This window comes from Cannabis sativa, chromosome 5 (assembly GCF_029168945.1).
Source record: "Cannabis sativa cultivar Pink pepper isolate KNU-18-1 chromosome 5, ASM2916894v1, whole genome shotgun sequence".
NCBI lineage: Eukaryota > Viridiplantae > Streptophyta > Magnoliopsida > Rosales > Cannabaceae > Cannabis > Cannabis sativa.
The window spans coordinates 74,258,117-74,330,205 of record NC_083605.1 but is presented as its reverse complement, the minus strand read 5'-3'; the positions used below and the strand labels follow the sequence as shown (position 1 = coordinate 74,330,205).

General features: G+C 31.9%; 8 protein-coding genes and 1 long non-coding RNA gene across 11 annotated transcripts in view; all 9 read right to left on the bottom strand.

Moving 5' to 3' along the window:
* LOC115716158 (late embryogenesis abundant protein At1g64065) overlaps nt 1-553 on the bottom strand; it is a 1,191-nt gene extending 638 nt beyond the window's left edge. The window contains exon 1 of the mRNA XM_030644901.2: nt 1-553. This exon is cut by the window's left edge and continues 638 nt beyond it. Coding sequence (XP_030500761.2) covers nt 1-151 — 151 coding nt within the window. The 5' untranslated portion in view covers nt 152-553.
* Nucleotides 554-21,274: 20,721 nt separating this feature from the next.
* LOC115718111 (uncharacterized) lies at nt 21,275-22,381 on the bottom strand. The gene has a single exon (XM_030647072.2). The coding sequence runs from the start codon at nt 22,304-22,306 to the stop codon at nt 21,635-21,637; it is 672 nt and encodes a 223-aa protein (XP_030502932.2). The 5' UTR covers nt 22,307-22,381; the 3' UTR covers nt 21,275-21,634.
* Nucleotides 22,382-26,426: 4,045 nt separating this feature from the next.
* On the bottom strand, nt 26,427-28,866 carry LOC133038028 (uncharacterized). The gene is made up of 2 exons (XR_009687995.1): nt 27,163-28,866; nt 26,427-26,673 (listed from the first exon to the last, which is right to left on the bottom strand). It is a non-coding gene; the product is annotated as an uncharacterized LOC133038028 (long non-coding RNA).
* A 447-nt stretch (nt 28,867-29,313) lies between these two features.
* Nucleotides 29,314-29,925, bottom strand: LOC133038511 (uncharacterized). The gene has a single exon (XM_061116681.1). It carries the CDS (start codon nt 29,923-29,925, stop codon nt 29,314-29,316), a length of 612 nt encoding a protein of 203 aa, XP_060972664.1.
* A 15,377-nt stretch (nt 29,926-45,302) lies between these two features.
* On the bottom strand, nt 45,303-46,013 carry LOC115718110 (late embryogenesis abundant protein At1g64065-like). The gene has a single exon (XM_030647071.2). The coding sequence runs from the start codon at nt 46,011-46,013 to the stop codon at nt 45,303-45,305; it is 711 nt and encodes a 236-aa protein (XP_030502931.2).
* Nucleotides 46,014-49,384: 3,371 nt separating this feature from the next.
* LOC115718109 (late embryogenesis abundant protein At1g64065-like) lies at nt 49,385-50,110 on the bottom strand. The gene has a single exon (XM_030647070.2). It carries the CDS (start codon nt 50,108-50,110, stop codon nt 49,385-49,387), a length of 726 nt encoding a protein of 241 aa, XP_030502930.2.
* Nucleotides 50,111-59,111: 9,001 nt separating this feature from the next.
* Nucleotides 59,112-59,837, bottom strand: LOC115718108 (late embryogenesis abundant protein At1g64065). The gene has a single exon (XM_030647069.2). The coding sequence runs from the start codon at nt 59,835-59,837 to the stop codon at nt 59,112-59,114; it is 726 nt and encodes a 241-aa protein (XP_030502929.2).
* A 4,660-nt stretch (nt 59,838-64,497) lies between these two features.
* LOC115717317 (uncharacterized) lies at nt 64,498-65,686 on the bottom strand. Its single transcript, XM_030646285.2, has one exon. The coding sequence runs from the start codon at nt 65,513-65,515 to the stop codon at nt 64,859-64,861; it is 657 nt and encodes a 218-aa protein (XP_030502145.2). The 5' UTR covers nt 65,516-65,686; the 3' UTR covers nt 64,498-64,858.
* Nucleotides 65,687-66,457: 771 nt separating this feature from the next.
* LOC115715909 (putative disease resistance protein RGA1) lies at nt 66,458-70,028 on the bottom strand. 3 transcript variants are annotated; one of them, XM_030644581.2, is made up of 2 exons: nt 66,928-70,028; nt 66,458-66,815 (listed from the first exon to the last, which is right to left on the bottom strand). In XM_030644581.2, exon 1 carries the CDS (start codon nt 69,972-69,974, stop codon nt 66,969-66,971), a length of 3,006 nt encoding a protein of 1,001 aa, XP_030500441.2. In that variant the 5' UTR covers nt 69,975-70,028; the 3' UTR covers nt 66,458-66,815; nt 66,928-66,968. The 3 variants fall into 3 exon arrangements, with proteins under 3 accessions (XP_030500441.2, XP_030500442.2, XP_030500444.2); XM_030644582.2 differs by having other exon boundaries at nt 66,458-66,779; XM_030644584.2 differs by having other exon boundaries at nt 66,458-66,680.
* Between the last annotated feature and the right edge of the window lie 2,061 nt (nt 70,029-72,089).

The following is a 72,089-nucleotide window of genomic DNA, read 5'->3' as shown; positions in this document are numbered from 1 at the left end:
TTAAACCGAGGAATACGATTGTTGCGAAGACGTAGATGAAACATTTGTTGCTTCGTTCTTTTCTTATGGCTTTGAATGCCGGATTCTCTTCGTCGCTACGGTGGTGGATTCGATTCGGAGCTAATGGCCATGACTGGCTTTCTTCAGTCATTTTTTTTGTTTGTTTGGCGAGAAAGAAAATGAATGGGAAAATTAGGGTAAGGGAAAGTGTTTTTTGTTTTTGTCTTAAAACGACTGCGTTTTAATGTGATCTGATTTTTTTTTTTTGGTTTCTGATTTGTGTGAATAAAAGGGGTTTATATATATAGTGGGGTTTTGGTGAGTTAAAAATAGCCGCGTTGAAATATTTTTGATTTGAAATGGACTGAGTGGACTCGTTTAGGGTTAAAACAAGTGGGTTTGGTTTGGGTCATGCCATGTGGGCGTGTTGGTTTTTGGAAGCCACGTGGGCATTTATTATTTATTTATTACTTACAAAACAAAAAAAATGAGAAACTAATAATAATTATAGTAATATCAAATCTATATATATATGTGGGATTTAAAAATGATTATATATTATGATGTAATATCAAATAATAATAGTAATGTCATTATGTGTAAGTTTTGGAGTGTGTGATTGGTTTTTGAACTCTTTGATCAAATCTAAGTGTGATATCTAAAATTAGTGACATAAGAAAATTAAATTGGGTATATAATATATTATACTATTATAGTAATATTAATTAATGTTTTTTTGTTTGTTTTAGGAAAGTTTAAATTAGTTACCATATACATAGGTCTTGCATGCTGTCAATATATAAGATTCTCTCTCTTTTTTTTTTTTATTTTTTTATTTTTTTTATGTATTAATAAAATAGTTTAGGTTATAATATTGTGATAATTTTGTTTGTAATTATAATTTAGAAAATTTCAGTAGTAAATCTCTTTAAGAGTTCGTTTTGGTAGATTTTAATCTATTTTGACATTTAGAAAAATATTTTAGTCTATTTTTTGTTTCATGATCACATAGGTTGTACTTATATAAGATAATCACTTGTAATTTTTTTAGAAAATTTGGAAAAATTTATAATGTCAAAAATAAAATTTAAACAGTTACCGAATATGCGTATAAAAAAATAGTCGCGTATGCAACAAAAAATACAAATTTTATTTTTCAGTATTATAAACTACTCGAAATTTTCACGTACACGATTATGATAAAAATTAGACTAAAAAACTCTTTTACATACCAAAATAGATATGTAATAATTTATCAAAATATAAAAAGTGTACTGTAAACTTACCCTATAATTTATATGAAATTATTATGTTATATAAATAATATTGATGATGTGTTTTTAAGAGAAGGGCAAAGACTAGAAAGAATTCACAAAAGTTGAAAAGGGTCTCTATATATACAACCTATGATGACTAGTTTTCTTATTGGAAACTAATGTCTTTTGCTTTAAGGGTTGGCCTTCATTGAGTTCCAAATACGAGAAAAACGCACTACTACCATTCCTTTTCATAACTAGCTGTATAATATTAATATACAATATATAATATTATATATTTTGCTTGGTTTGTCCATGTATAGTCTTCTTGTTGTAAATATTTTTCTTATATAATAAGGAAATAATTATATATTATTAAGTTTCTAACTGTTTATAACTGTCATGTGTCAACAGTCAACTCAAAACGGTGGCCAATCATATTAACAACAAGTCACATGATTTATTCTCAAACTTGCCCATATGAGTTTTATAATATATTCATCAATACAATTATAGTCATTTTTTTTTTAAAAAAAAATCTAGTCATTTTATTTTGATCATATTTTAATTATTTATATTTTCAATAATATTGTTTTTTTAATAGTGAAATTTATATTTATGAATATTTATTAATCCATCAAAAAATTTAAGCTATTTAGCTCAGAGGAAGGAATGGGAAAAAGAGAAATTGCATGATTTAAATCCAACTCTAATAAACATATATATTTTATTAATACTAATTGCAATACTATTTTGTTAAAAAAAATTAGGTAGTCATGATCTTTAATAAACAATAATATTTTATTTTGAATATGAGATATAATATTAATTGTTAATGAAAATTGATAATTTTCTTTTCATTATTATTATTATATAATAGCTATTCAAAATGTAGATATCAAGCCAAGGTTATTTCCAATAATTCCAAGTCTTCATTATGCTTGAATAGAGACTCCCCCAATTTTCATAATAACAATAAAAAAATATATAAATGGCTATATAGTTCTATATTTTGGTGGAATTTTAATATTAATTAATGAGTTAAATAATTTATTAATATATATAGCTAGTTTAGACTTAATTTATTAAAGAGTAATCTTTTGGTTGAATATTGTAGCCTAAAGTTCAATCACAATTAAATACACTAAAAAAAATAATTTAAATATAAGAAAAAATGAAATACAAAAAAATAAAAAATAAATAAATAATGCAGAACAATAAAGTTTAACACTGAATCAAGATTGAAACATGTAGATGGATGTTATAATTAGCCAAATTGGCCTACTCAATTTCTCCTAATTGAGGTTCCACTAGTGAGTATATGTAACAATGAAAGGCTAAAGCTAGTAATTGAGCAATAAACACTCAGTACAAAGATTCACTTAATAAGTAACAATAGGATCATTTTTATAATTCGAGTTCTTGATAATGTAGGTGAGAAAAATTATATGAAAATTTACAATTTTCCCTTACCTACATTTGTGTTTCATTTTATGAGCGACGCAATAAGTAAAAAGAAAAAAATATTTTGGCAATCGATATGACATTTTTGAATCGACATAATAAGTATTTTGTGATAGTTTTAAAATGCCATAAATAATTTTGCGTCATTTTTAAACTGACGCAAAAGATAAAATAGAAAAGTATATATTTTGCGTCGGTTTGTAAATGTAGATAATTGTTTTTCGCGTTATTTTAAAAACGATGCCAATAAAAAATTATTTGCGATTACGGTATATACATCAGTTTTTTTAACCGACGTAAATTCTTTAAATGACACTTAAAAACTGACGGGAATTATACTTTTTGTTGTAGTGTCTTCTTGGACTAGGCCTGTGTCTAGCGCCTCAGGAGTTAAAAAAATTTTACTTTTAAAATTATATATATTTTTTTATTAATTTTAAAAAATATTATATTATTTTTTAAATAAAAATCTAGAAATATTTTTTTTTTCTATCATCTATTATACTTTAGGGCCAATCCTGATATTATAATATACATGTATGCATATATATGCACACAACATTTCTTACTTATTATCTTAATTTTTTATAATAAATTAGATTTTATTTTTGAATAGAGAATATTATTAGATAGAGTAATTAGTGTATATATATAATATATAAATGTATATGCATGCACACAATTTTTCTTACTTATACGGCACCAATGTGTAACATTAAAAATCATGAAAAAGAAATGAGAGTGATCTTGTTTTAGCTAGAAGAGTCTAAATTGTTGAACATGTCAACTTTAAATTACAATGATTAATTAATAATATATAAGAGGAGGTAGACTAAGATTGTTCATCAGAAAAATCAAATGATCAATTAATTGTAATAATTGTAATTGTTAAACTTCTTATTCAGTACTAAGAAGGAAGTAGAAGATAGAATTTGGATGCACAATAATTATTGATATATAATAATTAGCATTTTAGATGAAGAAAAAAGGAATATATAATTTATAGAATAAAGAAAGAATTAGCTAGCCAGGAGAATATTATAACTTTTAATTAATTATTATCATTATTTTCTTATTTATATACACTCATAATTAAGATTATAAAGTAGCTTTTTCCACTTTCCAGATTATTATTAATTAGGTTTTGATATAAATCCACAGCCATTCCAACTCGATTTTTTACTCTTTAGAGTTGGTGCATCAATTTTACAGACACACACACAATTTAATAATTAATTACAAATATACAAAATTGGAAATTTGCTGATATATAATTATGTGGTAAGTTTTTGCATTTTTATATCTGTGCACTGCATATGTATATTATATTATTAATTAACTAAAAGAAATAATATTATGTTTGGTAGAAAATAATATAATATATATATATATATATGAAAGGGGTGTGTATTGGATCACATCAAATGGATTTGGACTCAACCGATCCAATATAATTATTTATTGGATATTGAATTTTGTCATCCGATCTATTCCAATCGAATTGAGTCATCCAATTTGATTCGATCCAATGGATGTATTAGATTGGATTGGTTCCAACTATTAAATGCATTGATTGGAAACTTAATAATCCAACATCAACATACATAATAAATATTAATTTAGTCCAACTTAATTCTCATTATTTCATTATAAAACTACTAAATAAAATTTACTCAATACGTATTGACAATTTTATTAACGTTTAGGAAGATGAGAATTAATATTTTAAATTTAAGGTTTTTTTTTTTCTTTAATCTCATGTGTTAAATGAATTAAATCAATTAATATATATTTTTAAATAAAATATATTAAATATATAAAATTATAAATGTATCTTAAAAATAAATAAATATAATTGGATGACCATTGGATGATAATTGGATCGGTTTGGTCGGTTATCCATTAGATCGGATGTCTCATCCAACAACCGATCCGATCCGATTATATTTTCAAAATTTACATTCGATCCGATCCAATTATGATTAGATATCCGATTCTATTAGATCAGTTATGATTGAATCGGTCGGTTTTAATTGGATTGGATAATTTTCTGCACACCCCTATATGAAAGTTTAGGATAGCATCCTAAAAAAGTGAAATGAGTGTGTTGATTGATACACCTGATCTTTCATGGACGGGTTTACGTGAAGGCGGGCTAGGCTTATATCTTAAGATAAAATTATATTGTACATCTATTTTATTTTATTTGTTTTAATTTTTATCTTTATTTTTATATTTTTTTAAAATATATCCACTTTTATAGATAATTTCTCTATTATATTTTTTAGGTTAATGTAAATTATGCGGTAGACTTAAATGAGGGTATATTGAACAACTCATTCATAAAAGTGGATACGTTTTAATAAAATATAATATGATGATATTTTTAATTAATAGATACAGAGATATTTCTCAACTTATCTCAAAAATAGTATACAAATAACAAAAAAAATCAACAACAAATAAACAAGCTATTAAAAAAAAACAAAAAATAAAATAATAAGAGTATAACATAAAAATACACCAAAAAAATTATATTTTATGTAAATAAAATCTAAAAGAAATGTAAAAATATTAAAAAATTCAAACAAACTATATTTTTGTAATTTTTTTTTTTTTTTTTTAAATTATCCCAACTAGCTATAAAAGCTCCAAAATTGAAAAGATAAGAGGTATATTCCATTCCATTCCAATATATATCCTTTTTATAAGCTCATTAATTAATGGTGGTGGTGATTGGTGAGTATTTATGATAATATGTATCAATGATATATCTATCATTTAGTGAAACATAATTTTCTGATAATATATATGAAACATGAAAGCCCACTTTTAGGTCACATCTATGCTCATATTATTAGCTAGCTGGTTTGAAGTTTCAACTCAAAACAGATAAGATCATCACATATATTTTATCCTATATTATGCAAAAATTACAAATCATCATACTACATTTAATTGAAACCCAAGATATTTTCTCTTTGCTTTTAATTCTTTTCTTTTGAAAAAAAAAAATATTCGAAGATAAAAAATATAAAAAATTTCTGAAGTATCTCTTTAATAGAGGGGTATTTCGATAAATTTTTTATCCGTTTCGACATCTAGATCAGTTTCTTGGTTTAATTTTTTATTTTTATAATTCCGTATATTATAGTTATTTAGTATTACTTATAAATTTTTAGAAAATGTTTACCGTGATAAAAATAAAGTTAAAATAATTACTTACTATGTATATAAAAAAAATAGTAGCGCGTGTAATAAAATATATAAACTTTATTTTCGGCATTGTAAATTATTCAGAATTTTTTAAAAAATTTACAAAGTGATTTTAAAAATTATAACATATACAACTATGAAAAAAAATTAAATTATTTTTTTTTCTAAATACCGAAACAAATAAAAAATCTAACGAAACAACTTTTAAAAAGTGTAGAATATAGAGATACTCAAAATATATTTCTACTAATGACACAATTGTGATTTGACATAATGCCTAAAACATTTTAATTAATTAATTAATAACTAAGTAATATATAAAAAAATTATTTTTAGAAAACTACCATAACTGTATTCAAGCACATTTATTATTATTATTTTCTTTTAATTATATATATATTTTTGGTTTGATATAAATTTACTTCTATTATTAATTTTAATAAATGTAACAATATCAATAAAATCCCATGGTCCAGGATTATTAATAAGAGTGACAAATGAGTAATGGAGATAGACAAGAGCATGATGCACTAATTTAAGTTCTCATTTATAAAAATGACAAAAAAACAAAACAAAAAAGAGCAAATATTTTTTTGTGCAAAGGTATACAAATTTAGGGGTGTGCATAAATCGATCCACTTTAATGAGAATTGATCGATCCAATTATAACCGACCGCTATGTGATCGGATCGAATTGGATGTTATTTTTAAATATCCAATTGGATCAAATCTGATGGTGGATGAGGTGTCCAAAAATCCAATACATCCAACATCCAATCAAATTAATTAGTATTTTCATTTAGTTTGGATGAGTAATAAGGTTTTATATTGTTATACGTAAAATATCTATGTATATATAAAAATTAACATTAAAATTTTATTCTTTTTTCTTGGATAGGATGGATCCAGTCTAATCCAGTACATACTGAACTTAAAATATTAGATGGATCCGATCCGATTCAAAAAATACTAGGTTTAAAATATTAGATAAACCCAAATTAAACCAATAAATATATATATACATCTAATGGATAGAACTGATCCAATCCATCATCCAATGTGTATGTTGGATCGATTGGGTGACTGAAATTAATTGGATCGGATCTGTAGTCCAATAAATACCCCTATACAAATTTAGTTGCTTAGCTTGCAAAAATAGCCCTACATTGAAGCAAAGAAATCAACTTTGTTGAATTGATGTTAATATGACATATATATAAATATATATATTTATATATTTTAATTTCTTTACTTTCATGGTTTATGTTATTTTGAGCCTAATGCAAAAATAAAAATTAGAATCTCTTTATGTCAAAATAATAATAATAATAATAATAATAATAATAATAATAATAATAATAATAATAATAATAATAATAAATTAAGACCCCTTATAAAAAAGGAAAATTTGTTAAAATATACTTAAAAATTTAGACTATTATTTTAAAATATACTGCCTTTAAATAAATACTCTAAATATTCTCCAAACACTCTAAAATCCCAAAATTACCCTTACAATTTAAAAGCTCTCTTCTCCCACTCTCTCTGTCTAACTTCCCTCCTCTCTCTCTGTTATTCCCATCCAGCCCCAAATCTTTCAAGCCCCGACTATTCACGAGCTCCGACCGACCAAGACGACCCTCGACTGAGAAGACCCATGACAACTCTCGACGACCCACGACGACCCACGAGAAGCACCCAAGACAACCCACGACCACCGCATTTTTTTTTCTGGTTTTTGACCCATCTAACGCTTGTTTTCTGTATTTTTTAATTTGGTTTTTCGACGATGTCGCGAAAAATCGCAAAATCATGAAACATCTGTAAAATATGTCTCCAATTCACAACAACGCTTGTTTTTTGTATTTTTTTTTCTGGTTTTTGACGATGTCGCGAAACATTGCTAGATGTCGCGAAACATCGCGAAATCGTGAAAACATCTCTAAATGTCTCCAATTCACAACATTGCGAAACACATCGCGAATACCATCGCTAAATATCACAAATCATCACTAAACTTCATCCCTGACCTCAGATTTATTCTATCATTGTAAATATATCGTTAAATATCGCAAAAAACTGATAAACGAAAAGAAAAAAACGTAAAAAACGAGAAAAGTTCTTTTGAAATGTAAGGAGGCCGAACAACACTAGCTCCGGTGATGTGTCATCCGACAGGTAGACTGTGTGTGTGTGTGGTGTGTGAGTATCCTAGAGAGAGAGAGAGAGAGAGAGAGAGAGAGAGAGAGAGAGAGAGAGAGAGAGAGAGAGAGAGAGAGAGAGAGAGAGAGAGAGAGAGAGAGAGAGAGAGAGAGAGAGAGAGATGGATGTTTGGTTTTTATTTGTTTAAGGGTAAAATTGGATGAGAAAAATGGTGTAAGTATATTTTGCATGATGCAAAATATGCTAGCATATTTTTAGTGGATAAATTAATTTTAAGCATATAATATCAAATTTCCCTATAAAAAATGATATTGTTGGAATTTTAACTCTTATTCTTTAAATTATATATTACTTCAAATACTTAAAATTGAGTTGCAACATATACTTAATAATTTGAGTATTATTATTTATTTTATTAATTTATTTTTTCAAAATGAACTCTGAGAGCAGCTACAAGGAGGCTCTAAAACAGCATTATTGGTGTGATTAATGCTCCAAGGACACACCAAACTTTGCACCATTATCAATTTTTTTCTACAGTGCACGGCATATATGCCGTGCACTGTAGTTACAGCATTTATATATATATTTAATTAATATTTATATTATTATATTTATAAAATTAAAAATTTATTTTAAAAAATTCTATAATATATTTTTCTAAAAGTGTACTCCTATTTGTTTCGGCACCTAACATATTTTTTAGTCATTTTTTATATAATCGTGTACATTATAGTTATTTAAGACATTCTACAAAACTTTAAAAAATTTGGAAAAATTTAACTTGCCGAAAACTATTAGTTAAATATAACAATTGTGGTGATTTTTGTTAATTAATATGATATTTTTTTTATTATTTTATAAGAAAATTAATATAATAATAAAGAATATTTTTTTAGTGTAATTTTTAGTGTTATGGTTGGAGTTAAAATATTTTTTGACACCAAATTTGATGATAATGTAACACCAAATTTGGTGTATCTTTGGAGATACCCTGAGTGGTGGGAACCTAAGGCGGTGGACTCGCTCTGCTCCTGCACTCATAATAATTTCTATATTGACAATTCCGTCCAAAAAAAAAAAAAAGAGAGAGAATTACTTTTCTTTAGTTGGGGATATTTGTAGAAATTTATAAAATTAGAAAAATAATTTATGAAAAATAGGTGAAAAATATTCTTCATTAGTCCAAGAATGTTGAATTTGAAAAGAACTAAACAAAAAATTCTCCACTTAATTATAAATCAACTTTTTTACATTTTTTTACCTTACATAATTTAAATATTTTATTTATATCTAACGAAAAAATAATAATAAAAGCTAAAATGAAATTAGGGAATGAATACAATTAATTAGGTAAATCTATTTGTTATTTATTTATTTATTATAAGTAGTTGATGGAAAGGTATTTTAAAATTTTTGAGCTAAATTTTACATTATTAGCTATCATAATTTATTCGGGCTATTTACATAAATATGGGAAAATATACTATAGTTTACATATATATGGCAAGAAAACTTAATGCCACTAAATATGGCATTCAAAATAAAAAAGTTAACAAATATGGGAAATGACATGTCTAATACCATAAAAAATATTAAAAATCAAATCAGATTTTTTTTCCTTTAAATTTAAAAACTAACCAAAAAGAGAAAAGCTAAAAACACTCTCCACTTTTTTTCTCTCTCTACAATTTCACGATAGCTTCTCTCTCACTGTTAATTCTTCTCTCTCCCATAGCGATTCAACCTGCGATCAAAATCGCAGTCAAATTTTCTTGGATCGAAATCTGCAAGCATCAATTAATATTTTCTCCACACCGATCAATCAGTTCTCCAGCAAACAATCTGCACAAATCAAATCTGACAACAACAATCAAACTCATCTTCAATGTTCATCATCGGCAGCAACAATTGAAGAATACTCAAGAGAAATTCACATCATCCTATCTACACATATTACAAGGTTAGATAAATCATAATAAATGATCATCTTTTCATGATATATTCAATGATTATATATATATGCATTATGCAAAAATTTAAAACAACTCATTTTTATCATAACATGTTTCATTATCATCTTCCTATAAAGAAAAAAAATGTATGTATAAATTAATGTAAAACTATAATTTTTAATATATATATATATAAGTACTATATAATATCACATAAAAAATAAGAAATTTGCAAATAAACTTGAATTGAATACTGAAATAAATCAAATACGAAACTAGTTTAATAAACTACACTATTAGACAATATATTTTATACAACAACTGAAGATAACTTTAAAAAAAAAAACAAAATATGAAAATTAAAAAAAAAAAAAAACCAGTTACCATAACTTAAATAATAACACTACAACAAACGAAACTGGTTTTTTTTTTTATAAAGATGCATACGAAACTGGTTTTTTTTTTTTTTTAATGATATGTTGTAATTTATTCAGGAATGGAAACAATCATGTGTGTTATTCAATATGGAGGATATTGGACAGATGACAATAACTACCAAGACTACACAATGACTGGACTGCTAATACCAACAAAATGTTCTCTGAAAGAATTAGTTGAATTGGTAAAGAATGAGATCAACTGCAACTCACCAATTGAAATGAATTACCAGCTAAGCCCCGGTTCATTACCAATGAAGATCATAAGTGACAACTCACTATTGTTTTACGTTGAACTAAGAAAGAAGCAGCTTGGAGTGAGCGACTCTCCACTTTGCATCACAAGAATTGAACAGCATGCAATGCAACTAAATCCACAACAATTCACTGACACTGGAACAGTAACACAAAACACCGATGTTCAACAACTGGTTTTACAAATTACAAACCAGCCATCATTTCAAGTCATAGAATATGAAGATGAGGCATCCGAAACAAATAACCAGTTCCTATCAATGTCAAACATATTTCAGGTAGCTGACAATGTTGCTGATTTTATAATTGAGAAAACAGAAGAACACAAGAAGAAAAGGAATGAAGAAGAGAAGGAGATTATAACAGATCATAGGGTTTTCAAAATTGAAGAAGGACAAATTTACAAAGATAAAAAGATGCTGAAATGTGCACTATGCTTTTATGCTATATTGCACAACTTTCAATTTAAAACAAAGAGATCGGAACCAAGGAGTACTCGGTTACATGTATTGATGATAACTCAGAATCGGTTACTTAGAGCATCAAAATTCAAGAATACAACAACATTCAAAGTGAGGAAGTATGTCCAGGATCACAAATGCTCATTGGATGTAATCATGGGAGACCACAGACAAGCAAATAGCAATATCATTGGAGAAATAGTAAAAAAAAAATTCCTAAATATCAAAAGAATACATAGACCAAAAGACATTGTAATGGACACACTATATGATTATGGGGTGTCAATGGGATATCAAAAGGCATGGAGAGCAAGAGAAAAAGCATTAGAATTGGCAAGAGGGAGACAAGATGACTCTTATCAACAGCTACCAATGTACTTACACATGCTGAAAGTATCAAATCCAGGAACAATCACACACTTGGAAACAGATACAAAAAATCGTTTCAAATACTTGTTTCTAGCATTCGCAAATTCAATAAGAGGCTGGAAACATTGTAGACCAGTCATTGTCACAGATGGAACCTTCTTAAAAACATCATTTGGCGGGACTTTATTTTCAGCTTCTACAATGGATGCAAACAACAACATTTTCATATTGGCATTCGGAATAGGGGACTCAGAAAATGATGACTCTTGGGATTGGTTTTTCAACAAGATAAGAGAAACATTTGGTGATAGAGAAGGTACAATATCAAAAACTAGTTTTATGTTTATTTTTATATATACATAATATATATTTTTTTGAATGGTAACAAGTTACAATAAAATTCAAATTCAATAAAAAAAATCATCATTAATCACTTTTAATCCTGTTGAAGAAACCAGTTACTGACATAATACAAATATATATATGTCATACATAACTAAAACCAGTTTTAACATGCAGGATTAACAATAATATCAGGCAGACATAAAAGTATTGAAAAAGCAGTGAAGAATGTTTACCCGGACCACTTTCATGGAGCTTGCATATTCCACTTGCTTAACAACATCAAATCAAACTTTGGTGGACATGGAGATGAGCTCACTATAAACTTTGTGAAAGCTGCCAAAACATACAGGGTCAGCTCATTTGAGCATTACATGTCAGAAATAGACAAAATTGACATTCGCATAAGACCTTACTTGGAAAATATAGGACATCATATTTGGACTAGAAGCCACTGCCCAACAAGGAGGTACACTATGATGACTTCAAACATAGCAGAGTCAATCAATTCTGCAATCACAGCTGCAAGATCAGTGCCTATTACATTAATGATTGAATGTCTAAGAAGTTTAGTTCAAAAATGGGTGTGGAAGAATGGAAATGAAGCTAATGGAATATTCACAGAAGTATCTGTTGAAGCTGAAACAGTACTTAGAGATAATCTTGTTAAGGGAATGAAGTACCAGGTATGTATACTCTATTTATAATAAGTTGAGAAACCAGTTATTACATATATATAAAGAAAATACATATTAATACATAAAAACCAGTTAATAACTACTATACTATACCAAGTAAAAGTGGTAAACAAAGGGGATTTTACAATAAACTTACTTGACAAGACATGCACATGTAGAAGGTTCCAACAAGATCAGATACCATGTGCACATGCAATAGCAGTTTTTGCTAAAAGAGGACTAAAAACTTATGACTATGTGGCTGACTACTACAAAACATCAACTATGAGAGCAACATATGATACAACTGTACATCCTCTACCTAATGAAAGTGAATGGAGACTACCTGAGAGCTTGGAGAAGATTGTGATGCCACCAAAAATAAAAAAGACCTCAGGGAGACCTAGAAAAAAAAAGAATCAGATCTAGAGGAGAACCAAAAGTTGTAATGAAATGCTCAAGATGTGGACAGCTTGGACACAACCGACGAACATGCAATAATCCACAGATTTACAAACAAACCAATCGGAAGAAACAGAAGATGGACACAAAGCAACAATAAGTAATAGAACAAACACTTGGAAAAAAAAGTAGCTTTCAAAAATTACAATTACAAAAGCTACAAACTGGTTACTTTGCTATTATGACATTTGATAAAATTGCTTTGAAACTAGATTTTTTTTTTATTATTATTATTTTATTTGCTTTTTTTAGAGAGGAAAATAGATATTTTGATATTAAGGCAGCTTAAAAATAATTTTTTTTAGATTTTACCAAGATAAATAATATATAATTATCATATTTACTATAAATATTAATAAAATTAAAGAAACTGGTTATGCATCAACAATAAAAATTACAAAATATAGATACCTTGAAATTTGAATAATATGTGCCTACTAGTACTCGCAAAACACACCATATCCTACAAAACAACATTAAACAAAACAAAAAACCAGTTATAACCAAATTAATAAACAAAAAAAAAAAAAACATCCACAATACATAACCAGTGAAAAAATTACCTTCACAAATTTCTAATAAAATAATAAACAACATTATAAAACCAGTTTTACCTAATAAACAGTCCCCCACTTATTCTCATTCTGCTCTACATTTTGATAACAAAATTTTTAACTCAAAATAGCAACCGATACTCTAACACCCATTCCCCCAACACTCGACACACACCTACATAAACTCAGCAAAAACAAGACAAACAACACCTATTCAAAAGCACAAAACTTGGTTCACAGCATCATTATGAGGCTTGAAAAATTAAGAGAACAACATCAACTTACCACCTTATTAAACACAACAAAAATTGAAACACAAAACCACACACCCACCAACAAAAATAAATTCAAATATAACACTAGAAATTTAAAAAAAAACCCATAAAAAACAAATATAACCCGAACCCATAAAGCAACATATTATAACACTTCCATATTTGAAACTTGTAACAACAACAACAACACTAAGATACCCACTAATAAAAAACATAAAAAAAAAATCAAAAGATAATATGAACAAACCTTATAGCAACTCCAATCCACACCACAAACGAAAATGCAAACCGGTTTCCGTCGATGACTTGCGTGAGGATGACGCCGTCGAAATATGAAGGGAAAAAACTGTTAAGAAAAAGGAATAAAAAGAAGAACAAAACAAAGATAATAGCTAGAATGAGAATAAAATGAGATGAATATCAACGAAGAGAAGAAAAAAATAAAGAGAAAGAAACCCTAAAATGGGATGCACAAACTGGTTAGAAGAGAAACTTTGAAATGATATGAAAGGAAAATGGTAGATGAGTAATAGAGGTACTCATTACATGCAGAAGTTGAAAAGACAAAGGCTGGTTTTTATTTTTTTTAATTTTTTTTCTTAAAAAAAAAAAAAAGAACAACCCATGAAAAAAAAAATGGTTGGCAAAAAATAATCTAAAATTACAAACATACCCTTTCAAATTGGGCTGAATACACAATATGGGATTTAAAATTGAATTTACAAAAATATGACAAAGAAAATACCATATATAACTTTAAATTTAAATAAATACCATATAAGGGTGGTAAACTTAAAAAAGCCATATTTTTCAAACTTTTTTGTAGAATCCCATATTTAGTGTAATTTTCACTAATTTATATGTTGTGAGTGCTTTTACTTAGTACCCAATGCTAAATAATATATAGGGGAGTTTTCAATATTATACTTAAAATGGATTTTATTTATAAAAATACCTTCAACAAAATTATTTGTACAAATACCGATATGCCACATCAGCTCAAATACCAAAATTTAAAATAATTACCGAAAATAGAAAAAATTTTGCTTCCAGAAATTTCAATATTTTGCAAGTTCTAGAAAAAAAAAAGCAACTTTTTAGTTGATTTTAATGTAAATAATATATCAATTAGTTACTTTTTATTAACAAAAATTATTTTAAGATAATTTTTTTCTCGATACACATTCGATTGTTTATTTTGAATCTTTGATCAGTCAACTTTAAAATTAATATATATAATAATTTTAATAATGTAACTAATTCTATTATGTTTAAGATACTATTTGGTAACTTTATAAATTTTCATATTAACATTTTTTATTAAATAAATTTGTTATCAGTATACTATATCGTAACTTTTAAATACAACATAACAAAAAAGTTTATAGCAACTTATGATGTTACTTGATATGTTAAATTTTATTAACTCTAAGATTTTATTACTTTTTGTTACAAAATATAATAAAGAAACAAAAAAGTTACTTCTAATATTGGTCGTTCGGAGACAGTAAAAAATTAATTTTAAACTTTAAAATTTTACTTTTTAAATTTTTAAGTTAATTATGTTAACTAAATATAATGATTTTATTGTTTAAGATACCTTAGTGTTATTTTTAATTTAAGTAATTTTTTTTTTTGTGGAGGAAAAAAAATATATACTTTCCACATGTTAAAATGATCACCTTGAAAAATGAATTGTATAGTGTAATTTTTGAGTCTAAATAATAAATGGTGTGACTTAAAAAAATTTTTAAGCTTTAAAAAAAAAATAAAGAAAGATAAAAAAAAAAAAAGACTATAATACAATTTTAAAGCTTAAATAATTATTGTACGCTTAAAAAGATTTTTCAAATTATAAAAAAGAGAGATTGATAATAAATAGCAAAACTAATAAAATAATAAACTTTATTCAATAAAAAAATAAAATAATAAACTAATAAAAAAAAAGTTAAGAAAATTAAAAAAAAAAAAGAAATAATTACAATACCAACACTAACAAGCAACATATGTTAAAAGAGAGGAGAGAGACAACGATTAAGAAAAAAAAACATATTGTTATTTGAATGTATTGAGTGTACCGATTATGAATTTAAGATGGATGGTATTCGGTATATGTCTAAATTTAATAAGATGTCATGTATCTGCAAATAAAATACAATTTACGTCTTTCCGTGCAATTAATCCTAATATATATGTATGGATATTCTAGGCTTTTGAACAACAAATTGGTTTTGATTATAACAGCCTGTTAGTTTTGATTTCATTATGGTCAGATTAAATAGAGTTAAATTTGGGACCATTTTATTAAGTCAGCACAAGATAAAAGAGAATTTATAGAAAATAGTTGAGAATTCTATAATCATCATGATCAATTATGTTTATAGACATCCAACAACTATATGTTTTTCAAAAATTAATAAAAGAAAAATCCAAGTAAAGTTATATTTAAAGGAACATTATTATTATTATTAAGTATCAATGGTATTTAGACTAGCATTACTTAGAGATAATGCCTTATAAATAGCTACCGATATTTTATAATAATTATATTAAATTAAATTATATATGTAATTCGAAACTTAGTTAGACTAATAGCAATGCACCAATAATATTTTTTAGCATTTCTCCTATATAAAGTTTTATCAAATTAGGTGAATTTCAATTTAATGAAAAATTAGAGAGAATCCTACTTTTTAGAAGATAAATACTATATATATTAAATTTTTGTGTTGTAAAAGTTATAGATCAGACCATTAAATGACAATTTAAACTTGATATTTTTTTAAAAAATGATATAAAATAATAAATTAAGCTTAATTTTTGTCATTTTTTAATATAACAAATCTCATATCAGATTTTAGTACGAACATTTTATGGGAAAATTATAACTAAATGTAATCAAATTAACTAAACTTTAAATAATTAAACAATTAGCAATGACAAGAATAAAAAATCACAAACAATAATCGAGGAAAAACAGGGATGAACAGAGTATGAAAAAACTTATAAATGATTAAAACAGTAAAACGATAAAAACAACACCAAATCTGTAACGTCCCCGCTTCAAGCCTCCATTGGACCCTTACACTCACGGAATAAATGGCTCTTATCCACGAGTATAAGACTTCCTGGATTGATGACTGACCCTACAGACCAACACGAGTATTTTCACTGTGCTTTGTCCTCACTCGCACGCTTCCTGGGAAAACTTCCCAGGAGGTCACCCATCCTAAAATGTCCCCAGGCCAAGCATGCTTAACCATGAGGTTCTTTCGTGATGGGCTACCGAAAAACAAGATGTATCTTGTTGATATAGGTAGTACCAATCAATCCATTTAAGCCCTCTTCAGCTGTGTAGTCCCATACCTACACAGTCTCAGAATCATCCCACTTGACCTTCCCCAGGCGGCGTGGGAATGCATAACTTACTCGGTATTTCCCCTTACGGATCATGGGACTACTGACTGTCACAAAATCTTCTTTATTGATTGAGCAAAAATAGATATAATACAGCTGAGAAGATTCTTTGTTTGATTCTTTCAAAGTGTTTCAACTCTCACACTCTTACCCAAAAATTTTCCTCATCTACAGAAAATTCTTCATACAAAACCCAACCAACTCTCTCTCTTTTCTCAGTATCTTTCTCTCGCTACCTCTCTCTCTCTCTCTCTCTCTCTCTCTCTCTCTCTCTCTCTCTCTCTCTCTCTCTCTCTCTCTCTCTCTCTCTCTCTCTCTCTCTCTCTCACTAAAACTCAATCTAAATTTTGTCTAGTATTTATAGGCTTAAGATCAGGGCCGACTTTGGGCAACGACGGGCTAGGCCCACATCTAGGGCCCACTCATTTTAGGGGCCCGAATCAAAAAATTGCATTTTAAAAACATTTATTTTTTTTTTAATAATTTTTGAAAATACTATTTATCTTTATAGTAAAGGTCCAATTTTTTTTTTGCCTATAGCCTATTTCAACTCAGGGCCGACTCTACTTAGAATCAATATCCTAAAGTAAGTGGCCACAAGAAGTGAGGTTGTTAAGTTAGTTAGACAATAACCAACTTAACCAACTCTCCTTTGAGCGAGATCTCCATGTTAGCATAAGTAAATGTGCTTCTGAGAACATGGACCAAAGATACTCACTGAAGGAGCATCCGAATAGGAAAGAATCAGCTCGAGTCGACTATCCGGGATTTCCTTCCAAGAGGAACATCTAGCCATCCAGAACTCTCTGTCTGAAGAGGACTTACTTTCTTGAAGTCCACACCCGGAGTGGACATGATAGCCATCCGAAAGCTTCCTTCCGGATGGCAACTATCATCCCATGAGACTTCTTCTAGTTGGACCAGTTTCTCTCTCTAACTCTCTCTATTTTCTCTCACTATGTCTTGGAGCTTCCATGCAGTAATCTGTAACTTATTCTAAGAGTTTGAAGAAAACATGTACATGTGCATATGAAAGTCTTTCTTTTCTTGTTGTGGTAGTTAGAAGCTGTTAGAACAATTTCTATTATTCTCCTTTTTTCAGTTTATTGTAACTGAAATTTTAATATGTAATAGTTGTGTTAGATGATAAATGGACCCAAGGCCTTTTCCTTGTGATTGTCTTTAGCTCAGATCAATAGTTTAAGTGGAAATTTATCTAACACTTCCATTTCAAAAAAAATAAAATAAATAATAATAATAATTTAAACATCTTACAAGTGTCTAGTGTGTGTTTTTTCTTTCTTTCTTATTATTCTAAATATATTTATTTAATTAAAACTTGTTATAAAATTAGGTCAATTTGAGGCGGCCAAGACCTTAAACACTACTAAATAATTGCATTTGAAACTCTCACACCATAATGAATGCAGTCTTTTTGTCTTATATACACATAAATTTGGTATTAATTCATTAACTGTTTTTGTTTCATTTATTTATTTATTTTTTTGTTTTAAGAATTCTTTACATGTTCTCTCTCCAGCATATATTTAGGTTTTAAAAAAAACCTTTCAACCATGCCTTATTTTAATAAAAAAATCAACAATAATAATAACAATACTATATTTTCTTGAAAGAATTAGGATTAGTTATTATTATTACAAAATAAAATCTTATATGCATTAAAAAAAAATTTATATTATAGTTGGTTCAGTTTCTATATTGTGATGCAAGTAGACAAACTAAAAAAATTAGGAGTCATTGATTTTTATTGGAAATATTCAAGAAAAAAAACATTTAATATTTATTTTAAAAGTTAAATTTTTGAGTTTTATCGATGAACGTATATTATAAATTAAGAGAAGAAATTATGACAAATATTTTAGAACAATCTGTGACATAAATATTTAAGTTTGATTTTTGATGGTAAAAATACTTAAGTTATATTTCTATAAGTAATTAACCATTAAGTGTCAAGCCAATAACCACGTGGCCGCCTCTAATTGGTTTAGGTCATCAAATTTTTATTTAAAAATTAATTCAAATATAGCAATAAAAAAATAAAACGTGGATAATAACTTGACATTTGTCAGGTACTTATAGAAGTTCTAAAAATGTAACTTAATTATTTATTACTGTAAAAAATTAAGCTTAATTTTTTTTATATGCAATCGAGAGTTATAAACTTAAGTATTTACGCTATAAATTACTCAATATTTTATTGACAAATGAGTGACAAAAAAATAAGTAAATAAAAAATGTGATATTTATATTATAGCCAAATTTAATTCATGAATACTATTTCCTACCACTGTATCTCAGGCTACAAAGCCTTTTGAATTAATACATGATGATTTATAGGGTCCTTTTCTTTTCTTGTGTCTTCTATTTTTGGTGTTCGTTAGTTTATATTGTTTATAGATGTTTTTTCCTATTTTACTTCGATATATCTCCTGTCCTCCAAATATAGGCCATCGAAGCCTTTTACACTTTCAAAACAATAGTCACCACCCAATTTGAGTGTTCCATTAAGCATGTTCAGACTGATTGAAGAGGTGAATTTCCCTCTATTCACTCTGCTTTTGCTGTTCTTGGTGTTCATCATGAGTTATCGTGTCCTCATACCCCTCAACAAAATGGGCGAGTCAAACGTAAGAACTGTCATGTTATTGAGATGGGGCTCACTCAATTAGCCCATGCCTAGGTTCCTTTTGCTTATTGACCTTATTGGAGAACATTGTCCCACATGGATTAAATGTAAAAGTATTGAGCCATATATAATAACATGGACTACTCCACTCGTTGCCAATTGATTTTGAGATGAAACCCCATAATTCTCAAGGGACCTTATACATTCACTATAGATGCATATATATCTTATCAATCGCTTACCTACCAAAGTTCTTGTACACTCATTTTCGTGTCTTTGGGTGTGAATGTTTTTTATCATAAACACTCCAAGTACACTCATTTTCGTGTCTTTGGGTGTGAATGTTTTTCATTTCTTCATCCATACACAATGTTCATAAACTTGAATTTCGTTCTCAATCTTGTATTTTTCTTGGCTACATTAGTCATCACAAAGGGTATCTTTTCCTTCATATTGCTTTGGGACGATTGTATGTCACTCCTCATGCCCAAGATATCTCTTTCCACCGTACTCCTCTTCTCTCTCCACCCTCTTCTCTTTACCTCCTTATGTCCTCACTACTCCTCCTCTAGTACCCCTTTTTCCTACCTCTAATCCCACTGTCTCAAACCAAAATCGGGCATGTTCAAACCAAAATTATTTTATAGTGTTCTCACCTCTGTCCCAGTTGAAACTTTTTATTTTACAGAAGCTAACAAATTGCAAGTTTGGAATGAATCTATGTTACATGAAATTTTTACCCTTCGTTCTCAAGGCACTTTGAAGCTTGTACCTCCACCAAAAGATGCCATAATTGTGGGATTCAAGTGAGAGTATCACATTATATTAAACATCGATGGCACCGTGAATCGGGGCAAAGATCGTCTCATGGCCAAGGGCTATCATCAAACCTATGGTCTCAATTTTCATGAGATGTTTAGCCCGATAATTAAGCCAACTACCATTCACCTTATTCTTAGCATTGGCATTTCTTAATAGTGGGCGATCAAGTAATTTGATATCTAAAATGTCTTTCTGCATAGGGATTTCCATGAAATTGTATATATGAGTCAACCTTAAGGGTTTATTGATTTCGCTAATCCCACACATGTTTGTCATTTACTAAAGTCCATATAAGGCACTGTAATGAGATTAGGATTTTCATCTCACACACACTTGTAATGGTGTGGGCGTGAGAGAGAGAGAGAGTAACTTTAGCCCAATTATATTTATACTTTTTCCGAGACAAAGTATTTCACAAGCAAATTCAAGTGCAACATGTTCTAACCACTCGAAACTAGCTCAAGTGGCCATAAACGAGTGCGTGTGTGTTAAAGGTCGTCGGTTCGATTCTCAAATTGAATAATGTAATATATAAATGCTTAAATAGAAAAATAAAAGTGCAACATGCTCTAGGTGGACCAAACCTAGACCTAGCTCTAGGTTCCCTCTTTTGAAAGGCAAATAGGAGAGCTCCAAGAGTTAGTTATAGTTAGTAGTTAATCACTTTAGTTTTACAAAAAAGTAATATTAGTTGACAAAAACATGTATTTCATCATAGTCCAAACACAAAAACAAGATTTCATAGTCGAAACTTGAAACAACCTTAAAACCTACATGATACATATAAATATATATATATATATATATAAAAATAAAAAATTTCACAAGAATCACTAATAAAAAGTTTCAAAACACCATTTATTCACTTGCATACTAAAGACCTGAGCTGGGTTTGGTTGACATCAACAACAATAGTACAGTCCAAATTGGTTGACTTCTTCTTCTTCATGATAAACATAAGCTCAACTTTCCCGGTCAACGCCGCCGTACACCGGAAAGTCAAAGCTCCGGCAGTCAAATCCCTATTAAGATTATTAGCAATAGAAGTGTTTACCAAATTTGAAGAGCTCAAATTCACTTCCAATTTAATCTTTTTCTTGGACTGCAAACCAACCTTTCCCTTCGGAATATTAACCCGTCCCACGGCGGCGCCACCGCCGTAGGTAAAGACCAAAGTTGTGTTGTCAAACTTGTAAGGCCCAAAGTTGGAATTTTGAATTCTCACTTGGGCATTAAATTTCATATCAAATGATGAAACCCCATCATTATTATTAGCTTTGTTCAAAGTTATTGGATCGATATTGTTTATTCTAAAGTTGGGATTTTTAGCTCTCATAATAACAGCACCAAAAACCCCAATAACAATGGCTTGAAACACTGCAAAAATGGCTATGTAGATTGCTAATCTGATCCTCTTCTTTCGTTTTAGCTCATCTTTGGTGGTGTCTGAATTTGGTGTCTCTTCATTGCTTCTTGTACTCCCATTTGCTGGGGCCAAGGGATAAGCTTGTTGTTGATTCTTATGATCTGCCATTGAAAAGAAAAGAAAAGGAAAAAGACTCTGTTTTTATTACAAAAGACTTGTTTGTATGATATGGTGAAAGAATAATAAGTTTTATATATATAAAATGAGTGTGGAAAATGTATGAAGAGATATGAAAAAGAAATGATATCGTGTGTATTCAATCACTAAACGCGGTAAAAGTTTGGAATTTCTCACTTCTAGATGGTCTAGTAGACTTTATAGTCTTTTAAGTAAAGTTTAATTTTTTATTTTATTTGTTTGTTAATGGCTATAAGGCTATGTTTGGTAGGAAATAGGGAGATTAGAATGGATGAGAGTAAGATGGAGGGAGAGTTTAGAAAGTAGTGAGGTATTAATTGTTAAAATTACTATAATATCTTTTCTTTTAATATTAATAATAATTATTGTTTTAAGAGATAGTTTTGATATTTGATATATTTATTTCGTTCTTTTTTTTTTATTTTTTTTTTAATTTTTAAAGGGTTAATAGCGGTATAAATACTCACTGGTATAAGTACTTAATGTTTGTAAAACTGTAATTTTTCTCTAATTTAGCCCGCACAGATTCTGTTATTGTCTTAAATATAACACATATAAGGCTCCGATTCAAGATCATTAGGTATAAACAAAAACATGTAGTATCAATTACTTCTAAATGTTCTTTTAATAAATTGAAGAAAAATTACAGTTTTACAAACAATAGATACTTATGCCACTTGCAAATTTAAAACTGTGAATATTTATATCGCTATTCGCTCTTCTTCAAAATGTGGAGGGATTTAATTTTTAAGACTTAGGAGGAAAAATATCTCCATCCCTTTCTTTCTCTACCAAATAATGGATTCCATCTCTCTCTCTAATATACGTTCACTCATTTTTCTTCCCTACCAAACATAGTGTACAAAAAATGAATTTTTTCTATTTTTGTTTTTATTAATAAAAGAAGCTTCGGTTCTTTCCTATTGTATTAGCCATTAATTCATGTATACATAAAAGCTGATATGAATCATAGGATATGGTTAGATATGAATATGATACCATATAATTTGTTAAGAATATATATTAGTTTAAGTTCAACATGGGAAAGTTTATTGGTGTTTAATTATATTTATTTTATTCTCATATCACTATCACTCAAGCTTGAGTTAAATACTTTTAAAGAAGAAAAAATATTTCACATATTTTATTTTAATAATTGAGGATTTATAATGGTTGGACACTTTACTTAAAATATGTGTACTTCTTAAAAAAAAACTAAAATAACGTAGCTAATAAAATATATGTATTTTGAGTTCTATGTTCAATGTTGATATAAAAATTTATATTAGTTGCTGGTCTAAGTCAAAGAAAGAACTATATATGGTCAATGAACATATAATTGGATATTAGAAAATTTTTAATGGTAGAAACTTGTTTAAGTCGTTACTTAAACTAACATATTATTACATATTATTTAGAAGGTCTTGAAGATCAATTTCAAGAATTTTTTATTTTTGAAGTTGGTGACACAGTATAAGAAAGTACCAAAATTAAAAATCTTGTTGAAAAGAATAAAAAAGAGCTGAAATATAATACAAGGAAGAAAGAAAAGGAAAAAGAGAAGAGTATTAAATGAGCTTTCTTATACAAGTTATCTCCAAAGTGAATCTATTTCATAACTAAAGTTAAGCTAAAATAATTTAGTGAATTTTGTGTGACTAAGTTCAATCATATTCTTTATATTTTGAATTTAAGATATAAATACTTATATTTAGGAAAACTTACAAAAATACTGGAATTTGAGCTAACTTTTACAAAAATACTGTCACACGGAAATCTTTTCAAAGATACTGTGTTTTTATAAAACATCAGTAAAACACAAAACAGTACAACTCAAAAAAACAGTAGAACACCAATAAAACACCAGTAGAACACCAGTGAAAATTTAACACAGTATACTGCAGTATGAAACTTATAAAAAAACACAGTAAAAAAGTAAAAAATACCGCCTGGCAGTATTTTTATAAAAAAATAGCAAAAGTTAGCATACTATGTAAATTTCCCTATATTTATTTATTAAAACTAATTAATTTTACTTTTTACTTAAAAAACTCTCTAGATTTGTAGAGCTTAAAATATATTTTTTACAAACTAAATAAAATCTATTAAAGTGAACAAAAATAGAAAAAAAAAGAGAAATTTGCGGCTAAACCCCCCTATGTTTCAATTGTTATACACTTAACCCCCTATTCTTTATTTTTGGTGGTAAAACCTCCTTAAGTTTTATTCTGTTTGCAAATTTACTATTCTGTTAATTTTACTCTATTAATTGCTTATTAGGTGTGTCTAGTCACCAAATTATTTTACATGGCATATCCACATGGCAAATTATAAAATAAATTTATTAAATTATATAAAAAAATTAAAAATTAAAATCTTAATAATTTTTATTTTCTTTCTGATTCTTTAATTTATTTTCTTTTCTTTAATCTTTTTTCTTTTTTTTCTTCTCCAACATCGATCTCCTATTTTTCTTTTCCCAAAATCATCATCACTGCCATCACCCCCCATCACCACCTTCACTGCCACTACTACATCACCATTACCATCACCCCATTATCACCACCATTACTACTACCTCATTACCACCACCATATATAATCAAAAATAAACCTAAATAAAATAAAATTAAAAAATACCACCACACCACACCATAGTTTCAGATCTGAAACAAGAACAAAACACCTAAATCAAAATCTCAAAACCAAAAAAAAAAAAAAAAATCAGAACGGTGGCCATATGAGCGGCTGTTTCTCAACCCCGGTGAGCCAAACGAAGGCCACTAACAGTCTCTCCGCCACTCGAAATCCAGAAACCTCAAATCTTGAGAACCCCTAAATTCCCTTTTCTCTCTCACAGATCTCTTTTGCGTCTGGGTTCAAGGTTGTGAAGATGGAGCCTTCATCTTCGTTATTCAGGGGTTGCGCGGGTCTTGGGTGGACGACAGCTGGTTCATCGCCGATGATGGGAGGCAATGGCATCTGGAGAAAGTTAAGAGCAGGAGAGAGATGAAGATTTGTAATTAGGGTTTTGTCTTTTATTTTTAGTGTATTTATTTATTAATTAATTTAAAAATAAAAATCTGATTATTAAAAAGAATGAAAAAAATATTTATTTATTATTTTATATTATAAAAATAATTTAGGGTAATAAAACTATGCCACTTGTACATAAGTGTACACATTGGCAATTCTATTTGGCATTTATAACACCCAAATTTAACATATATATTAAAGTGCAAACAGAATAAAACTTAAGGGGGTTTTACCACTAAAAACAAAGATTAAGGGGTTAAGTGTGTATCAATTGAAACATAGGGGGGTTTAGCCGCAAATTTCTCAAAAAAAAAATAAGCCTTTTATTTTTTAAAATTATTTAGAAGGGATCTATTCCCTTTGATATGTTTAGAAAAGTAAGTCTAAATAAATATATTAAAGTCAATAAAAAGAGGGAACAATATAGGAATGAGCAGCTTCTTTCTTTCTTTCTTTCTTTTTTTTTTCTTTTTTGTTTTTTTTTTAAAGGAAAAACGTTTATAAATAAATTCTCTTATAAATACTTAAGTTTAACTCCTAATTACAAATAAATATCTAAGTTTAATTTTGGCGGTATTAATTATACGTAAGCTATAATTTTGGAACTTTTCTAAGTATCTGACTGTTAATTGTTAAGTAAATTGCTATGTAGCAATTCCTAATTGGTCCAAGTCATTAAATTTTTATTATTTTTTTAAAAAATTAATTTAAATATACTAATAAGAAAATAAATAGTTAACGGTTAGGTACCTACAGAGTTCCAAAAATATAACTTTTATTACCGCCAAAAATTAAATTTATTAATTAAACTTAAGTATTTATATCGCAAATTACTTTAATATTTAATTAGTTATATACATTTTTCATCAATATTTATTTAAAATAAAAAATAAATAAATAAAAAGTTGGCATAATCCCATTTAAAAGATTGGGTTGATCTGATTATGCTTGGTATGAGATGTGATAATTCCCATTAACGAATACAAAGATAAATTAAAGTCAATGCTTTATTGTAACACCCCGATTTCCCGAGATGTCACATAGGATAGTCCGTATAAAATAATTTAATAAGATAAAGACAATCAAATACTGCTTTATTGAAAAATATCCAAGCATGAGATCTCATTGTTTAAAACAAAATACTTTTAGTACTGTAAACTTAAATAAGAACTAGTTAAGTCAAAATAATAGTTCCAAAATGTTTAGCAGTTAAAAACATTAAAAGCAAAATACTGTGCCAGCCCCCTAACATGCGGTCCACGCCTCGAGCTCTTCATTCTCACTGCTTAGCCTTACCCTTACCTGCACACAGAGTACCCGTGAGCTAACGCCCAGTAAGAAGAGCTATGTAGGACATAACCCTCCTAACTAGTTACTTGACATAATTTGCTCTTTTATATTAATCAACAGTAATTCACATTCCATAAATATATCCACAACGCATGTTGTTCTCACATGCACACATCAAGTCTCATACCGCACATTATACTCACATACGATAATCAACTATTCTCTCATGTTGATCAGACATGAGGTAACCTACCCTGCCTTGTGTTATTCTCACACTTGGCATCCAACAGGGCAATTAATTACCATAAGTTGTACTCACCCATGATAATGTTATAACCTGCAAGTGTTATGCTCACACAAGCAGCAAGACCCTAATATTATTCTCGTGCTAATGATGCTCACAAAAATATAAGGAAATCACAACACTATCAAATTAAATAACAACCAACCCAAGTTGTATGCATAACATACACCCTGTGTACAGATGTCCACTCTTCTTACCTCAGTTGCTAAGACCACACTTGCTACCTCGAGCACCTCAACGAATTTCCTTGTTGAGAACAAGATCCTAGACATTCATTAACACAGCAATACACTCAAAATACATTCAAGTATGAATCTCTAACTCATACAGAAACTTACGTAAAAATACGTAACACATAGGTCCATTTTACTTGCATGACACACCATACATAAGCATTTATTATTTAGATTCACACAAACATATTGCATGGACTCAAACAAACATTCTTAACGTAAAACATGAATTCATACAACACATTTTTACGTAAAATTTACTAAAATACTATTTATTCTTATTAAAGTCCAAATAAATAGTTAATTAATCACCAATAATTATAATAAATACCTACAGCAACTAATAAATAATAAAACCTATTCCTTTTGACGTCATAGACAGTAAATGGTATTTCAAAAATACATTTTACTATTTTAACAACACTTATCTATTTTTCATAATTAACTTAAGCATTAATTAAGTAAATTCATGAAAAATACCAAAATTAATTAAAAACCAAATCTAACTCTTCTAATACACCTTATAATCTGTAATAAGTCATAATTAATTTTCTTTGAATTTTCTAAGCAACCTAGGTATTTTTCATAATTTAAATAAGAAATAACATCAATAATTCATGAAAAATACATAATCGCCTGAAAATTCAATCTACCAATTTTATAACCGTTTATATATCATAGTCCATCATATAAAATAAATCTAGATTTTTCTGAGCACCCTAAGTATTTTTCATAATTAATTTAATAAATAACACAAATAATTCATGAAAAATACAAAATTAACCGAAATTCGAATCTACCAATTTTGCAATAGTTTATATCTCATAACTAATCATATAAAATATATTTAGATTTTTCTGAGTAATCTAAGTATTTTTCATAATTAATCTATGAATTATACTAAATAATTCACAATAATTCCAAATAAATTCAGAAAATTATGAAACTTCACCAAGCACCTTAGAATAAAATAAGGAATCAAAATATACAAAAATATCTAAGAAAAACACCTCAGAAACGGTCAGAACGCGGTCGCCGGCGTTCTCGTCGGTTTCGTCGCCGGTAAAGTGTAACTTTGTCTCCGATGGCTCTTGAAGCGTCCTTTCGATTGGGGAAGCTCTCCACAATGCTCAGGACCTCAAAACGATCAAGAAAAATGGTCCGAGAAGGCAGATCGGGGTTGTCTTCTTCGTTGGCGGTGTACCGCCTTTAATGGAGTCAAAATTTTGGATTTTCGTTTTGGACGTTAAAGCTTCGATTTCTTACGTCAAAAACAATCCTTAGGGTCCCATGCACTCAAATATAACCTCCCTTGACCCAAGAACAAGCTTAAACACGTTCGAATTTGAGTCCGTAACTAAGCCGCACCTTTGAAGCTTCAAAAATGGCGAATCTCAAAACGACGACTTCCGCCCCTTATACCACGTTAAAAAGCTTCCTTAGGTCGTATATAAGTGATCCCAAACCCCCACGTTCACCCAGGTTTCACTCCGCTTGAAGAAACGAAAGTTTTCGGTACCGTATACGCCGTATACGTGCTCTCTCTCTCTCGTTGGTTCTCTGTTTTGGGTGAACGAAAATAGAGTTTAAAACCTAATTTCTATCGTGTTTAAACCCAAGCAAAATATCGCATTGAACCGAAGTGGAGCGATTCCCATTCCACCAAAATAGGGGTTCGGTTTGTGTGTTCCGTTTATGCGTACGTACGTTTGTATATAAGTTAATAATAATAATAATAATAATAATAATAATAATAATAATCATCATCATAATAATAATAATAATAATAATAATGATAATAATAATAATAATGATAATAATAATAATAATAACAATAATAATAATAATAATAATAATAATAATAATAATAATAATAATAATAATAATAATATACCCATATAACAATATCCAGACATATGTATTTATTAGGCATTATACACATGCCAATAAAATCAAATATTATATCATCATAAAAATAATCCCATACATATTTAAATCCATAAATATGTAACATAAAAAAAATACTCTCAGCTAAATAAAATTACAAAAATACCCTTTCGGAGTTAGCGGATATTACAATTATCCCCCTCTAAAAGAAAATTTCGTCCCGAAATTTTACTCAAATAATTCTGGATATTGTTCTCGCATATCAGATTCAAGCTCCCAAGTAGCTTCCTCAACCACACTGTTTCTCCATAGGACTTTCACCAGGGTAATTGTCTTATTTCTCAAAATCCTATCCTTTTGATCAAGAATCTTCACCGGACGTTCATTGTAGGACAAATCTTCCTGCAAACCCAGTGTTTCATAGCTCAAAACATGCGATGGGTCTGACACATATTTCCGGAGTTGAGATACATGAAATACATTATGCACCCCAGATAATGATGGCGGTAAAGCTATTCTATAAGCTACACTGCCCACTCTATCCAATATCTGAAATGGACCAACATATCTAGGACTTAGTTTCCCTCTCTTACCAAATCTCTTCACTGAGAGTCCTTTTCGTGGTGTCACTCGAAGAAACACATGATCACCCACTTCGAACTCAATGTCCCTCCGCTTCAGGTCTGCATAAGATTTCGTCCGCTTCCGAGCCGTGATCATTCTATCCCCGATCTTCCGAATAGCTTCGTTGGTGTGCCGAATCGCATCCGGCCCTAGGAGTTTGTTCTCTCCCAACTCATCCCAATGCGTGGAGACTCCGCATTTTCTTCCATACAACATCTCATAGGGTGCTACCCCGATAGTAGACTGATAGCTGTTGTTGTAAGAAAATTCAATCAAAGGCAGGTATTTGCTCCATGATCCTTGGAAATCTATCACACATGCCCTCAACATATCTTCCAAGATCCGATTTGTTCTCTCGCCCGACCATCCGTCTCTGGATGATATGCGGTCTTGAACTTCAATCGAGTTCCCATTGCTCTTTGTAAGCTTTCCCAAAAGACGAAGTGAACCGAGCATCTCGATCACAAACAATAGAATACGGTGCCCCATGTAATCTCACAATCTCATTCACATAAAGTTCAAGAAAATGGTCCATGGAGTAAGTCATGCGTATCCGGTAGAAAATGGGCGATTTTGTATACCTATCGATGACTACCCAAATGGCGTCATGTTGCTTTGTAGTCTTAGGTAATCCAGTCACAAAATCCATGGAAATCTCTTCCCACTTCCATTCGGGAGCTTCGGTGGTTGTAACAATCCCGCTGGTCTTTGTGGCCAAATGCTTAACTTGTTGACATGTTAAGCATTTGGCCACAAATTCAACTACATCCTTTTTCATACCAGGCCACCAATACAATGCTTTTAGGTCATGGTACATTTTAGTGGTCCCGGGATGAACTGAATAAGGTGTAGTATGAGCTTCTACCAATATCCCCTTCTTGAGCTCATCATTATCGGGCACATAAATTCGTCCCTTGAACCGAATTAATCCCGTGTCTGATATTTCATAATCTTTGGCGTTACTATTCAAAATTTCTTGCTTTAGTTCACTGAGCTTTTGATCTGTCGTCTGCCCCTCCTTAATTCTTTCTAACAAAGTGGATTGAAGTGTGACCTTTGCAAGTTGCCCCGTAATAAACTCTATACCAGCTCGTTCCATGTCTTCCTCTAATTCCCTTGATACTCCTTGTAAAGTGGAAACTAGTCCGGACCTCTACGCCGAGTGCATCCGCTACCACATTGGCTTTACGGGATGGTATATTATCTCGCGGCCGTAGTCTTTGACTAGCTCCAACCATCTCCTCTCGCCTCATGTTTAACTCTCTCGGGTGAAAAAGTACTTTAAACTCTTATGATCGGTGTAGATTTCACATTTCACTCCATAGAGATAATGACGCCGCATTTTTAGTGCAAAAACTATCGCGGCTAACTCTAGGTCATGTGTCGGGTATCTACTGTTCGTATTCTTTTAATTGTCTTGAAGCGTAAGCAATTACCTTCCCTTCTTGCATTAGAACACAACCCAACCCTTGTTTAGATGCATCACAATATACCGCAAATTGTCCCTCTTCTGTTGGTAAACTGAGGATTGGTGCTGAGATAAGTCTATTCTTCAACTCTTGGAAGCTTTGCTCACACTTGTCTGACCAGGAAAATTTTAGATTCTTCCTAGTTAATTCTGTTAAGGGTGTGGCTATCTTTGAGAACCCCTCAACAAACCTTCTATAATAGCCTGCTAAACCCAAAAAGCTTCGAACCTCTGAGGCGGTCTTTGGTCTAGGCCATTCTTTCACCGCAAAGAACCTTGGCGGGATCTACTTTTATTCCCCGTTAGTGACAATGTGGCCCAAAAATGCAACCTCGGACAACCGTAACTCACATTTTTTGTACTTGGCATACAATTGATGTTCTCTTAGTCGCTGCAAGGTCAAGCGTAAGTGCTCCTCATGTTCCTCCTCTGTCTTAGAATAAATCAATATATCATCTATGAATACAATGACAAACTGATCCAGATATTCCTTGAAGACTCGGTTCATGAGGTCCATAAAGCCGCCGGGGCATTTGTAAGTCCAAATGACATCACCATGAACTCATAATGCCCGTATCTCGTTACGAAGGTTTGTCTTCGGTATATCTTCATTTTTGATTCTTAGCTGATGATACCCTGAACGAAGATCAATCTTGGAAAACACCTTTTTCCCTTGAAGCTGGTCAAACAAGTCGTCAATCCTCGGCAAAGGGGTACCGATTCTTTATAGTCACCTTGTTCAATTCTCGGTAATCTATGCACATTCTCATAGTACCGTCTTTCTTTTTAACAAATAGAACTGGTGCGCCCCACGGAGAGTAGCTAGGTCTGATAAACCCTAACTTAAGCAATTCTTCCAACTGTATTTTGAGTTCTTTCAATTCCGATGGTGCCATCCTATATGGTGCGCGGGAACCGGTGCCGTTCCGGCACTAATTCTATCACAAATTCAATTTCTCTCGTGTGGTGGTAACCCGGTAACTCCTTCCGGAAATACATCAAGAAACTCGCAACTACCCGTGTTTCCTCCGGCTTTCTTTCAATTTTCTTGGTGTCATCAACCACATTAACTAGATACCCTAAGCACCCACGCCGCAATAGTTGCCCACCTTCATTGCCGAAATAATAGGAGTGCGGGGTTTCTTTCCTACCCCCGAACTCGAAAGTCTCTCCATCTTACGGTGTGAAAACAACTTTCTTTTGCTTGCGATCAATTGATGCTCCATATTTGGTAAGAAAATCCATGCCCAAGATTACATCAAAATCAAATAAATCTAATACAATCAGTCTACAAATAATTCTCTACCATCTATCCCGACGGTATACCCCTAAGCCAACTTCTAGAGATTACAACCTCCCCGAGATGGTAACATGGTCCCAAACCCCACAGTAAATAATTCACTCGGTGCATTTATATGATTTACAATTGTGCTAGCAATAAAGGAATGAGTTGCACCAGAATCAAACAAAACTTTACAAGTGGTGTTGGCCATAGGAATCTGACCTGATACAACCGAAGGACTGGCCTCGCCTTCGCGAGTGATGGCAAAAACTCTGGCTGGAACATACTTGTCATCTTTCTTGGGTTCTGCTCTGTTCCCAGTCTGTCCCCACAGTGGGCAATTGCGTTTGATGTGTCCTTCTTTTCCACATTTGTAGCATGCTTTTGCGCGACACTCACCGAGATGACGTTTGGTACATTTAGGGCATTCTGGAATGTTTCGCCCACTGCTGCCATTAAATCGTTGGTCGTTATCACTTTTGTACCTCTTGTCTTGACTTGGCTGCCCGGACTGGTCCTGTCCCCGTTTCTTGTGGTCATTAGAATTGGCTCCACCTTTCTTAGATTCTCTCTGGCGCATTTTCCTTCCAAATTTTGTTTTCACTCCGCTCACTCGTAAGAGCCATTTCGACAACTTGAGCATAGCCGAATTGACCCCTTGACACAATTTCCACATCTCGAGCAACCATTGGTTTCGGGCCTTCCACAAATCGATGTGCTCGCACTCTATCGCAGGTACCGTATCCGGAGCAAATTTCGCCAATCTATCAAATTTTTGTGCATACTCAGTCACAGTAAGACTCCCTTGGACTAACCTAGTAAATTCATCGACCTTTGCTGCTAGAACTGCTGAGTTATAATACTTCTCATTAAAGACCCTTTTGAAATCGTTCCAGTTCATGGTATCTACATCCTTTGTTTGTTCCACCACCTCCCACCAGATACGAGCATCTTTCCTCAGCATGTAAGATGCACACTTCACTCGGTCATTCCCATCTACCCTTAGCATCTGCAAAATGCTTTCTATGCGACTTATCCACTCCTCAGCCACTACCGGGTCTATGCCTCCCTCAAACTCAGGTGGGTGTTGTTTTCGAAATCTCTCTGCTAACAACTCATGTCTAGCCTCTGTAGCAGGATATACCACCGCTCGGTGGGTCTCTATTTTCTCGCATCCCGCCTTATTTGACCGGCGGCTCCGGTTGACGTCTCGCCCGACGAAGTTCTTCATCCTGCCTATGAATGATTCCTTCCAGTGCGGCAATGCGCTCTTCCCATCCCTGTGGTGCTTGAGGTGGTTCATTGATCCCTCCATCATCTCGGCCTTGGCCTTGGCCTCGACCTGGACCTCGACCTCGACCCACTCTAACTGACCTTCTAGGAGGCATTTCTAAACTCCTGAACCACACAAACCAATACACATCAAGATCATTTTGATCATCAATTTTACATGAAAATAATGTTACCCTCTCGCATGCAGAAATTCAAGGCAACTTAATTATAAGTAATAACCACTTACGCATGTGCTGAGTCGAGCTCGTCTCATGGCGGTGAACTTTACATGTTAGGGCTAACCACAATCTTTAGGACCGTATTGCTCTGGTACCATATTGTAACACCCCGATTTCCCGAGATGTCACATAGGATAGTCCGTATAAAATAATTTAATAAGATAAAGACAATCAAATACTGCTTTATTGAAAAATATCCAAGCATGAGATCTCATTGTTTAAAACAAAATACTTTTAGTACTGTAAACTTAAATAAGAACTAGTTAAGTCAAAATAATAGTTCCAAAATGTTTAGCAATTAAAAACATTAAAAGCAAAATACTGTGCCGCCCCCTAACATGCGGTCCACGCCTCGAGCTCTTCATTCTCACTCGCTTAGCCTTACCCTTACCTCGCACACGAGTACCCGTGAGCTAACGCCCAGTAAGAAGAGCTATGTAGGACATAACCCTCCTAACTAGTTACTTGACATAATTTGCTCTTTTATATTAATCAACAGTAATTCACATTCCATAAATATATCCACAACGCATGTTGTTCTCACATGCACACATCAAGTCTCATACCGCACATTATACTCACATACGATAATCAACTATTCTCTCATGTTGATCAGACATGAGGTAACCTACCCTGCCTTGTGTTATTCTCACACTTGGCATCCAACAGGGCAATTAATTACCATAAGTTGTACTCACCCATGATAATGTTATAACCTGCAAGTGTTATGCTCACACAAGCAGCAAGACCCTAATATTATTCTCGTGCTAATGATGCTCACAAAAATATAAGGAAATCACAACACTATCAAATTAAATAACAACCAACCCAAGTTGTATGCATAACATACACCCTGTGTACGGATGTCCACTCTTCTTACCTCGATTCTAAGACCACACTTGCTACCTCGAGCACCTCAACGAATTTCCTTGTTGAGAACAAGATCCTAGACATTCATTAACACAGCAATACACTCAAAATACATTCAAGTATGAATCTCTAACTCATACAGAAACTTACGTAAAAATACGTAACACATAGGTCCATTTTACTTGCATGACACACCATACATAAGCATTTATTATTTAGATTCACACAAACATATTGCATGGACTCAAACAAACATTCTTAACGTAAAACATGAATTCATACAACACATTTTTACGTAAAATTTACTAAAATACTATTTATTCTTATTAAAGTCCAAATAAATAGTTAATTAATCACCAATAATTATAATAAATACCTACAGCAACTAATAAATAATAAAACCTATTCCTTTTGACGTCATAGACAGTAAATGGTATTTCAAAAATACATTTTACTATTTTAACAACACTTATCTATTTTTCATAATTAACTTAAGCATTAATTAAGTAAATTCATGAAAAATACCAAAATTAATTAAAAACCAAATCTAACTCTTCTAATACACCTTATAATCTGTAATAAGTCATAATTAATTTTCTTTGAATTTTCTAAGCAACCTAGGTATTTTTCATAATTTAAATAAGAAATAACATCAATAATTCATGAAAAATACATAATCGCCTGAAAATTCAATCTACCAATTTTATAACCGTTTATATATCATAGTCCATCATATAAAATAAATCTAGATTTTTCTGAGCACCCTAAGTATTTTTCATAATTAATTTAATAAATAACACAAATAATTCATGAAAAATACAAAATTAACCGAAATTCGAATCTACCAATTTTGCAATAGTTTATATCTCATAACTAATCATATAAAATATATTTAGATTTTTCTGAGTAATCTAAGTATTTTTCATAATTAATCTATGAATTATACTAAATAATTCACAATAATTCCAAATAAATTCAGAAAATTATGAAACTTCACCAAGCACCTTAGAATAAAATAAGGAATCAAAATATACAAAAATATCTAAGAAAAACACCTCAGAAACGGTCAGAACGCGGTCGCCGGCGTTCTCGTCGGTTTCGTCGCCGGTAAAGTGTAACTTTGTCTCCGATGGCTCTTGAAGCGTCCTTTCGATTGGGGAAGCTCTCCACAATGCTCAGGACCTCAAAACGATCAAGAAAAATGGTCCGAGAAGGCAGATCGGGGTTGTCTTCTTCGTTGGCGGTGTACCGCCTTTAATGGAGTCAAAATTTTGGATTTTCGTTTTGGACGTCAAAGCTTCGATTTCTTACGTCAAAAACAATCCTTAGGGTCCCATGCACTCAAATATAACCTCCCTTGACCCAAGAACAAGCTTAAACACGTTCGAATTTGAGTCCGTAACTAAGCCGCACCTTTGAAGCTTCAAAAATGGCGAATCTCAAAACGACGACTTCCGCCCCTTATACCACGTTAAAAAGCTTCCTTAGGTCGTATATAAGTGATCCCAAACCCCCACTTTCACCCAGGTTTCACTCCGCTTGAAGAAACGAAAGTTTTCGGTACCGTATACGCCGTATACGTGCTCTCTCTCTCTCGTTGGTTCTCTGTTTTGGGTGAACGAAAATAGAGTTTAAAACCTAATTTCTATCGTGTTTAAACCCAAGCAAAATATCGCATTGAACCGAAGTGGAGCGATTCCCATTCCACCAAAATAGGGGTTCGGTTTGTGTGTTCCGTTTATGCGTACGTACGTTTGTATATAAGTTAATAATAATAATAATAATAATAATAATAATAATAATAATCATCATCATAATAATAATAATAATAATAATAATAATGATAATAATAATAATAATGATAATAATAATAATAATAACAATAATAATAATAATAATAATAATAATAATAATAATAATAATAATAATATACCCATATAACAATATCCAGACATATGTATTTATTAGGCATTATACACATGCCAATAAAATCAAATATTATATCATCATAAAAATAATCCCATACATATTTAAATCCATAAATATGTAACATAAAAAAAATACTCTCAGCTAAATAAAATTACAAAAATACCCTTTCGGAGTTAGCGGATATTACATTTATTATCACCAAGCACGACTATGAAAAAAATAAAATAAAATTCAAGGTCTAATATATATAATTTTAAAACCAAATCCACAAAGAATAATCATGAAGTAGCTAGATTGAAAAGCTTAACAAGAAAGTTTCAATCTTCCAACTTTTACAACTCAATTTCTCACTTCAATAGCATTTTGCATAGTACAATTCATGTTAATGGATTTTTTTCTTCTTTCTTTAAGCTTTACACTTTCTCATTCATCATCCTAGCCGATCTAGCCACTCAGAGTCAACGCTCTGGCGGCGATCAACACGTTCCCGAGTTGAGCATTGTTTGGCGATTGAGTTGAGCTAAACACAAAAATGACAATATTGTTAATTTTTTTGGTGGGGGCGCGGATTTCATTCCGGCCTTGTCCTTAGAAATGACAACTTGTTTTAGTGACTTTGTCGTAGATGAAATTGAGGGTGGCGAGATTCGAACTTGTAGAGCCCGAATATTAATGGGTGTTTATAATTCTAATTTGGGTGGAAAAGCTCCCATAAAAGTAGTAGTAGTGTTTTGGAAAATTTGGTTTGAAAAAATACAAAATAACATATTTATAGTACTATTATTAGGAATTTAGGAGTAGTGTAATAAATAATTATAACTAAAGCGAGTATATGGCATAATAAGAAGATTGGTTTTAGATATCATATAGGTATGTATACTATTTTGTTCTCAAATCACTCTTTATTTTTTATTTTTTAAGTCAAATTTTAATTTATATAGCTAAAGAATTAAAATAAAGAGCTTTTTTTTTTTTTTTTTGCTTCAACAATCCTACATATTCTAGTTAATGTTTCATTATTTTAATTATAATTATAATTATTTTTTTTAAAATAAAATTATTTAATAAAATAATGAAAAAAATAATAATGCTTTTGATTAAAATACTATTAAAAAAATTTAGCAAAAAAATAGGTAGCTCCCTATATTTAGAGAATTCTTTATGAGCTCGTTTGGTACGCCATATTGTATCGTATTGTATTGTATTGTGTTGGATTATGTTGTATTGTATTATATTGTATTAGTATTATTTAATACAATACAATGTTGGTATTGACTTGTATTAATAGATTGGTTGTATTGTATTGTATTAGTATTATTTAATTTGGGTCCCAGTCCCGGTCTCGGGTCTGTGTTCGGGTTCGGGTTCGGGTCGGATTCTGGGTCTTGGTTCGGGTTCGGGTCCGAGTTCGGGTTCGGGTCTAGGTTTGGATCCGGGTCCGAGTTCGAGTCTGGGATCTGGGTCCGAGGTCCGGGATCGGGTCTGAGCCCAGGTCCGGGTCCGGGTCCAGGTCTCGAGTCTGAATCTGGGTACCGAGTCGGGGTCCGGGTCTGGGTCCCAAGTCGGGGTTCGGGTCCCAGGTCGGGGTCCGAGTTCGGGTCCCGAGTCGGGGTCTGGGTTTGGGTCCCGGGTCCGGGTCTTGGTCCCGAGTCTGGGTCTTGGTTCGAGTCCTAGATCCGAGTCCAGGTTTGGGGTCTAGGTCCGGGGTCCGAGTCCGGGTCCAGGTCCCAGGTCCGAATTGGAGATTGGTGTTGACCCCAAATCCTTTGTAAATATTATAATACAAGCTAATATAGATAATTTGTTATGTATTAAATAATATAACATACATTATATTAAAAAATTTGGTTGTAATAAGTAATACAATACATTGCTTTATCTAAACATAATATTATTTATTATTTAATACAATATGACTATTATACGGCGTACCAAACGAGCTCTATATATTTTTTTATTGTGAAGAGCTTTTTTTTATAAAGTTGGAATTCATTTTTTTAAGTCTCACTCTCTATATTTTTTAGAAGTTGGCAATATTTATCTATGGAAGTTTTGATAAAGTCATACTTTGTGTAATTACATATTAAACCGGTTTCTTAATTTTACTATTGTGAAAACAGAGTTGAGTTGCCAAATCTATGAAATACAGAGGAATGTTAACAAACAAACCCTCCTATATCCCATTCTATAATCAAGCCTTAAATTTATTAGACGAAATAAACCATTTTATTAGCATAGGATACAATAATAGAACAAAGTGAAATATCGTATACTTAAATAAGATATTAAATTATTTGTCTGCAACATTTAGAGGAATATAGAAATCAATTGATATAAGTATCAGGACGCACTCTTCAATTAATGTTAAAATTTTAATATGCCTTCTTTGAGTTAGGGAAATTCTAATACGCACTCTTCAAGTAGGTGTAAAATTTTTTTTTAGCAAGTTTTACTATTATATTAACTTATTTATAATTAATGCGAAAGAGGAAAAGAACTTTATTTGATGAAAAGAATGTGATAGTTACAGAGAAAGGAAAGGCAGGGATATATATATACAAGAGAGAGGGAAAGACTTTGACTAATCATAACAGACTCAACAACTAACTTAACCAAAATAATAACAAACTCAGCTAACTCAGCTAACTCAGCTAACTCAAGGTGGACTGTATATATTATGTACAGCCATCTTGCCAATGTGTGTGTTGAGGGAAGGAGCCGAGAGGGGTTTGGTGAAAGCGTCAGCTAATTGGAGAGTACTTGAGACAGGGATGAGTCGAACTTTAGAGGTGTTGATCTTGTCTCGGATGAAATGGCAGTCAAGTTCAATGTGTTTAGTCCGTTCGTGGAAAGTAGGATTGTTGGCGATATGGATGGCGGACTGATTATCACAATATATAAAGGCTGGTGCATGTTGTGGAACTTGCAAATCCGAGAGAAGATATTGTAACCAAGTGATCTCACTAGTGGTGGCAGCAAGGGCCCTATACTCAGTTTCGGCTGAGCTTTTGGAGATAGTAGGTTGCTTTTTAGTTTTCCATGAGATGAGGCAGTCCCCTAAGAATATACAAAAACCGGTAGTTGATCTTCTCGTGATGGGGCAAGAAGCCCAGTCAGAATCTGAAAAACCTCTAAGATGTAGAGAAGAGTTAGTCGTGTAGAGAAGACCTTGACCCGGACTTCCTTTGAGATAACGAATTAGGTGGTGTAGAGCTTGCATATGTGTGGTTCGGGGAGCAGCCATGAATTGACTTAAGTTGTTGACAGCGTATGTTATATCCGGTCTTGATAAGGTGAGATAAAGAAGTTTGCCAATTAATTGTCTATATTCAGAAGGGTTTGTGAGAGGTTCTCCTTGAGTGTCATCGAGTCTAGTTTTAGGATCCATGGGAGTTTTTGTTGGTTTGCTGCCCGTGAACCCAGTATCCTCAAGAAGTTGTAGTGTATATTTTCTTTGAGACATGAAGAGGCCTTCTTTGGACTTAGCAATTTCAAAACCTAGGAAATACCTTAGCTCACCTAAAGCCTTAAGCTTGAATTGTTGGTGTAGGGAATCTTGAACTTGATGTACAACTGCTATGTTGGGACCCGTGAGGATTATGTCATCGACATAAACCAAGATAGCTATAAAGTTGTCATTGTGTCCTCTTGTAAAGAGAGTGTAGTCGGCTTGTGATTGCTTAAATCCTTCTTGGATGAGAGCATCCGTGAGCTTTTTGTACCATTGCCTTGAGGATTGCTTGAGGCCATAGATTGATTTCTGCAATTTGCAAACAAGAGGAGGACCCGTGTGATCTTTATTAGAGACTGTCAAACCAGGTGGTAAGGTCATATAAACCTCTTCGTTGAGATCTCCATTAAGAAACGCGTTGTTAATGTCAATTTGCAAAGTGTGCCATTGCTTTATGGTAGATATGGCAAGTAGCAGTTTGAATGTCACCATTTTGGCCACAGGAGAAAAGGTGTCAAAGAAGTCGAGTCCTTCTTGTTGAGAGTACCCTTGTGCTACTAGTCTAGCCTTTAATCTTTCTATTGAACCATCGCTGTTGAATTTGATCTTGTAGACCCATCTACATCCTATTGCTTTCTTGTTTGGTGGGAGAGGGACCACTATCCATGTTTTGTTATTCCTTAAAGCAGTGAGTTCATTATCCATAGCATCCAACCATTGTTTGAATTGAATAGCTTGTTGGTAAGTTTGTGGCTCCTTTAAGGAAGTGACTGCAAGAATAAATGCTTTGTAAGAATCGGATAATCTTGCATAAGACAAATATTTATTTAAACTATGGGGAGTAGATGATTTGTCCTGTATAGAAGAGTAACATTCAAAGTCCCGAAGATAGGTGGGAGGTTTTGAGATCCTGCTGGACCTCCTGGGAACTATATTAGCAGTTGCAGCAGGATTTTGAGCACACGGTTCTGTGCTTTGAGGAGCATCGACTGGTTCCTCGATGCTTTGTTCATTGGCAGCAGGATTGTTGGTATTTTCTGTGTTGTCCCTTTGTTCATCTGCAATCGGTGGATAATCACTCATAGGTGTGTTAGTGATGTGAGAAGAAGGTAAAACTAATTCAGTAAATGGATCAATATTAGTAATACTTTCATTTAGTTTATGAAATGGAAATATTTTCTCATGAAAAACCACATTCCGAGATATGAAAATTTATTTTGTGTTAATATCATAAAGCTTGTACCCTTTAATTCCTTGGGGATAGCCTATGAAAACACAAGTTCTAGCACGGGGGTCGAATTTAGTTCTATGAATTGGAAGTGTTGAAGCAAAAACAAGACACCCTAAGACCCTTAAATGAGAGTAATCAGGTTCCTTCTTGTAAAGCAATTCATAGGGAGTTTTATTTTTTAAATTTGGTGTAGGAGTGCAATTTATCAAGTAGGCGGCAGTCATGACACACTCAGTCCAAAACTTGATAGGTAGCCGTGCTTGAAAACATAAGGCTCGGGCAACATTAAGCAGGTGTTGATGTTTTCGCTCGGCCACTGCATTTTGTTCAGGAGTGTCAACACATGTAAAGTCATGTAGGATTCCATGTTTGTTGAATAGATCTTTAAAGACAAGTTCGGGAGCATTGTCGGATCTGAAACACTTGATCATGCAATTGAATTGAGTTTGAACATATGAAATAAATTGAGGAATGACAAACAAAGCATCGGATTTATGTTTTAGAAGATATATCCAAGTAAACCTAGAATGATCATCAACAAGGGTAAGAAAATATCTATAGCCAGAATGAGAAACAACATGATAAGGTCCCCATATATCACAATGTATCAAATCAAAAATATTACAAGCAAAACTATTGTTATTAGGAAAAGGCAACTTCCTTTGTTTTGCTAAAGGGCATATGTAACATGGAGAGTTTTTATGAAGGGCAGTAGCATTACAATGCAATTTGTTATTCAAAATATTCAAATGCTTATTAGAGAGATGTCCTAATCTAGAATGCCATGTTTCAGCAGTAATATTGAGGATGGCAGAGTCCTTGAAATTGGAATCAAATATGTAGAGACCATTCTTGGATTCACCTCTGCCAATCTCCTTCTTGCTGATCTTGTCCTGTATATAAAAATGGTTAGTCATGAATTCAATGCTAAGAGACTTATGATCAGTTAAGTAGCTCACGGATATGATGTTATATTTGAAGCTAGGAACATAAAGAACATCCTCTAATATGATTTGTTTAGAGACAGCAACAGTTCCTACTTTATGTGCAAGAATAAAATTGTTGTTAGGTAACATGAGTCTAACAGGATATGAATCACATATGCATTGAAACATGTTAATATCATGGCAAATATGCCTTGTGGCTCCTGAGTCTAAAATCCAAGTGCCATTTATGGGAAAATTGGGCATGCAAGAGAGAACAACACCCGATTTACCTGTCACATTACCAGTTTCAGTAGTAGGCATACCAGGTTGCTGATTTGCAAGCAAATTTAGTAATTGCTGGTACTGAACATCATTTAATTGAGGGAGAAGAGTCTGGTTGTCTCCAGGGGGTTTGCTACTGTCACTGCTGGTCTGAAATTGGTTGGCAGTGGCATCTTTGGTGTTGTTGTTTTTCCCATATCCAGGAGGGTATCCATGAATCTTGTAGCACTTTTCAATGGTGTGACCAAGAATGTTGCAGTGGGTGCAAAAAGGCCTATTTCTCTTAGGGGGGTGTGATTTATTTCCTTGAGAATCCTTCTTGTTGTTGCTGTTCTTATCACCTTGAAATGCAAAGGCCATGGATGGATTTGGTTCAGAAATGTTGCTGGTATTTCCCTTCTGGTTTTCTTCTTGAGTAACCAAGTGGAAAACTCTATTAACTTCGGGTAAGGGATCCATTAGGAGAATACTACTTCTTACTTGAGAGAAAGAATCAGATAAACCCATAAGAAAAGACATGACATACTCCATATGGTGATGTTCTTGAAATTTTTTAACACCACCACATGTGCAGCCATTACAAACACAAGTTGGTCTGTAATTAGACAATTGTTCCCATATAGTCTTTAGCTTGGTAAAATACATGCTTATAGATTGATTTTCTTGTTTCAAGTTCATCAATCCCTTTCTTAAGTTGTATATATGGGGTCCATTTCTTTGTTGAAATCGGATCTTAAGATCAATCTAAATAGCTGCAGCGGACTCATCATATAGAATACTAGAAGAGATTTCCTTCGAAACAGAATTTAATATCCAAGAAATAACAATATTGTTGTTTCTAAGCCAAGCATTATACATGATAAAATCAGAAGGCATGGGTTTAGGAATAGTACCATCCAAGAATCCGAGTTTGTTTTTAACTGAAATCGCCAATTGCATTGCCCTACTCCAAGACATGTAGTTGTCTTGCCCCGTGAGTAGTTGAGACACAAGAACATTTCCTGGATTGTCTCCATGGTGCAGATAGTATGGATCTGTGGGGTCTTCAAGTGGATTTTTCTGCTGTGTGATTAGTTGCTGGTTCTGATTAGTTCGCACGATTGGATTTGAGGGATTTTCAATCGTACTTTGAGTAACATCGTTCCGTCCTTCTTGGATTGCAGCTTGATTATCAGTCGACATTTAAAGAAAAGAAGATCAAGAAAAGAAAGTTGATCGAAGAAGAAGGAACGGAGGAGCGCCTGAGATAAGAAAAGGCTCAGGGAAGAACAAAAGGAACGCCTGAGATGGAAATCAGCTCAGGGAAGAGATGCCGGAGGAGAATCACGGCAACGGAGGCGGAAGAAGAGGGATCACGGGAAAGCCTTACTTTCCCCGCTCTGATACCATAATGCGAAAGAGGAAAAGAACTTTATTTGATGAAAAGAATGTGATAGTTACAGAGAAAGGAAAGGCAGGGATATATATATACAAGAGAGAGGGAAAGACTTTGACTAATCATAACAGACTCAACAACTAACTTAACCAAAATAATAACAAACTCAGCTAACTCTAGTTAAAGATCAATAACCGAATAAACGGCTAACTGACCAACTAGTCTAACAGTGAGCAGAGTGAATTAAGTAGCAGAGTTCGTGTTAATAATTAATAAATACATATCTCATTATTATTATTAATAAATTATAACGTTTTTTATTTCTCGGGCTTGTTGCGTGCTGCGCTTTTTGTGTTGGTCTATTTGTACTTACATGTTGTCTCTTTCATACTTCTCGTGTCGTACTTAAAGACATATTTTTTGTGTCATATCGTGTTTAAGCCTACATTTTTTTGGTGCCTAGTGCTCGTACTTTCCAAGCTCGTACCGTGTCAAAAAATCTAACCCATATTTACAGTATTATCCTTAATGTACCCATGTCTTAACTCAGGCAAACATATTAATCCATAAGTTTTCTCGGTACTAATCTTTTCTCTCTTGAGGTCAAAACAGAAAGAAAGCACATGAACAACGCTAAAACAGCAAGTCTTGATGAATCGTAGTGAAAAAGAAGGGGATGAAGAGATCATCAATGACAGAGAAAGGGCGAAGCAAGAGAATAACAATAGAAGATTATTGAAGAAGAAAGACTTTTTGACAATTTTTAATTCTATTTTTCCAAAAATGTGAAAATAAATAAAAAGTATGCAGCTAGCTAATATATACACACTATACACAAATGTTACTAAAGTTTGCCAATAATATTTTTTTAAAAAATATAAAATAAGCATAAGAAGAAGGACTACCATCAACCTCCTATTATAATCTTTTAGTCAACTTACAAGCTTAAAAAAGATACATGTCAAAATATATTTTTTTATAAAATTAATTCATGGCGGTATTTGTTATAATTATAACATCATCTTTATAAATCTTTGAAAAAGTTCGAATAATTTACAATACCGAAAATAAATTTAAAGTTTTTTAAACATACGTGATAAACTGAAATATCATAAAGTTCGTCTTTCCCTTTTTTGCTATGAATTGTTCATATAAATTAATGCCTAATAGAAAGTATGAAGAAAAGAAAATACTATCATTCATCAGTTTACAAACAAATAAAATTAGAGGATAACACTCTAAACATGAATGAATACTTAATACATTGTTCATACTCTTTTTGTTGTTTTCTTTATTTGCTTAGGCTTCTTTTGTGTTGTTTTCTTGGGTTTAGGCGCCATTGGCTTTCTCTTCGGCCTCTTACTCCAACATTGCAAATTCTGAATGTTCTTAAGAGCGACATCAATAGTAATACTACAATTGATAATGATCGATTTCTTTCTCTTCATGGTTAAAATCTTCACTTTCCCACTCATCCTACCCGAGCTATTCAGACTCAACAAACTCCCAGTAGTGTTTTTTGGTAATTGGGCCGAACTCAACCTAACAATCACATCATTAATAGTTTTGGTGGACATCTTTCCAACTTTACCCTTAGGAATGACAACTTGCCCTAGGATGGCTCCGTCGTAGATGAAGTTGAGGGTGGTGGATTCGAACTTGTAGAGCCCAAAATTGGTGTTCTTAATCCTAATTTGGGTTGAGAAGCTCTTATCAAAAGAAGAATTAGTAGTGGTCAATGTTTGGATATGAGCATTCTCTAATATCATCACTTGTGGAGACTTAACTTTCATGATAGTTAGTGCCAAGACCATAATAACAATAACCACACAAATTAGAAAAGCAGCCACAATATATTTGGCTATTTTGGTCATTTTCTTCTTTTTGAGCTCTTCAGCTAATGATAAATCCCCCAATTCTTGATCAATTTTGTTGTATCCATTAGCTTTGGCCAATTCTTGATCCTTGTTCTCAGCCATTCTAATTAAAGATCTAAGGAAGATATATATATATATAAATAATATGATCAATGTATATAGAGGTATGTAATAATAGTATGTGTTTTGGTATATGTTTTCTCTTGAAATGAATCTAGAACTCTATGGTGGTAGTGTTTGTGGGTTAATGATATTTATAGTTAAGTGGTTTAATTCATTGTTTGGTCAAATATTATTGGAATTATAAAAAGTATTTTAAGTTTTACGAACGTGAGTATATGATATATATTATAGTTTAATTTAACAAAATATTTATATATATTTAATAAGGATGAGACAATTGACTTCTTGAGGCTGCTTAATGTGATGGAGGTATATAGGATATACACAGAGAAGGACACAAATTTACTTTCATAAACAAGTCAATATAAATAGTAATATATTATACTGATAAAATATGCTGTCGATGTATGATTATAAAAATAGATTCATACATATAATAATTGTTTTTCTTTTTTTTTTTTTTAAAGAATCAAAAGTTCAATTAAATGAGGTAATTGGGAATCACAATAGGTGGCTTGTAGGAACTATTTGGTAATGGATCTTTGGAAGAAGCAATGATAGTAGTGTGGATAATATGACATGCACAGAATGATGTTATTTGGCAAAAGTTCCTTGTCTTCACCTATGGTTGGTGTAAGTGTTCGTGTGCATTGGATTTTACTTGGTATTTCTGAGATCGAAGTAAATATTAATGGAGCTTTATTTGGATCGGTTGGTCGGTTTAGAATGAGTTTCTTAGCACGTAATAATATTGGTGGCTACATCTTGGAAGCTTTCACCGTGGAGAAGAGAGGTATACTTTAAGCTAAAAATAGCTGAAATCATTGGTATCAAAGAGACATTGAGTTTGACAGATAGACACTAATGGGATTGAGTTCTACCGGAAACAGACAACTTAGTTTGTGTCTAAGCTATTGAGAGTAATTTTCATATGCTTTCAAAATTTATTTTGTTGGTTCATGACCGTAGGAATCTTTTGAATAATCTTAGTAATGATTAGTCCGGAGTCGGGGTCTGGGTTCAAGTCTTAGTCCAGGTCCGGGGTCGGAGGTCAAGTTCAGGTTTGAATCCAAGTCCAAGGGCCAGGGTGCATGTTTGGGGTGGTCTGGGGATCCAAGTCCAAGTCCAAGTTCGAGATCCATTATGTTTGGGGTCCTAGTTTGGGGCCGGGGTCTGGGTCCAAGTCTAAGTTCAGGATCCGTGTTCGAGGTCTTAGTCCTGGGCCGGCGACCAAGTTCAGGTATGATCGGAGTCTAAAATATTGAATAAGGAAAAAAATATTTTAAAAAAATTTGAAAGTAATTTTTTTTTTGTTTAACTAAAAAATTGAAAAGTAAAAACAAATTTATAAAATATATTTTTAAAAAATATTTTCACTTTTTTAATTAAAAATATAAAATTGATTAAAAAATATTACGAAATGCCACTTATATAAAATGTAACTTCCAAATATAAAAAGAATAATTACATAATGAACTATTTTTTTGTAAAAATTTAACACGTTTATGTTCAAAGATTTTTTTTTACACATTTTTACGTATGATGTTCTATAAAAGTAACACAAAACTAACAAAAAATCTACATAAAAAAGTAATAGAAAAATAGCATGCATCTTAATGATATAAAAAGGGAAATTTACGCCTGGTACCGTCTTTTCTACTTTTATTTCATTTTTACTGTTAAACGTTATTTATTACATTTTTACTGTATCTTTACTTTTTGCTAAACCAATTTGTTATTCCATTTTAACTGATACATGTCATATTATAGATTATTTATATTCATTTTTATTATTTTAATGAGTGTAAAAGTTATGATTAGATTGATTAAAGCTGAACAAATTTTCTTTTTCAAGTTTATTATCCCATGAATTATTTGTATTCTTTTTTATTATTTTAATGAGTGTAAAAATTATGATGTGATTAATTTTGTGGCAGCTTTTTTATTTATTTATTAAAAATAATGATAAAAGTTGAACAAACCTTCTTTTACATGTTTATTTTTATTTTTATTAAATTAAAATTAAAGATGATAAAGATTTGAGTCAAAACGTGTCTTCATTTTACTTTTTGATGAAAGTGAGCCACACTCCATGAAAGTGACAACACACCAGCTCTTATCCCAAATATCTACAAATATTTTATCAAACACCTTTTCTTCTAAAATTTTTGCAGAACAAGAACAACATGAAGTACTTGTTCTTTTTAGAAGATGGGTGGACTCATCTAAGGTGTCATGTAATAGTAATTGCTCATCTTCTGTTCTTCTTCTTCTTCATGGGTCTCTTTCTTTTGTTTGTTTTTTTTTTTTTTCAAAATCCATACACTTATCATCTTTTTTCTAGCTATCTTCCTTCTTAAGTTCTCTTACTCTCTCCATTAACATATAAATTTTTTATTTTATTTCTTGTTCAGTTCTTCTTCTTCATCTTCTTCTCATTTTTTAGTTTTTCTAATTTTTAGTCACACTTTTGGAAGGAAATAAAAGAGTGGTTTTTTTATTTTGATTTTCTAGATCTGTTCTTGCAAATATAGGTTCTGGTACTTCAAAGAACACTAAATCAAAAATACCCTCAATCTGTGTTGGAGAACTCCGACTCTGATTTTGAGTTTGAGCCAAAGTTCCAAAGTCTCCCAAATCTGATAAGGTTTTTATTCTATTGATCTTGTGTTGTTTTAGGGTTTTTTTCAAGTTGATTATATTTCCTTTTTTTTTTTTGCATGTTTTTTTTTGTTTAGTCCTATTTTATAGTTTTCTGTTTGTTTGACTTTGTGTCTTGTTTTGGTTTTATTTTGTTAACTCTTAGGAAAAGGGTTGTTGAGGTTTGTCATTTCATTATTTTAGTTTTAATGTTTTTTTATGCTTGTTTTTTATGTTCTTTATTTTTTTTTGTTGTTTTAGTTTTGTTTTAGTAGTGTTTTCTTATATTTTTTTTATAGGATTGGGAATCCAAGTACACCCGATTGGAATACTACCATTCCAGAGTTTTTTTACGCTTGTTTTTTATGTTCTTCATTTTTTTTGTGTTGTTTTAGTAGTGTTTTCTTATGTTTTTTTATAGGATTGGGAATCCAAGTACACCCGATCATATATATAACATAAATAATTACCTTATATCCATATATTCTCGAGAATAGTCAATTATTTGAAAACAACAAACTGAATTACGAGTAGGGTTTTGATAAAACATAGAGTTTGATATTTATTATCAACAAATTATTTAGCTATCTCCAAAATGAATTAATAATAAGTTCCACTTTACAAAATATAAAAATAATAAAATAATAACACAGTCTACAACATGAATAATTAGATCAATACAATAAATATCACATTCTTTCTTAACTTGTTCAAGGTTTTTTTGTTATTGTTTTGTTTTTTGGCTGAGACTTTGGTTTAATTTTCTTGGGTTTAAGTACCATTGGTTTTCTCGATTTCTTGCTCGAACATTGCAAACTCTGGACGTTCTTATTAAGAGCGACATCAATAGTAATAGCGCAGTTGACCATGATGGACTTCTTTTTCTTCATGATCGACATCACTTCAACTTTCCCACTCATTCTCATGGAACTACTCAAAGTCAATATTCCAAGAGTCAACTCATCGCTGTCTTGGTCAACATTATTTGGCAGTTGAGTCGAACTCAACCTAACAATGACATTATTAATAGTTTTGGTGGACATGGTTTTGGCCTTGCCCTTAGGAATGACAACTTGTGCTACGGTGGCTCCACCGTAGGTGAAGTTGAAGGTGGTGACTTCGAACTTGTAGGGCCCGAAATTGGTGTTCTTGATCCTAATTTGGGTTGAGAAGCTCTTATCGAAAGAAGAAGTATTAGTAGTTGTTTTCAATGTTTGGAGATGAGCATTGGTCAATAAAATGACCCGTGGAGACTTAACAAGAGTAAATACCAAAACTATAAATGTAATGAGCACACAAATAAGAAAAGCAACCACATATTTGGCTATTTTTTTCATCTTCTGGCGTTTGAGTTCCTTAGTTGATAAATCTCCCGATTCTTGATCCCCTCCATTAGTTTTGGCCAAAGGGTATTCTTCATCCTTGTTCTCACCCATTTTAAAAGATTAAAGAAGATTGTATATAAGATCACTATATATAATAATATATATATATATATGTTTTGGTTTGTATTTATTGATGGAAGATGATAGTATTTAGCTGGGTTTGTGTGATGAGATGAGTATATAGTTATGGGTTAATAAGGATATTTATAGTAAGTGCTTTGGATGTTTGGTCAATTTGATTATTAAAATATTTGTTATTAGTTTTTGGGAACGTGATTATACATTGTATATAATAAGAGAATGAGAGATTTGACTTGTTGATGGTTATTGAAAGAAGAAGATGGCTGCTGGGGAAAGTTTAGTATTGGAAGTTTGATAATAAGAACAAAGTTTTATTGAGTAATTTAATTAAGAATGAGATGATTGACTTCTTTAATTGTATTTTTGTTAGGTTGAAAATGAAACTTAAATATATATATATAATGATGAGTTCTTAATTTTATCATGTGTGGACTACCCCACTACCTCTTTTTGGATTGGTTTTATATATAAGTTTATTAATATATATGAAGATGTCCCGAGGTTTCTAAAACAAGGTTTTTTTTTAGCATAAGACTGTTTCCAAGTCATTGGAATACATCAATAAATGTTACTATATATATACATTTCAACACTTGTATATATAGTATACTAATAATATAATATGCTGTCTGAGTATAATAATTAATAATCACACTTTTAAAAAAAGCTATATAGAAGTTTTCACAAGTTTATATTAATTTGTGATAAGTACTCCCTATATTAATTACTATTATACATGTTGTTAAATGAGATAGTTTCTAACAAGACATTGCATGAATTACTCGCATGGCATAGAGAGACGCCCCTTGGGTAGGATGCCTATGGGGGAGAAGGGTTCTCGAGGGCGAGAAAAGTACATGTTTAGTATCATAGCTAAAAATTAATTTTTTACTTTTAAAACATAAAACTGTTTTTTAAGAACAAATATGTGTATTTGGCTATGCGTAGAAAATATTTTTTAAAAAAAGAAAGTTAGAAAAATAATTTGTGGTCCGGGTCCAGGTCGAGTTTGAGTCAAAGGGTCAGGGTCGAGGTTCGAGTATGAGTCGGGTCTGGGGTTGGGACCAGGTCCAAATTTGGGGCTGAGGCTGAGTTAGATTTAGGGTTGGAGCTGGGACCGAGACTAGGGATCAGGTCTAAGGTTGGTTCCGACTCGGGTTGGGACTGAGGCCGGGGTCAAGTTCATATTGGTGTCTCAAAGGATTGATGTGTTTTTTATACACAGAAAAATAGAAATAAAATTATTTTTTGAAAGCATTAACCAAAAATGTTGTGTTTTCTACATGATAACGCTTACCACACTCATACAAAATCACAATGAAAAATATTAAGAGACATCTCAAGCACTACAAACTTATGACATGCATCCGAAATAGGAAATCTAGAAAGTTCAAAATTACAAGAAAAATGAGGAGTCAGAAGTGGGGATGCTACTTGTAGGGTGGCTAGAGCACTATAACTGATGGTGATTATTGAAATGGTGAAGTGTTAGGATCAAATCGTTGCAACCCTGATTGAAGTTTTAGGAAGCAAACGAGATCCCATCAACAATTGGGGGTTGGCTTTCGGAAATAGTTTCATGTGAACCTCAAAAGTAACTGGTCAAAACAAAGGAAGGAATCGTTGGTCTATTTATACTAAAACCCTCGATTTGCACCTATTCAATCTAACAACTCTGATAATCTATTGAAAAGAGAGAAATGCGCTGATTTAACGAACCGGGAATACAAAGGAATGCATAAATACTCGTGTTGGAACACGCAACTTCTCCTTCACAATTATGGAAACGATTCATATGGGTAAAAATTATGTCAGTTGTCACACCCATTTATTATAAGTTCCACTTGCCCATACAAGGTGCGTAAAAGTCACTACACATCTATGACCTGCACGTGAAACGCACTTGGAAGATGGAAAGACAATCCACGAAGGGTGGTCTCCCTCCTTACTATTCCTAGGCTAGGAAGTAAAAGAGGAACATGATTAAACACAGACGCGAAGACAAGCCCCTCCTTTCTCCAGCGTGGAAGAAACTTGGAGAGTAAATGTTATCTCTATTTTCTCTTAGTCTGACATGTGTCATTCACGTGGATTGATCTTAGGACCAAATACCATCATAGGCCCAAGGAGGGATGTGGGCCCATGCCCACCTAGGACGCCCTAGAATAGGTAAGGTCGGGATTGAAGGTGATAACCAACTAACTAAAAGTCAGTTGGATAAGAGTTAGTTAAGGCCGTTAGGTTGTTAATTTTCTGTTATGATTTCTCTGTTGTATTTCTTGCCTTAACTGATTGTAAATCATGTCTATAAATACATTCTCTTATCAATAAAGAAGTAAGGCTTTTCTGCATTTTCTTTGTCTCTGTTTTAGAGAAACAAACTCTGTTTTCTCTCTTTGTTTGCTTTCTTCATGGTATCAGAGCTTTTGACTAGCGTCAATGGCTTCCTCCGGTGACCACTCGTCTCAAGCTGGAGGCTCCGATCCTACTGTTGTGCCAGCTCAGTCCTCCTCGACGGCACAACAATGGAACCCGTTCTCAAACTCTCTCACAGCTTCACTCACCTTGAAACTTGATCGTACAAATTTTCTTTCTTGGAAATCGCAAGTCATTCCCACGGTTATTGGCCATGATCTTGATGAACTTCTCTTCAGCAACAATGCACCACCTGAAAAACTTGTCAATGGCAGCAGCAATCCTCAGTTCTTGCAATGGAGGCGTAAAGATCAACTTTTGCTATCATGGCTCCGTTCGTCGATGACGGAGGGAATTCTAGCCACGGTTGCCTGTTACCAAACCTCACACTCTGTCTGGAATGCCTTAGAGCAGAAATTTTCAAGTCAGTCGAAGGCGAGACTTCTGCAACTTAAAGGCCAACTTACAAATCTGCAGAAAGGTAATCTCACCATCTCCGATTATGTTGATAAAATCAAAGCTATTTGTGATTCTTTGGCCATAGCTGGGCATCCTGTCAATGATTTTGATCTTATTCTTCATCTGCTTAATGGGCTTGGTCCCGAGTTTGATTCGGTTGTGTCCAGCATAACCTCTCGAAGTGAGAATCTTTCTCTCGAAGAAGTCCAAGCTCTATTAATGTCTCATGAAACAAGATTGGAGAGGCACTCGACTATTTTGGATCTTTCATCAAAAATGGCTGCCAATCTTGCAATGGGCACAAGAAATGGCATGTACAGACCTTATAATGCAGCTGGCAGAGGACAAGGATCTGACCATATGCCACGATTTCCCAATCGAACAAATGGTCCCAGGTCTGTCAACAATAACAGACCATTGTGTCAAGTTTGCATGCGGTTTGGGCACACTGCTGTGACTTGTCACTATAGGTTCGATCGTAATTGGGTCACTCCTAAGTCTTCTACTGCTCATCCTCAAGTCAACCTTACAGAACAGTCACTTGACTATGATCCTCAGATCTTTGTTGCTCAAACAGTGCCTGATTTTGGAGATGATGTTGGCTGGTTTGTGGACTCAGGTGCTACCAATCATATAGCTCAATCTTTAGACAATCTTGAGTCAGCTTCTCCTTATCTTGGTCCAGAAACTGTTGCAGTTGCTAATGGTAAGAGATTACTTATTTCTAACATTGGTACTGCTACTCTTCCCTCACAATCTCAATCTTTGCATTTAGATTCTGTTTTACAAATTCCTTCTATAACCAAGAATTTAGTAAGTGTATCAAAACTCACTAATGACAATGATGTTTTCTTGGAATTTCATAAAACTTGTTGCTTTGTTAAGGACAAGAAAACCGGAGCAGTGTTGCTTAAAGGAAAAATCAGAGATGGCCTCTACCACCTAGGAGATGATAGCTCGAGTCTTTCCAACACTGCCCTGCAAGTGAATCTTGCTACTTCAACCTTTTCTTCTCAGCCTATGAAGAGTCAATATGAGTCCTGTATTCATAATTGTAATCAGGTTGATTCATCAACCTTTCCTTGTAATAAACCAATCAATAAAGACTCTTCTTACTGTTCTCTTGATTCCAATCCCACTGTCTTACTTTCTCATGTTAATGACATAAATAATTGGCATAAAAAGTTGGGCCATCCTGCTTCTCACACCTTAGCAAAAATATTACATAAAGCAAATATCCCTTGTTCACTAAAAGATTTACAGTTTTGTCAAGCTTGTCAAATGGGAAAGAGTCATAGGCTACCCTACCCTCTTTCTTCATCTCGGGCAAATCAGCCCCTTGCTCTTATTCATACAGATTTATGGGGTCCATCTCATGTTCCATCCAAAGAAAACTACAAATATTACATAGTATTTGTTGATGATTATAGTAGGTTTTCTTGGATATTTCCTCTTACTATAAAATCTCAAGCCTTTGAAACCTTCATCAAATTCAAAAGCCTTGTTGAAAAACAATTCAATTTGCCAATCAAAGCTGTCCAAGCTGATGGTGGAGGTGAATATAGGCCTTTTGAAAGATTTTTAGCTGACCAAGGCATTGTTTTTAAACAACCTTGTCCCCATAGTCATGAACAAAATGGTAGGGTTGAAAGAAAACATCGACACATAACTGAAACTGGTTTGACACTTTTAGCTCAAGCTGGTCTTGATCTCTCATATTGGTGGCTTGCCTTTCAATGTGCTACTCATACCATTAATCGAATGCCTACACCTGTTCTTGATAATCTTACCCCTTTTGAATGTTTGTTTCATGAATTGCCTGATTATCATGTGCTTAAACCTTTTGGTTGTGCTTGTTATCCACATTTAAGGCCATATCATCATCATAAACTCGATTACAGATCTGAAATGTGTTTGTTTTTGGGATATTCTCCAAAGCACAAGGGCTATTTGTGTGAAAGTGCTGCTGGTAGAATGTTTATTGCAAGAAATGTTGTTTTTGATGAATGTTCTTTCCCTGCTCTTCAAACTAAAGGGTGTGCTTCTCTATCTGATCAAAAGACAGACAACATTGCTTGTCCCACCATGAGTTTCAGCACTGCTTTTTCTCCAGCTACTGCTGCTTCTGCCAGTGTTGTTGCTCCTGCTGATACCACTGCTACGTCTGGTTTTCAAGAGGCACCAGCAGTAAGTTTTCCTACACCAGCTTCTCCTCCTGGTTCTTCTGCTGATGTCCAAACTGCTCCTGCACTTTCTCTGCAAAATGTTGTCTCTCCCAACATTCAGCTATCTATTTCAGAGACTCTGCAGATTAATTCTCCTACCATGTCTACTGGTTCAGCAGCAGTTATTGTGCCACCAGCTCCTCGAACTCATTCAATGGTTACTCGATCCATGAGGGGGATTTACAAGCCTAAAGCCTATCTAGCAACCAAATATAGGCTACCCGAATCATTGTTGCCCCAAGAACCAAAATCTCTGCAATCAGCTCTCAAAAGTCCTATATGGAATGGCTCTATGTCTCAAGAAATTAGTGCCCTCAAATCTCAAGGAACATGGATCTTGGTTCCTTATGAGCCTCATATGGTTTTAATTGATAACAAATGGGTGTATAGAGTAAAGTTAAATGCAGATGGCACACTTGACAAATGCAAATCAAGGCTGGTTGCTAGAGGTTATCTACAACAACCGGGCATTGACTTTCAGGACACTTTCAGTCCAGTTGTGAAACCGGTTACTGTGAGGCTGGTTCTAGCATTGGCTGTCACATTCAATTGGCAAGTGAGACAATTGGATGTGTCTAATGCTTTTCTTCATGGTGAATTAAGTGAAACCGTGTATATGACTCAGCCTAAAGGTTTTGAAGATCCTAAGTTTCCCACTCATGTGTGTAAGTTGAACAAAGCTATATATGGGTTAAAGCAAGCACCAAGGGCTTGGAATGATAAATTGAAAAAGACTTTGTTCAGTTGGGGTTTCAAGGAATCTAAATCAGATACATCATTGTATATCTATGGGAAAGGAGACACTCAAATAATTTTGCTAGTATATGTAGATGATATTCTACTAACTGGACCCGATTCAATTCTCATTCAACAATTCATTGACAAGCTCCATAATCGGTTTTCTTTGAAAGACATGGGGGAGGTTCACTACTTCCTTGGTGTAGAGATTCATCGAAACACCACAGGTATGTACTTATCTCAAAGCAAGTACATCTCGGATTTATTGGTCAAACTCCATTTGGATGGCATAAAACCGTGCACCAGTCCTACTAGCAGTACACACAAACTGTCTTTAACAGAGGGTCTCCCTTTTGAGGATAAAACTCTCTATAGAAGTACTTTGGGTGCCCTTCAGTATTTGACACTTACAAGGCCTGATGTAGCCTTTATAATCAACAAATTATCACAGTTTATTCATGCTCCTACAACTGTGCACTGGGAGGCTTGCAAAAGATTGTTGAGGTATTTGAAAGGCACTATTTCTGATGGTCTATTTCTTTCACCTGCCACTCACTTCTCTGTTGAAGCTTACTCAGACGCTGATTGGGCAAGTTGCCCTGATGACCATAAATCTACAGGTGGATATGCTGTTTTCCTTGGCCCAAATTTGCTCTCTTGGTCTGCAAAGAAGCAACATGTTGTTGCACGGTCTTCAACTGAGTCAGAGTTTCGTGCTCTTGCCAATACTGCAGCTGAATTAAAATGGTTAAACTCACTCTTTACTGAACTTCAACTACACTTTGCTGCAACTCCCATAATTTGGGTTGATAATCAAGGGGCTGCTGCACTTGCTGCCAACCCTGTGTTTCATGCTAGGTGCAAGCACATTGAAATTGATCAACACTTTGTTCGTGATCAGATTATCAACAATGAACTTTCAGTTCGGTATGTGCCTTCGGTTGATCAAGTTGCAGACGTTCTCACGAAATCACTGCCCCAAGGATCGATTTCACTATCTTAAAGCCAAACTCAAAGTGGTATCTTCCCCTTTTCGTTTGAGGGGGGATGATAACCAACTAACTAAAAGTCAGTTGGATAAGAGTTAGTTAAGGCCGTTAGGTTGTTAATTTTCTGTTATGATTTCTCTGTTGTATTTCTTGCCTTAACTGATTGTAAATCATGTCTATAAATACATTCTCTTATCAATAAAGAAGTAAGGCTTTTCTGCATTTTCTTTGTCTCTGTTTTAGAGAAACAAACTCTGTTTTCTCTCTTTGTTTGCTTTCTTCAGAAGGAATTATTTGCTGGTCTTAGGAAGATAAAATGGATGGGCGATAGAGTCTGGAACTGGCCCTTGGGGGACAAAGCAACATGATCAATCTCTCACGAACAAGCGAGATGGATAAGGAGCCGACTTGAGACCAAAGTCCCGAGCCACAGCCCAGGAACAAGGAAATTTAAAAACAACTCTCCTCCTACATTCATTAACAAAGTGGTCAAGAATGAAGCAATTTCTAAAGCACTCACCTCCATCTAGGGAGCATATCCTCTATGGCATATTCTTGACAGAATCACACCAAATTTGAATAATATCTCTTTTTTCTTGTTTGAAAAGTGGTTTGGCAAAAAAATAAGATTACTATAGGAATTAAAATGTCCAATACTCAGACATAGTTATTTTCCCATAAAAAATAGGACCATGTGCGACTTGATACATTAGTGTTGCATAATACTTCCTATAGTGTTTCTCACCTAATAATGTTGGCATTGAGCCTCTACCCTAAGGCCCTAACTCTAATAAGATGTAATCACACTATTAATGGGCTTGAAACTGTGAACCATCCGCAGATTCGATTCAACCTAGTCCGATCCATTTAATTGCCTATAATATGGCAAGATATTCACCATTAAAGGGGTTCAAAAAATTTGATTTTACAGAGAGAATACATTGCTAAAAGTGTACAAAATACCATTAATAATGCTATCATGAACTAACACTCATCAATGCCCTAACCATATAAAAATTTTTGTGTCTATTTATTCACTAATTTTTTTCTCTGTTCATAAATTTTTTGTTATTAGTTACTAAAAATTTGGGTAACTAATAAGAAATCGCTAACTACTTAGTACTAGCAATGTGCTATATTAGTATATTATTGGATACATTATAGTGTCTTGTAGGAATACCCAATAATAATGAGAAGAATAAATAGGATTCCCCCCGCCCCCTTCCCGCGGAACTATGGCCCTAGTAGAGTTTTACTACCCCTGAATTTTTCTCTCTTGCAAAAATTCTTCATGAACTATAAAAATAGTTACAAATATTCTCATGCAGTTGCATTGTATTTGTTTCTTTGAATATTTTGTTAATATAGTACTAACATAACGTTAATAGTTTAAGGGTTCAGATAAAAAATAAATATATTAATAACAGTATAATGATGGATTATGAGAGTATATATATCTATTCTTAGAGTTATTGTTTGTATATTTAATGTTAATAAATTAGATTTTAAGTAGTTTAAAGTTATTAAATAAATTATTGTAATATAATTATACTTATCACTTATAGTTAGATAAATAAATTGTTTTAAAATAGAGCAAAATGTAACTGGAGGATGATATATTTGTAACAATTTGTATAATTCGAGAGAATATTTACAATAAAAACAAATTTACCAGAAAGAACTCTACAAAGATGATAGTTCATAAGATAATAAAATCCAATTTATTCTAATAATAATAATAATATACGTTAAATTTATATATCTAACAATTTTGAATTGGATAAAGATACGCGTGAGATTTTGTTGATTATTGTATTAATTTATTATAAGAAATACTAAGTAATGTGTTGAAAGAATTTAGAAATATATTAAAAAATATGGAATTTTATACACACAACAAGATGAGTATTGAGTATGCATTTTGAGGAAGTATAAATTTTCATATATATTTGTCAACAAGTTTAGCTATGTCCAAAATGATTTAATAAGTAAGTTCAACTCCGAAAAAGAAAATAAATAAATAAATAAATAAATAATAACACACTCTAAACCATGAATAAATCAATAAACATTAAATTTTCATCACTTGTAAATATATATACTAATAATTAAATATGTGTTTTAATAAAGTTTTCCTTAACTTGTTCAAGCTTTTTTTGTTATTGTATTCTTTTTCGGCTGGGACTTTGGTTTAATTTTCTTGGGTTTAAGTACCATTGGTTTTCTCGATTTCTTGCTCGAACATTGCAAACTCTGAACATTCTTATTAAGAGCGACATCAATAGTAATAGCGCAGTTGACCATGATGGACTTCTTTTTCTTCATGATCGACATCACTTCCACTTTCCCGCTCATTCTCGTGGAACTACTCAAAGTCAATATTCCAAGAGTCAACTCATCGCTATCTTGGTCAACATTATTTGGCAGTTGAGTCGAACTCAACCTAACAATGACATTATTAATAGTTTTGGTGGACATGGTTTTGGCCTTGCCCTTAGGAATGACAACTTGTGCTACGGTGGCTCCACTGTGGGTGAAGTTGAGGGTGGTGGCTTCGAACTTGTAGGGCCCGAAATTGGTGTTCTTGATCCTAATTTGGGTTGAGAAACTCTTATCGAAAGAAGAAGTATTAGTAGTTGTTTTCAATGTTTGAAGATGAGCATTGCCTAATAAAATGACCCGTGGAGACTTAACAAGAGTAAATACCAAAACTATAAATGTAATGAGTACACAAATTAGAAAAACAGCCACATATTTGGCTATCTTGTTCATCTTCTGGCGTTTGAGCTCCTTAGCTGATAAATCTCCCGACTCTTGATCACTTCCATTAGATTTGGCCAAAGGGTATTCTTGATCTTTGTTCTCACCCATTTTAAGAGATCTATATATTGTATATGTGATGATCACTATATGTATATATATACTTATGGGTATATGTATATGTATGTGTTTTTTGCTTTGTGGTGAGATCACTTATGGGGAGAGGTTATTTATAGTATTTGGTTTGTTGTTTAGGATGAAAGTTTGGTCAAATATTAGACTTAATTATTAATATTAATTAGTTTTGGAAACGTGTGTGTATATTTTTATATATCAATATATAGTTTAAACACTTTTATATATTAATTGATAGTGGCCTATTTGGATGAGAGATTTGACTTTGTTGATGGTTAATTTATTGGAAGAAAATGATTATGGCTGCTGGCCAAAGGAAAACTATAGGAAGTATAATAAGGATGAGATTATTGTGGACAATTTTTTATGGTTTATAATTGTTTAATTATACATTTTTTTAGTTTTATTTTTTGAAATGGTGCATGCATATATACATTTAAACATTTGTAATTTAAATAATATTTAAAACGACTCATCAGTTTCCAAGTGAGGGGAATACATACAAGTCTATATTAGTAAATTAGTGTTAATTAATACCTTTAAATTTGACCTATAGTTAAATAAAAAATAAATAAAAAGTAGATGTACATTTTATCAATTTTTGATAAATTTTAAATAATTTATAATATTAAATAGATATATAGATTTAGCTCTGGACTGAGGCTGGTTCTATGCTTGGGTTAAGGCGGGTTAGGTCCGTATTTGAGTTAAGACAGTTTAGGGCCCACTCAGGGTCGGGTCTAGGCATAAGCCGGCTAAGCCCGCGCCTAGGGCCCAAATAAAAAAAATATATTTTAAAAAATATACATATTTTTTTAATAATTTTTAAAAATACCATTTATCTTTATAGTAAGAGTCCAATTTTTCTTTTATCTATGACCTATTTCAACTCAAGGACCGTCCCAAGGTCAAAAATTTGTATGTAGTGCACTTTTATGCATTAAAAAATCGTATTTTTTTTTTTGTAAATTTTTGTCAAATAAGCCTAACAATGGTCACACTTCACTCTAGATATAACACAAAAAAAATATTCTTGAATCCATTAATACTCAGGGCTGCCCTGTATATATACATATATACACATATATTGAGATAGTTGTTTGAAGTTAAATCCTCGTGTCAAAAATTATGGAGTAAATAATTATTCATTGATAAAATTACATGACACTTATAATTATGTAAAATATAGAGTTTTCCACAAATTTCAAGAAATATTATGAGCAATGTAAAATGTAACTAAAATTATGATTTAAGAGAAGAAAATAAGTATTTAAGAGAGTAGTATACAGAGTATTTTTGATTGACTAGATTAAGAGAAGAAAATAAGTATTTAAGAAAGTTTAAAAGAAGTTAAACACCTAATTTTTTTAGAGCGTTTAGTTTATAAGTCATTATTATTACATTAACCATGTTTAAGTCCCTCAATGGGATGCTTAAAAAGAACAAGCTACAAGTTTTGAGTACGGGAAAGAAAAGGGAAATCATTTTGCATTATTCAGGAGAAGAGATCACAATTAGCAACAAATAAAAGTACTTGGGCTCCAAGCTCGTGCTGCTACCCCACTATGTTCGGCCCTATTCTTCTATTTTGTTGGGCCACCACCTCATAGTTTTAGTTTTAGACACTTTCTTAAAAGACTTCATACTAATGAAGTAGGTAGAACACTTATATTGTAAGCAACTCTTGTTTATTTTTTTAATGTGGGACTTAAATTGATACCCCGACAATTATAGCATCCCCTAGGGCTACTAATTAAAGTGTTGGGTTTTGTTATTGTTGTTGTTGTTGTTGTTGTTGTTGTTGTTGTTGGTTTTGACCATTCATGACCACAGACTCACAACTATTGTCCAATCGCAGGGACAAGCTACAATGTCCTTCCATTTTAGGCAAATGTGAGGACCCACGCCTAATGTACTACCCAAACGCGTTGCTTCCACTTTTCCTAAATCAAAGAAAATCAAAGCGTTACCCCAACCTATTGGCTGCCCTGGAGGGTAAAGTCCTATCGGATGGTAGAGAAATTCAAGAGCATACTTGGCAAGGAGCTTCCTTTACTAGGTTTGTAGTCTTTGTCCCGACATATCTTGTTCGAGACCAAATACTTGTGTCCAATCTCCCCTATCTTTGTATCTTGTGAGAATGCCAAACTTGGCCAGGGAGAATAGATGGTCCTATCTATTTCGTGCCACATTAAGTTTTTCTAACGATATGCATCTAGGAATCTCTGGTACTATTAATTTAGCATACAATAAATATTAATATTTAAAAAAATGTATTTACGACAAGTCTATATATATATCTATATATCTATATATATATAAAGGAGAAGTATGAGGCGGTAATGTGGCACTCTAAAATTTTTCTAAAGCTATTTTTCTCAAATATCCTTAATTCTCTCATTTTTAATATTTTATTAGAGCATAAATCTATAAATTAGTATTTTACTATTATTTTAATAAATAATCCATCAAAATATCTACCATAATTCAATTATTTTTTAAAAAGAAAAACACTATATATAATAAGATACAACGATATTATTATTATTATTAATTAAGGCAGTGATATAAAGAAAAAATCCTCCATACCGAACCTAAGAATTCACCGTGGAGGTTTTATTAATCTCATATTTTGTATAAAGAGCTTCTCTTCTGCTATACGTATCCTACCAAGGAGATTTTAAGTATTTTACCCACTATTAATTATGTTTGGGTATATAACAGTAATAACTTACAAGTTTACGTATTAATACCGCAATTTCTCATTATTATTATTATTATTATTATTATTATTATTATTATTATTATTATAAATATATCTATATGATGCAGTGATATGACGTTTTAAAAATCGCAGCAAAATTAATTTTCTCTTTTCTCCTTTATTCTCTCTATTTTTTTAATTTTTACTTATATTTACCAATATTTAAACTTATACATTTATCTATCTATATATATATGTAAAGGAGAAATATGAGGCAGTTATATGGTACTCTAAAATCTCTTAAATTAGTATTATTTAGGGTTTAGGGACTTTATAGATAGATAAGTGTATTAGCTTTATAAATATTAATTAGTATTATTAGCTTTATTCATTAACTAGGAAAAACTTAAACAACATTCATCATTCTCCCTAAATAGGAGTTTAGTTCAAAACATCCATAATCAAATCCATAATTAACATTGAAACAGAAAATAGCATAGAAAAATTAAAGAGAAGAGAAAGAACTAGTTGAAGCAATTGATCCGAGTCGCCACAAGTCGCTCTTCTAGCCTCCTTCTTTGTTTCTAGGGTTCTAATTCTGAATTCCCCCTAATTTTCACGAACTCTCTCTATTTAAACCAAATCTCATCTTTAAAATTTGTGAAATTACGAAACTGCCCAAAAATCCCGTCTCTGGGTCCCCGTCGCGACTGGCAATGCCCCCGTCGCGACGGGGTTAAGCTGCGATTTCTTGAAAATCTTTCTGCCAGTTCCCGTCGCGACTGGAACAGGCAGCGACACAATATTTGGTTTTTCTTCTCGATTCTTTCACCACGCGTCCTCAATTTTTGTACATACTTTCTTTAAACACCCAAGGACCTGAAACAAAAGAATCAAGCGTAAAATAGCCCTAAAACTAGAAACAAAGAGTGAAAACTAACCGAAAATATGACCCGAAACTTAGACTAATTTTAGCCTAACAATATTAATTCATATAAATTACATGAACTTTTTTTATTTTTAGACTTTACGGAATTTCATATAAGAACCATATAGCAACTAACGGAGCAACATAAATCTCAACCAAAATTCACATAACAATTGAGATAAAAATCATCGGAGCAATCCAAATCGTAAATTTTTTTTTAAAAAAATAAAAAATAGTATATGAGGTAATTTCTCTAAAATATAAATATCTCTATTTATTTTTTCCTTAATTTTTCATTTTTCTATTTTAATTTTTTTTTAAAAAAAATAATAACTCCAAATCTATCACATTTTTTAATTTTTTTGTAAACTAGAGTTAATGAGATACGGTAATGACAATAGGTAATATATACAATGATGAGAACAATTTTAAATTTCGGACTTCCATTGTAAAAAAGAGATTTTATAATTACATGTCAAAGTTACCTATTTGTACACCTAACTTCTCATATTATCAAAGAAAAATTATATGAAAAATTAGTAATATTAAATTTTTTTAAACATCCGCCGCGAAACGCGGGTTGTTAACTAATTATTTGAATAAAATAGCAACAAAAAAAAATACTAAAAACAGATATAAAAGAAAATAAATTGTGTATATGTTAAGAATAACACCACATCATCAAGGGCAGCTATATAATATATTATTCAAATATACAAATTGCATGATTTTTTTCTATTTATTTTCTATTTGTATTATTCAATTAAGAAGAAAAAAAAATCTAATTTAATTAGCTAGTCGACATTCTTTTAAAAAAAAAGACTTTCATGCTATATAATATAGTATTCAGTGTTTTTTATTCACATATATTTATTTATTATATACCACAAATTATTGTATCTGTAAAATAAATAGCTAGAACATTTCATAGAACGTTTTAATTTAATCATAAACCTATTTATTAATCTATTAATCCACCACTAGTTATAATATAGAAGTAACATAACTTTATACAAATAAATATTAATGCGACGATTGAAGATAAATATTACAAAGTTATTTTTATACAAATAAATCCACATAAAAAGAAAAGAAATAAATGAATGAACAACTGAAGATAAAATTATACATACATAAAAAATACAAATGATTATATTACAAAATTTAAAAAGAAAAAATTCAAAGCGAAAGCTATAGCTTCACACCCATTCTAAATAAATAAGCTTAATAAATAATAATGAACCACCAAATCACTCATGAAAGAAAATTAAAAATAAAAAAATAAATAAAAAATAAAAAACAAATAGTTTTGAGCTTATACATATCTCAGTACTGATCCTCTAAAATCATCATAAAATTAATGTCCTAGACATGGGACCTATATCTCCTATCTCTAAATGGGATTTTACATTTTAAAGATTTGATCTTCTTTTTATTGATATCAATAACAAGATTGCAATTCAAATTACTCACTCTCTTCCTCTTCACCAATCCCATAACTTTAAGTTTCCCACTCATTGTTGCCCTAGCAACTAAAGTCAACGACCCTGCGGTCAACTCTTTAGTACGATCAGCATTATTTGGCAATTGAGACGAACTCAAACTCACAATCACATCAATCTTTTTGGTTGTTATACCTTTAACCTTAGCCTTGGGAATGATAACATGTCCCACGGTGGCCCCGCGGTTGGTGAAGGTGGCGGTGGTGTTTTCGAATCTATAGGGCCCGAAATTAGGGTTACGAACTCTTATTTGAGTTGCAAAGGTTATATCGAAAGAAGTAGAAGAAGAGGAAGAATTGAAACTTTGAAGATTAAAATTCTTTTTGTTTAGGGTTAGAATAGGAGCCTTGGCTCTAAGAATTACGAGCCCGAAAATCAAACCAATGAATAGTAGTAAACACGCAATCATGGCGATAATGATGCCCAATACCACCATTCTTCTCTTGAATTTGTGCTCATTGTTGGGTGGTTGCGTTGTAGCTGATTCTGGCTCGACCACCTCTCCATTTTTCTCATCCATTTTTTTCTTTGTCTCACTTTTTTTTTGTTACTAATTTGGATCTTTCTATGTGATTATGAAGATTGAAGGTGAAGAAGATGGTGTTATATAGTTGTATTATTGATAATCATGATTAGAGATTCGTCGAAGGTGGTTTATTAATATTAATATTAATATTAAGATGGATTATACAACACATAATCTAACGTGTCATAATAATATTTTATATGACACTAGATGATGATATATATATACAGCGCATGAGTTTGAAGACTCATGTTAATTAACCTTATAAGTCGTTTTATAATATTTTCATGCCTAATTTGGTTTATTTTTGTTTATAATATGTTGTTATTAATATTCAGTCAATGTTCAATTTGGGATTATATTATATATTTGGTGGCTTTTAATGTATATTATGCTAATTTTATAAAATTTGGGCTTATTATGAAGCTAGCTATCTGTCATGAGGGAGGGGTTGTTGGATTCCATGTGGGTTTTATGAGAATTGGAGAGTAGTTTTAAAAATTAAAAAGAGCGATTGAGTAATTTGCCGTGTAATTATTTAAATTTTAATTTTTGATTGAAGATAAATATTTAAGTTTAATTTTTTTACGGTAATAATAAAGTTATAACTTTGTAATTTTTGATAGTTGAATGTAAAGTTATTATTCATGTGTCATTTTTTTATTAATATATTTATTAAATTAATTTATAAATAAAAAATAAAAATTTGATGACTTATGGTTATGTGATTATTGACTTGACACTTAACAACTAAATATTTTATAGGAATTTCGAAAATAAAATTTAAATATTATTAAAAGTATTTATACTGTAAATTACATAAGCAAAAATTACAGAAATGATGTCTAATGTTTTTACAAAAATCAAATAAATTAAACTAAACAGAATCAAAGACAAAAGATAAAAATTTAGCTCGATAAAGAGTCAAATTGAATCTTTATTAATAAGAATAGTTAGCATTACACACTTAATTATGTCTAAAAGATTACATTCACAATCAACTATTACAAAGTTTCTCACGTCGAGGGAAATCACTTCAAGAATGATACGCCCATTATAACCCTCCACACATACACTCAGTAAATCTCGGACAATCTCTCGCTAAGTTATCTCTGAATTCTGCAGTATGAGCATTCGAGAGACTTGAGAGCGTTGAGACCTATATATAAGTGTTGGTGAGGCTCAATCCAAGTTGTGCAATAAGCCATTGCTTTATCTGTTTTAACTAAGTGTTGAGATGAACCATTTCTACCAATGGCTAGGTTCCAATACAAACAAGTAACTACCTTAGAATCTAAAATGAAGGTACACATAAAGTTTAATTAGCATTGTTAATTAGCTAAATAACTGTCTTTTTTTTCTTTGTTATGCATGAAAAAGATACTGAAATTTATATCAATAAATACCTGAAGTAGTGAAGACTCAAGATGGGGTAGTGGAAACCAATTCAATCTCCAAAGTAACAACCATCCTTTTGTACATGGATGTCATTGAGGAGGATATTTTTGGTGTGAGAAATTTTGGGCCACTCATTCTTGTCCCTAACTCGACAATGCTTCTCAAGAATTTCTGCTTCTGTTATGTAAATAAACTGTAAAGGCACGTTATGAAGGAAGCCAGGTAGTACTTGAAGTCTTTTGCAATAGCTAAAATGTAAGGATTGGAGACAAGGCATGATCGTTACATCGCAACAAGGTGCATCTGTTTTCCACTCCAACCAATTTTCCGCGCTTGTAAATTTGAGCACTTTAAGCCTGGGGTATAGAGGAGTAACTTGTTCTTCTGCTATCCCCAGAATTTCAGGCCCCATGTTTTTGATGTGTAAGCCCCAGAAATGGAGTGTCTCTAGAGAAGGTAGTTTTCCAATAGCTGGAGTTAATGTCTCTAAGGAATAGCAACGATAGAATTCAATCTCACGCAATAAAGTTAAGGACTTTAACCATTTTGGAGAGAATGTTTGGATTCTGCTACATTTTCTTAGTATTAAAACTTTCAACTTTGGATGAGGTTTGATAAACTCAAATAATCCAACATCATGGGGATCATTTGTCATCATGTTTGGGTATATGACAAGTTCATAAATGCTTCCCAAAGTGGTTAGATCCATCTTGTTATGACCCTCATCAGAAGCAGCAGCAGCAGCATCATGCGAACGAAGAGCCATCAGATTAATTTTGAGATTGTTCGAATTCGCCATTGTCGTCAACTCTCTGAGAGTTAAGTACTTTGTGCTGTTTTTGGGATTCTGAAACCAATCTAAAATTCTCAGCGAAGTAAGCTTCGAAAGACCTTTTGGTAATCCTTTGAAATCGTAACGGCTGCAGCCTCCAAGATACAAAAACCTTAAGTTCACTAACTTCCCAATGCCTTCGGGTAGCTCTAGCAGTGATGGACAGCCATGCTCCAATCTAAATGTTTGCAAGTTGCACAAGTCACAAATTGTGTCTGGTAATTTCACCAAAGGATTGTTTGTAACCTCAAGATATCTCAAATGTATCAAGCTCCCAATATTCTCTGGCAAACTCTTGAGCCCACAATTCGACAAGTTTAAACTGCGAAGATGTTTTAAACTCAAAAACACAGAGCTATCAACACATACAGCACTGCTCTTTCCCTGCCTTAAAATAAGAAAGGTGTGCAAAAACTTTTTATTGTCACTACTCAATTTCAAATTAGGAAATTGAGCTTCAGATTCTAATGTTATGGTCAAATGTCGGATTCTTTGATCACCAAGTTCGAATCTCCTGAGCCTCCTCCTCTGATTACCATCTAAATTAATGATAAAAGCTTCTACAATCTCATACTCTCTTTTTGTCAAATATTGAATAAAGTCATGTAATATGTCATGCATCTTACAAACCACATTACCATCATCGAATACATCTTCTTCTACCTCTTGAAAATCTTGAAAAAAAGATCGCATACTTAAATTCTGAAAGACATTCGAACCTTCTTCTTCTGAATTTAGATACCCTTCTGACATCCACAATTGAATCAGTTGTGTCTTATCAATGAAATGATCTTTTGGATATATGGCACAATGTAACAAACAACGTTTTTCTAAAGAAGATAAGTCAATATAACTTAATAGCAATGGACCAAAGAGATATTGCTCAACTTCACGAACATTTAACTCCCACAAATGACTACACAAAACATCCTCCCATTCTTGTCTACTTCCCTTGAAACGCATAAGACCACCCAAAGTCTTTGCTGCAAGAGGTAACCCTTTACACTTGCTCACAATTTGAGCACCTATATCCCTCAATTCTTCGATTTCTTCACTTCTTCTATCCTTAAAGGCATGTCTTTCAAATATCAATTGACACTCTTTCTGGCTCAACTCTTTCAACTTAATAATTTGGGAAAATTTGGTTCCCATCAAACGCGCTACACTCTCCTTTCGCGTGGTAACAAGTACTCGACTCCCAACTCGTTCTAACTTCTTCAAACTTATCTCTAATGGCTCCCATTTACTATACTCTTCATTCCATACATCGTCTAGCACTAGAAGAAATCGAGTTCTACCTAGACGACTAGTGATCCAATTAAGCGCTGCTTGTAAGGTTTGAAATTTCGGGGCCACATTACTACTACTACTACTCATTTCCTCATCTTTCTCCTCAGTTATTATTGGAGACTGATGATCATAATCTTTAAGAAGGTTTTCAATAATTGCTGATGCAATGTTGAGTAGATCAAATGGCTCAGAAACACTTACCCAAATTTTCTTGGGAAAGTGATTCTTAACTTCCTCATTATTAAATGCTAATTGAGCAAGAGTAGTCTTGCCAAGTCCACCCATACCCACCACAGAAATCACCTCTAGTGGTCCAAAATCTAACATTAACATTTCTAATAAGGCCTTCTCATCCATATCTCGACCATGAATTTCAACCTCATCAACAAAGGAAGTAGTCTCTAATCTCCCACGACTAGTATTATTGAGTCTTGTTATGTTCTCTATTAGACCTAATGAACCAATTTGACTAGCAGCAATAGTTAATTTCTCTTCAATTTCCTCAATTTGACGAACAATCTCACGGTGTGAAATCAGTTTTTCAACTTTAGGGAAATAACAAAAGCAAGAAGAAGAAGAAGAAAAGATGAATCGACTGACCTTGCTGCTCTGCTTTCCAAATTCCAACAATTCGATATCTTTCTCGATTTGGGATCTGAGAATTAGAGTGTTCCATCTATCGAGCACGTTAAGAATCTCTTGAGAGTCATCTTCAAGCATCTCGAGCCAAAGTTTGACACTTTGACTACTGTTAGTACTCCATCTTCTGTTATCGGCGTCTTGGAGTACAGCTTTAATGGACCTTAGTTTTCTCTTGGAATTTTCAACTCGGGTTTGGACATTGTTAAGCAAGCTTACTTCTTTGATTATCATTTCTAGAGGAAGAGAACCCAACAGCTGAACCACCACGGAAATCACAGCAGCAGCGGCCATTGTTAGTTGTTAAGCTTAAAAATCTGATCTTTATAGTTTTTGGATATAAAGATAACATTTTTTTTTTCTTTTAATTTGTCAACGTAAGAGAGCATGGACCTACCACGTGCAAATGCAATATTATTAGTGACATTTCTCATTGGGAAATTTGGGTTTAAGTGCCACAAGGCGCCTAGTTGGAACTTGGAATACAATTCAAAGATTTAAAATTGTCTAATTAGTATTTTTGTTGTGTTCTCTGAACTTTTTTTACTGTTAAAATTTTTTCATAAGTTATTGACATTATTAGATTTAAGTATTTTTATCTAATTTTATTCAATTTTATTATTTATGTACTAAATCATGCTCTTCAGACTTTGATATACCAAAACATGTTCTTTGAACTTTTACCTGTACTAAATCATACCCTTTAAATTTTTATCCATATTAGACTTTGTTTACTAAAATTAGACAAAAGTCCTTAAATGCAATAATCTCAATAGTTGAGGAGACATTTTTAACGATTTTAATAGTTCAGAAAACATAATTTGGTACATATAATTTATTAGATGAGACACTATTTTTTATAAATATTTTATATTTTTATATTTGAAGATTTTTTTACAATTTTATTGTTTTTTGTAAAAATAACAAGAAACTACATAAAGTAACAGGAAAATATATCTTATCTCAAAAAAAAAAAAAAAATCAAAACAACAATAAAAAAATAACATACAAATAACAAAAATTTAATAAGAGTACAACATAAAAGAGTGTATTTTTTTGTAAATAAAATTATAAAAATCGTAAAAATATTTAAAATTTTGTCTAACTGTATTTTTGTAATTTTTTTGTGTTCCTGTATATTTGTGAAATAATCTCATTTATAATTATACTCCAATACACAAGATGTAAAATAAAAAGAATAATTAATTATATTGATGTCATTTAATATTTTATTAAGAATATACAAAAAAAAATTATTATAGTTTATTCTTTTATTATTGGATAAATACTATTTTATACCCTATATTTTACAAAAATTAATAATTGGACCATCTATTTTGTTAAATGACAAAATGAACCCTATATTTTCTAAAATGGTAAAAATATGACCTTGAGCTTAATTTTCAATAATTTTTTTTTTTTAATAAAACCATTTTGAAGACAATTCTTAACACGAATAAATATATAAAATGTAAACATTTTTGTCATAACGCACTTAGATTAGATTATTATTAAATTTTATTTTGACAAAAAACAGTTCGGGGTCCTATTTATACTATTTTAAAAAATACAGGATCTATTTTGTTATTTAAGAAAACAGAGGGTCCAATTAGTAAATTCTGTAAAACATAGTGTCCAAAATAGTATTTACCCTTTATTATTTAAATAAAGTAATTTGGTAAATAAAAAATATAACTTTAGTAAATGAAGTATAATAATTAGTGGTATTATAGCCTATAGGAAATAAAAAATAGTATTTATTGTAAACTAAATTTGACATATTGTGCTAAATTTAGTACAACTTTGACACATTTTTTAGAATACCATTTGAGTTAGTTTTCCTTAATTGTACTAAAATATAATACTACACATTTTTTAGCACTCTATTGAAGATGCTCTAAGAAATATTTTTGGAAAGAGAAACTATATTTGCACCCTAATAAGTTATAGAAATATATTACAATGCACCTTTTTAAAAGAGAATTACCGATGTATTTTTATTTGTTTTGGTATCCGAAATAATTTTTTAGTCAAATCTTTTTTTTATGTAAGTTATAGTTATTTAAGACATCTTAGAAAATTTTCAAAAATTCAAAAAAAAAATTAACATGCCAAAAATAGGATTCAAACAGTGTTGCGCGAGTGACTATTTTATTTTATATATATTTAATATTAAAATATTTTTATTATATTAATAAAATAATAAAATAAAAAAGAATACAAAATTTAGTGTAATTTTTAGTTTTATAATTATAATTAAAAAAAAATTAGTGCTAAAATAATAATTTTTATGTAACACTAAGAAATTTGATTTTATATACTTAAAAAATTAAAAAAATTTATTATTAAACCAAAACTTTTCAAAATAAAAAAACTATGACATTTTTTTCAAAACTCCAAAAATACCCC

Bases quoted from the DNA above. Each gene is read 5' to 3' on its own strand.
- LOC115718111 (XM_030647072.2), bottom strand. From the start codon at position 22,306: ATGGCAGATCATAAGAATCAACAACAAGCTTATCCCTTGGCCCCAGCA.
- LOC133038511 (XM_061116681.1), bottom strand. From the start codon at position 29,925: ATGTTGTATGGAAGAAAATGCGGAGTCTCCACGCATTGGGATGAGTTG.
- LOC115718110 (XM_030647071.2), bottom strand. From the start codon at position 46,013: ATGGCTGAGAACAAGGATCAAGAATTGGCCAAAGCTAATGGATACAAC.
- LOC115718109 (XM_030647070.2), bottom strand. From the start codon at position 50,110: ATGGGTGAGAACAAGGATGAAGAATACCCTTTGGCCAAAACTAATGGA.
- LOC115718108 (XM_030647069.2), bottom strand. From the start codon at position 59,837: ATGGGTGAGAACAAAGATCAAGAATACCCTTTGGCCAAATCTAATGGA.
- LOC115717317 (XM_030646285.2), bottom strand. From the start codon at position 65,515: ATGGATGAGAAAAATGGAGAGGTGGTCGAGCCAGAATCAGCTACAACG.
- LOC115715909 (XM_030644581.2), bottom strand. From the start codon at position 69,974: ATGGCCGCTGCTGCTGTGATTTCCGTGGTGGTTCAGCTGTTGGGTTCT.